This window comes from Limanda limanda, chromosome 16, assembly GCF_963576545.1.
Source record: "Limanda limanda chromosome 16, fLimLim1.1, whole genome shotgun sequence".
Taxonomy (NCBI): Eukaryota; Metazoa; Chordata; class Actinopteri; order Pleuronectiformes; family Pleuronectidae; genus Limanda; species Limanda limanda.
In genome coordinates, this window is record NC_083651.1 from 9,922,612 (window position 1) to 9,993,951 (window position 71,340).

The window sequence follows — 71,340 nt, forward strand, 5'->3', positions numbered from 1 at the left end:
ACAATGGCCCAAGTGTAAAGCCTGAGAGCTTGTGTCCCAGATAATGTACTGCACCTGCTGCTCAATATCGGTCAGAGGCTTCCTCGCTATTATTCAGAAGATCACCCGCTAAACGCCCACCAACCAAACATGCAATCTGTTGTAATGTACACGCAATTTAGCACTCTTTGTTTGGGATCTTAGTAGATCAGGCCCAGAGAGTATATTACCAAGCCAATAAGGTGCTAGAATTGTCAAAGATTTTGAATGGTTCTCTTACTACAATGGAATGCTCGGAGTTTGCTGATGATGGTTTAGAAATATTTATGTAGTGCTCTTTATATCTGTGCTATGGTTGTATTGCTGATGGTTCAGCAGCTAAAACATTGTAAAAAGGTTTGAGGTTGTGAAAACTCAAGCTTTGAGACCCAATTGGGACTGCTTTTACTACAAACACTGAAAATTGGGGGCGGTCTGAGTTGATTTTACCTTTGTTGACAGTAGAATAAGACTAATCAGTAGGTGTGTTTGTGTCTATCAGCAGAGGTGACTCCAAAAGTATTTCAGTAACTACAACAAGATTAGCTGGAAAAAATGATATAGCAGACAAGACGAGACGGAAAGACCACATCAGAAAAGACAGTCCCTCAGCCGCCATTAAAAAAACTGTTTCAAAAACAGACAAAGGAAAAAGCACCAAGGTATCAAGGTAAGTGAAAGCCTCTGCCTGCCACCACTACCAAAAAAAGGATGTCAGATATATTCTGTGCACGTTGTGTCTCACATTGACATTTAAGGGTTAAGCATAATACTATATTTTGAAAGTGATTAAAATCTTTTTTAATTTATTTGATCTAAATAATTTTTGGAATTTTTCAATCCTTTTTCTAGTTTTTTAGGAAATTAAGTTAGACTTTTGTGATTTGAAAAAGTAAGTGCTTCATCACATCTTTCAGGGGGGGTCTGTTTCCAATTCGACATAAATCAGGCTTTGCGCTCAAAGTGTCACAAAACGTATAAAATAATATTGATTGACAGACAAACCAATTGCAACTGCTTATACTCCAAACACTGAAAACTGGGTCTGGTTTGAGCGTATTTGTCCTTTTAAAAAGAGATTTTATCAACAACCAGAACTTTGTTCCCAGTAGAAAAAGAATAATCAGTAGGTGTGTTTGTGTCCGTCAGCAGCGTTGACTACAGAAATATTCCAGGACCTACAACAAAAGCAGCTGAAAAAAATAAAATTCTATTTGAGAAGAGAGGGAAGGACCACATCCCAAAAGACAGTCCCTCAACCACCAAGACTGCCACTAAACAGCCAATCAGGAAGATACCTTCACCAGAACACCTCTTTAGGAAACCGGTGGTAAGGTTTCACATTGAATAGATTTTAGAAGTTAATACGATATGTATTCTTTTATAATCTTGGACAATAAAAATGTATGGAATTTGTTTTTACTTTACAGGAAACAAAAACAGTTTCAAAAGCAGATAAAAAAGGAAAAAGCTACATCACAAAAGAGGGGTAAGTGAAAGCCTCTCCCTGCCACCACTACCCAAAAAAGAATGTCAGATATTTCTGTGCACGCTGTGTCTTACATTAACATTTACGGGTTTACCTCAGTAAAATCGTTTATAAAAGGTAAGCGTAACAAAGTAAACACATGTATATTTCCACTGAGTTAGATTATTTAAGATTAATACAATTTAAAAAAATTATCTTTTCGTTCAAAATATTTTTATCTAGTTTTTAAGCAGATTTACATTAAAGTTTGAAATACATTTGATTTTTGTGATTTGATGACGTAAGTGCTTCATCACATCTTTCAGGAAGGTTTTATGGGCTGGTGGGGTTTTCTATTTCAAATTCGACATATCCGGCTTTGCACTCAAAGGCTTAATCCCATTTCACCCCTTGGCCCTACCCCCACCCTTACCCCTTGTTTTCTAGGGTTTTCTTGCCCCTTGAAACAGAGTCACAATGGGTTGTCGAGGAAATTTTCCCCTATGAATTCAGACAGCCCTTCAAGAAGCCGTTACATCATCAGTAGTCATCATGAAAACCTGACACGTCATCAGTATTCATCGATGAAAATAGACCAGACAAAAGTGTTGCCGGGGATGTCATTGTAATAACCTTGCTGGGATCTTTAATAAACCAATGCTATTATTTGCAGTTATTAAAGGGATAACACTATAATATCCAAATAGCATATATGCCAATGCAGACGAATCAATGATATTTGAAATTGAAAAGCTTGGCTGCTCTGCATTATTTCACTTTTGAATCAAAATCACACAGGCTGCTAGCAGTGTTCCGATAAAACCCTGCCAGGATGATGTGTTATAAGAGGAGCAGTTAAGTTCCATAACATCGCTGCTATACGTGGGTTCAATCAAGTGCATCGTGTGTCTTCAAAGAGGGGAGATGCGACAGGAAATTATGTGAAAATACAGGATTATCATGCAAAAAAAAAAAAATCATTAGCATGCTAAGGCTAGCCTGCACGCAATCTTTTTTTAAAGGTTGTTGTGAAAAAAATGACTATGTTGAAATAATATTAAACTAAGTTATTGCAGTTATTAACGTATTTTTTAATCCTTAATAATGGAGAAAATACTACATTCGTGGGTCTCTCTCCCAGCTTGTTGGTGATCGCAAGGAATTCTGGGTACCCCTAGGTTTGAAGTGAGGGTCAGGAAAATCTCCGTTTTGATGGTTATAAAGCCCTACCCCTCGGCCCTACTCCTCCGTCCCAACAGGTATTGGGACACCCAACCCCTACAAGTGAACAAGCAAAAAACTAAGGGGAAGGGCTAAGGGGAGAAATGGGATTGGCTCAGAGCGTCACAAACCATATAAAATAACATTTATTGATTGACAACCCCATTGCGACTGCTTTTACACCAAACACTGAAAACTGGGTCTGGTTTGAGTTGATCTGCCTTTTAAAAAGAGATTTTATCAACAGCCAGAACTTTGTTCACAGTATAATAAGAATAATCAGTAGATGTTTGTATGTCTGTCAGCAGAGTTGACTACACAGATATTCCAGGAATTGCAACAAAAGCAGCTGAAAAAAATAAAATGCTATATGAGAAGACACAGAAAGACCGGCTCCCAAAAGACAGTCTCTCGACCACCAAGACTGCCACTGAACAGCCAATCAGGAAGATACCTTCACAAGAACACCTCTTTAGGAAACCGGTGGTAAGGTTTCACATTGAATCCATTTTGGAAGTTAATAAGATACGTACTCTTTTATAATCTTGGACAATTCAAATTTATGGAATTTGTTTTTACTTGACAGGAAACAAAAGCAGTTTCAAAAACAGATAAAAGAGGAAAAACCTCCATCACAAAGGAGAGGTAAGTGAAAGCCTCTCCCTGCCACCACTACCCAAAAAAAGAATGTCAGATATTTCTGTGCACGCTTTGTCTTACATAAATATTTACGGGTTTACCTCAGTAAAATAGTTTATAAAAGGTTAGCATAACAAAGACAACACATGTACATTTCAACTGAGGGAGACTTATTAAGATTAATAAAAAAATTTAATTAAATATATTTTTTTCTAGTTTTTAAGTAAATTTACATTCTAATTTGAGGTACATTTTATTCTTATGATGTGATGAAGTAAGTGCTTCATCACATTTTTCAGCAGGGTTGTATGGGCTGGAGGGGTTTTCTGTCTCCAATTCGACATAGTCAGACTTTGCTCTCAGTGTGTCATAAAATGTATAAAATTGTTGATTTATCCTTTTAAAAAGAGATTTTATCAACAGCCAGAACTTCACAGTAGAATAAGAATAATCAGCCGTTGTGTTTGTGTCTGTCAGCGGCGGAGACTCCCCAGATATTCCAGCAACTACAAGAGCAGCTGGAAAAAATGAAAAACCAGATGAAAAGAGACAGAAGGACCACATCCCAAACGACAGTCCCTCAACCACCAAGACTTCCACTGAACAGCCAATCAGGAAGATACCTTCACCAGAACACCTCTTGAAGAATCCGGTGGTAAGGTTTCACATTGAATAGATTTTAGAAGTTAATAAGATATGTATTGTTTTATAATCTTGGACAATCAAAATGTATGACTTTTTTTTTACTCTACAGGAAACAATAACTGTTTCAAAAACAGATAAAAGAGAAACAAGCCCCGTCTCAAAAGAGGGGTAAGTGAAAGCCTCTCCCTGCCACCACTACCCAAAGAAAGAATTTCAGATATTTCTGTGCACGCTGTGTCTTACATTAACATTTACGGGTTTACGTCAGTAAAATTGTTTATAAAAGGTAAGCACGATGAATTAAGTGCTTCATCACATTTTTTAGCAGGGTTGTATGGGCTGGTGGGGTTTTCTGTTTCCAATTAGACAAAGTCAGGCTTTGCGCTCAGTGTGTCATAAAATGTATAAATTGTTGATTTATCCTTTTAAAAACAGATTATATCAACAGCCAGAACTTTGTTTACAGTAGAATAAGAATAATCAGGCGGTGTGTTTGTGTCGGTCAGCGGAGGTGACTCCACAGATATTCCAGCAACTACAAGAGCAGCTGGAAAAAATGAAAAACCAGATGACAAGAGACAGAAAGACTATATCAGAAAAGACAGTCCCTCAGTTGCCAAGACTGCCACTGAACAGCCAATCAGGAAGATGCTTTCAGGAGACCATCTCTTTAAGAAACCGGGGGTAAGGTTTCACATTGAATAGATTTGAGAAGCTAATAAGATATGTATTATATATAATGTTGGACAATTAAAATGCATTAAAAAATTGTTTTACTCTACAGGAGAAAAAAAAAGTTACATTTTCAGAAGAAGATAACACAGGACAAAGCTCCATCTCAAGGGAGTGGTAAGTGGAAGCCTCTCCCTGCCACCACTACCAAAAATAATGTCACGCTGTGTCTTAAATTAACATTTACAGGTTTACCTCAGTGAAATAGTTTATAAAAGGTTAGCATAACAAAGACAGCACATATACATTGTCACTGATTGAGACTTTCCTTTAATTTTTAAATCGATGAAAAAAAAAAATACAATTCATTTATCAAAAATAATTTTTAAATACAGTTTAAAAATAATTATGTTCCCAGAAGAATACAAATAATCACCAGGTGTGTTTGTGTCTGTCAGGAGAGATGACTCCATGTATATTCCAGCAACTGCAAAAATCTTAGCTGGACATACAAATCAGAGAGAAAAGGGGGGAAAGGAGTACAGAATTTACAACATTATGAAGGTAAGTCTCACACAAAGTTCTACAGCTTCACATAAACCACATATTCAGTGGTCTGGACATGTACATCATAAAACAAGTGTGTAACTGTAATACTGAACCATGAGACTTTCTTTTTCCTCCAACAGAATGACTTTGGAAATTACCTAAATAACTCAGAGCCGAGTACCTCTCAGAAACCTCACAATGAGTAAGAGACACATTACACATCACTGTCAGCATGTGTCAGGAAAAGGCAAATATATTTCACAGTTTACAAGTTCATATTTAAAACCAAAGAAACCTGCAGTAGCAGTTCCGTATCCAAAAACTCAATATTTCCAACTGAACTGTAGCCATAGTAAAAATCGCATACTGGCATTGAAAGCCTGATCAGATTTGTAATCTTGTTTAGTTTAGTCATTATTTCATCAGACAGATCCTGAATTTTACTAGGTTTCTTTTGGTTGTTTATAGAAATGTTCTTGAGAAAAGTATGTTTATTTTCTTCTTCTTGTTGTTCTACTCCACTGTATTGGTTGTGTTAATTCAGCCATGGGTGTTGTTATGGAAGTTTTGTGGGAGTTGGTGAAAGGAGAACTCAGGCAGCAGCTGATGTCTTATGCAGAAGGTTTTAATTTAGACTTGATGCATCAAGGAGACCAGAAGGTGCAACAATATACAAATGCTAACAGAGTAACATGAGCAATTGTCACCCCCTAGTCTGACGATGTCTTCCACAGCTTCCGCATATATCTCTCCCTCTACATTGCAAAGACCCTCAACATAGACGCTACATTGCATTGTTGGTGGGCCCTTTATCTGTAACCTAACCTTGGGTACTGCTTAGAGAGAGAAGGGAATATCTGTTGAATTTAGACAGGCACTATTCTCCTGTACATATATGATGTGTGATATACAATATACATTCATATATAGTGGCAAATACAGTAATTTGTGAGGACATTGAAAAATTCCTCAAAAGGGGTCACTTGAGAATAAATGCTACACACGTCTGTCATGTTGACTTGCATTTCTGTCTTTGTCGCCTTCTAACCAGTCATGACTTCTTGGGCGGGTCTCCCTCCCCTGAGAGAAACACTGGTCTTGGGTGAGTTAATTTGCATAAACACACATACAAGAAATTAAATCAGCTGATCATTGATCACCTGCTGTTTGATTACATACTCAAGCTTCAAATATAGAAATACTTAGCACTAGCTGTTTTCACTTGTGGGACTTTCGTAAATTCAAGTTATTTTGCCAAACACCTTCGTCCTTGACAGGTTTCCAAACCCCGCTCAAATCTGCTACATGAACTCCAGCCTCCAAAGTCTGCTCACACTGATGGAGTTCATCAGAGACATTGGCCGCCAGGAAGATGCGTGGAAGATGGTCCCCGAGGCTAGAGTTCTCATGTACTGCAACCACACACAATCACACTGATGCTAACACAAACACGCAGGTCTAAAATGTCAGATGTGACAGCAGAGGTCATCTGTTTTTTTTCACCCTCTACAGGGCATTCATGAGCATTGTGAGATGTCATCACTCCCTTGATGAACAAAAGAAACTCAACGCCCTCTATACCTTTAAAATGGAAGTGGCTAGGAGGTGTCCAGAATTTTCGGACATGGGGCAGAAGGTGTGTTGGCTAGTTTGATGGTTTGTCTTGTGTCTTCTTCATCATGATTTTATCCTCTGTGCATTGAACCCTCTGCATTTCTCCATTTGCAGGATGCTCATGAATTTCTGACGTCCTTTATTGAACACATCGAAAGGTTGAACCCTATGATGACAGAATTGTCCAACAAGACGGAAAAAGTCTACAAATGCCCCGTCAAGGTACACCTGTCGTTCAAGATGCAGAACACCAGGACCTGCAGGAGGTAAATCCACAGGGAGAAAAAACACATGTATTTTATTCTTGTGTACGTGACTGGAAATTCATCTGGTCATAACCTTTGCGTCTGTAATTATATGCACGTTGTTCCTTTATATTGCAGATGTGGACACAGTTCTAGGACAGAGGAAATGTTCAACAACCTGTCTCTAAACCTGGTGCCTCAAGAATCAGTTCAGGACATGCTCGACAATTACCTGCTAGTGAGTCACTGCTGTCCCTGTCTAGTGCCGTCATCCCATGAACTCACACACATCTCATAGTACTCTTCACTCGTGCATATTATCATTTGAACCTTTGGTCGCTGTGTATGAGACAAATCAAAGTTTGGACATTGCTCATATTTACAGTTTTAATTCACACCCATACATAATAATACACCTCTCTCTCTCTCTCATGCAGTATATCACTGATAACATATCATCTCTGTATTGTTTTTCAGGAGACAGATTCTGACTACAAGTGTGCCTGTGGTGGCACAAATTCCGTCCAACAGTACAGCTTTAAAACCTTGCCCAGGTAACTGGCATCACATCCACCACAGTTACACCACAACAGATACTTTTCCTTAATCAAACATCAAGGTTACTTGATATTTTTCACAGAACATTTCCTCACAATGTAAAAATCAACTTTCAGACTCTCACTTTTTTTGTTGTCCATCACAATAAAAATCAAGTGATGATTACTTTAATTCTCATTGTAAGATAGTGTACAACCGATTTTACTTTTAGTGAAGAACAAGGTTTAAAGTGAAATCTAGCTATTAAACTTTAATTTAGCGATCACCGATTTTGATCATCAAATTAAGATTAATTCATGAATACAAATTATTAAATAAACTTTCTTCTATTTTTTGGCTGCAGAGTTTTGATCCTGCATGTGAAGCGTTTTTGCTACACTTTGTCCATGGCCCTGAAGAAACTTCACAACAATATAAATATTAGTAGGGAGCTGTTGGTCTCATCCCACCAGGTAAGAAAGAACTCACCTAACTTCAAGTACAAAGTCAACATTTGGTAAGTGAGTTCTGGTGTTGTATGTGAGTGACTGTAACTTCCAGTTGTTAAATTTGTTCCTTCTCAGTCTAATGGCTGGTACAGTCTGGTGAGTTTCATCAGCCACCTTGGATGCAATGCAACCTCAGGTTAGTTATCACACAGTGAGTGTCACACTGTCCCATTCTGTAGTCCTCTATCAGGTACTCGGGTATATTATAGATACATGAGGTCAATCAGTGGTAGAAGCATATATTTTTAAGTTCTTTATTGTTGTAAATTAAGATATTTTAAGGAAGTTGCTGCGTTTTTCTACATCTGTCATTTTGCTGGAACTGACCAGTTGATTGTTATGATGATTATTTCTCATTTTTACTTCACCAATGTAGGTTTTTCTAACAATTTTTCTGATAAAATGTTGTTTTTTGGCTTTAAACATTATTGTTATTGTATATACAAAAGCAAAACTCTTTATTAGTAGGAGGTGTAACAATTCTCCTCTCTCAATACGAGAATGTGAATGTTTGTTTTGCTGTTTTGGTCCTGGTCTCAAAATTATTACTGCCTTATCTTGGGTTACCTTTCATAACCTCCACACATCAGAGCACCTTTTGTAATAATGGTTTGTCTCTTTTCAGGACACTATGTTAGTGCGGGAGTCCGGCGAGAATTAGCTGACGATGATGCCACTGACTCCTGGGTCATATATGATGACAATTATGTCACAAATGTAGCAGGGGAATCCGTGTGTATTCATTATCAAAAAAATGCTTACATCCTTTTCTACAAGAGACGGGTAAGTTTACGTATTTTTTTATTTTTCTTAATAATAATAATGGTGATAACAGAAAGTGACACACAAAATAGACAAGAAACACAGAACTATGTACACACAGACATAACATAATGCAGGTAAAGTGATGTGTATGATAACCTCGTAAAATAACGTTTTCTTGAGTAGAGATGAAATAGGGTGTGTGTGTGCAACATCAACAATAAATAAATAATAATAATGATAAAAACAAAATAACATATATTAGTAAATACATGCATATACACTATAATATAGTATAATAACAAATATAAAAAACATCCTAATAATTAATATTCATCTCTTCAGGAACTGACGTCAGGTACATGACCAGGCAAATGGCTCTCCCCCACCTGCTCCACCAGCACCACAGCGATGAGCCCAACTAGAGGATAAGCGGTGTGGGTCAGCGAGTCCCCCCTTCCCCTTTGTTAATTGTATTCTACATTTTTGGGGGGATCTTGCGTTGATCCATGTCCAGGCCCATAGGAGGACGTTGGCCCATGCAGATCCTATGCAGCTCCGTGCTTTGGACTACTCCCAGACCGCTTTTTGGGAGTGTTCTCGTTAAAAATAAATTATTGAATAATAATAATATATTTTGTTCTTCATGTATTTGTCTATTATTTGTTTATTATATTATTCCTCAACCGTATTTAGGGCCCGAGCACTGACATCAAAGTAAGTATGGTGAGGCCCTATTGAAATTGTAAGGATCATTATTATTATTATTCAGGCAAATGAATTGGCATTTTGAGGGCTTTACCATGCTCAAATTCTTACCAAAATTTGCAAAAAGTTAGAAAGTGGTGAAAATTTACGTATTCTGGAGGAATTTTCAATGGGCGTCGCAAAATGGCTCAACTGTGGTCCTCGAGACCCCTGGAACGCGTTCACATTGACCGGTCTTCACAAAAATGAACATACAGGTGTATCATGACCAGACAAACAAAAAAGTCTTTAGGTGCAATTGGAAAAACACAACAGGAAGCCTGCTATTTTGCATTTAGTGGCCATTTTGGCCATATTCCACATTTTTACTTTGATGTACTTGTACCAGGGCTTTCATCGGATCAACCTCAAATTGAGATGAGTGTCATCACAACAAGACGGAGATTAAAAGTTATTCACAGATTGATTTTTCGTCACATGGTGTGACCGTGGCGTGACGTCAAAGTTTGATTACATGCCAATAAAACACGATGTTCTGTAACGCGGACATACATGGACCATGAATCCTTTGATGCTGAGCCGTAAACAAGCAAACTCCATTCCTGCAGTGACAGTGGTCAAAGATCAAAGAATCTTTATGTCCTGCAAAGGTTACGTCTCTCTCCCTCTCAGAATTGGAACATTTCTTCAAACCGTGTAAACATTGAGGTACAACGAAGGTTCATCCTTGGTCAAAGGAGACAATGTTGTCATAACTCCACTGTGCATTGTCCTATCACCACCAAACTTCTGTCTCATGATCAGAGTCCAAGCCTGAACAGCTCTATGTGTCAATATTTCCTCAGTCATTATTTTGTATTGAATTGTGTAGCTTTGTGTTGCTCGTCATGTCAAAGATGCTTTTATTTATTTCTATCAAGTGAAAAATGTTACCGTGTAAATTCCAGTTAGCTGTTGGCATTGATATGGAGTTGCCTGAGGTTAATAATAGTCTATAGATTTTTGATATTAGTTTATTTAGATTCGTAAATTGTATTACATTATTTATATTTTTTGGAGGTTCAAGCAGAGTTATAAGTTGTATTTATTTATTTTTTAATTATAGATTTCAACTGTATCTATTCCAAAAATTGGTATCTGCCAAGTTGTAATTCTGTGTTAGGTCTATGAATTGGTTGTTATGGAAAAGATGGTGGAGTTGTATAAAGCCTTTTTGGGCCCATGTGTGATAGTACATAGGAGTTGTGCGGAGTTTAAAGGAACAGGACTAGGCTGGTTTAAGTAGCGCTTACTATAATCATAACTCAATATGATGACTTAATTACTCTGTGTCTCAAAATGGCAACTTACTAACTTAGTAACGCAATATATTTTGGTGTTATCACAATTTGATGAAACTACTCGGGCTCCCTGTGGAGCGTCTCCGCTTGTCCAGTCCTTCCGCAAACACTGACTATGGTTCACTTTGCCTTTATTTTGAAAAGTTTAACCAAACCTGTTCCGGTGTTGCAGCAGAGGAAACAACATGGCGCACAGCGGAGGGATGAGCGTGGATGGAGGAGGCGCGATGCGTCACGCTGAACACGCACCGCAGACGAAGAACAGGGGCGACGCAGAGATAGACGGACGACTGGTGAGTGTCTGTTCCTCTCAAGACCTTTGTGGAGTCGGTCCTGTTTCATACCGACAGCTAACCTCTATGACCGCTGACGTACCGGCCCGTCACTGTCAGTGGTTCCGGGGGGAACCTTTGTGCTGCACTGTCCGGCGGACAAACTAACGCTTCTGCACACTCCTTTAACCAGCGGTGTTATTATGTGTTTCTGTGACAGGGAGGAACTCTGATAGCAGTTGGTCTTGGTGTGGCTGCTGCAGGATTTGCAGGTATATATAATAATAACAATTATTATTTTGTTAGTTTGCAGTGTACTATCTTGACTTGAGGAAAAACTTCTGCTCCTTGAATTTTCTGCTTTCATGAGAAAAGGTGTGTTCTGTTTTCGTGACGAAATAAATCCCTTAAAACAGATAAGAGTTTTTCTCATAAAAAACAAAATTGATCTCATTAATTCAGAAAAACAGAGCAGATTTTTTTTCTGTGTGAATGCTGAATTCTAAGTGAAGGCAATATGCTTCTGTAGGTTTGGAATACGCTGTTTCATGTGCTTTGTGTTTGATCCACAGGGCGCTATGCATTCCAGCTGTGGAAGCCTCTGGGCCAAGTCTTCTCTGACACTGTCAAGAAGATGCCCACCTCGGTGAGTGATTCATCAACCTCCTGTTAAAACCCGTCTGGTAGAGCCCGACAGATGTGATTTAGTAGAATAATTCCTATACTGTATCATCCTATCTATATATATTTAAAGAACATTGGCAGTGATTCCTTGATGTCAAAACCTTTATTTCTAAATTTAAGTGAGGCTTGACATTTTGCAGTTTAACCCTTAACCGTATCATGAGTTAGTATCAATAAAAGTAAAAAGATACAACCAAAATATGACAAAAATTTTTGGGTTTTCCTATCTGCAAACATAAACGCAGATACTGATATGTCTGCGAAAGACTCATATAATCAATGTTCTCAATGCTGTTCTGTCACCTTAGTCTTTCTCATCGTATTACAAAGGAGGTTTCGATCAGAAGATGACCAAACGAGAGGCCAGCCTCATTCTCGGCATAAGGTAAAACAAACATTTATTTTCTTTTAAGTTTTACCTTAATAAGTCTAAGTCTTCTCACACGGATGTTTTATTTTGTGTCCAGCCCGGTCAGCACCAAGTCCAAGGTACGTGAGGCCCATCGGAACATCATGGTCCTGAACCACCCTGATAAAGGTACATCCTTTATACACCTACTTGTTTTCATCAGCTTTACCCAAGGCCAGGTTTCCTGTTTCCTCAGTGTGTTGTTGTCGGCCGCTGACTCTTTAAATGACAGAACTCAAAATAGTCTGCAATACTCCAATCATAACTGGTCGATGAATAAAAAAGGTATTATTTGTGTCTCGATCCTTTTACAGAAATGTAAAAAGGGAACTTCAAGTTTCATATATTGAGTTGTATTTGTGTTTTAATTTTATTGATAGTTATTTATTATAAAGTTTAATTGTAATTTATCAAAACTCAATTACAGTTCTTTGTCGCAAGAAGACATTTTAGAATTTCTTTACTTCCTTATATCAGTATCAGCCTCAAAAAGATCATATAGGTTGGGCTCTAAAAATATCTGAATCGAAACATCTGGAAGCTACAACACAATAATGTGCACATAGATGGTCACAATTTGCCCTATCTAAACTGAAATATCGGAGGAATCTGATTATGACAATTTGTAACTTTACAGATAGGCCTTCAGAGCTTTATATCTTTATACACATAGTCATATTTCTTTAATAATTTACTCATGTTTGGCCCATTTAGGCCTTAATCTGAAACATCTACTCTCTCCAATTCACTACAATTTATACATGATATAGATTTGGGACACTTTTTAAAATTAGATTAAATGCATATAACTCAGTGAGTAGCCTGGTCTCGGATCACACTTAATGTTGTGTGTTTGTGTGTGAAGGTGGGTCACCATATATCGCAGCAAAGATCAATGAGGCCAAAGACCTTCTGGACAAGGAGATGCGACGATGACCTGCCCTGCTTAAAAGCTTCCATCACTTAATTCCATTGTACTCCTCCATCAACACCAACACCTCACCTGGACCTCCACTCAGGCTCCGCAAGAGGAAAACAAAAAACAACTATAATGACATTGTCCGTCTTCAGATTGTCACATAACTTCTCTTCCACGACCTTGACAATTTGTAAATGTGTCTGTCAAATGTTGTATCATTGCCCTCTAGTGGTAACTGATGTACATCCATGAGAAATAACTGCTCATGAAACTGAGTGAACTTACGAAATATGAGTATGTAATGTGTTATATAAAGAGGATCTGTTTCAATTAATAATAGAATAATAAATTTGAATGTTTGTTGCTGAAGACTTTGTGAAAATGCTTTTTTTTTGGCGAGGAGTGAATTTCCTTTGAACTCATGTTGTGTTATTAATATGCGACTGTGGGTTAGACTTTGTTGATTTGTCTCTCAATGTTAAATGTGAAAATATTTTGTGACCAATTAATAAAAAAAATATTTCAGACAGCACCTTCAAAAAGCGTCTTTATTTTGAGGATGAGGTCATGAAGTCACTGCATGTTACTGGACTGAGAGGACAGAAGCATTTAGCAGTTACACTTACAGCAGCAGTTACCGGTCAAAAGAAAAGAGCAAATAATCACAAGGTTGTTAAGCTTGAAAAAATCAATCAAATAAATATAAAAAAAATGAATCTGTCTTTCTCTGATGTCACCGTGGCTGCAAACCAGTCACAGTGAAACCTGTGTGTCTGTTGACTCGACTCCAGCGGAGTCAGGTCATCTCAGTGGGCGGCGCAGGTTCGATCTCCATCATGAAGGCAGAGGGTTTTATGAAGAGCAGCGTGGTTGGAGCCTCTGGGTCCTTGAAAGATTTGAGCATCATGGACACAACGATGTTGACAAGTCCCAGAGAACATTTCAACAAGAAACAGCATGAAGTCGAACAGAAATGAAAGGAGACAACGTATGCTCATGACTTAGGTTAAATCAAGCTGCTAGGTGTGAATTATGCAAATGTTTGGAATCGATGCGAAGTATTGGCCTAACTTTGAAGACATTTTCAACCCATTTAACACAAAGAATATACATGTCTCCTTTAAAATTGATTTCTTACTGAATCTCTCCTTGGTCCATTGCCATTAGTTTATTCGCTTGGTCGAATCGGGACATTCTACAATACAGAGCCCACAATTTAGTGAACCATCCTCTTGACTTATATCATATGTTGCCTCCTCTCCTGCTGTAGTGCGGAGACTTCAGTCACCTGAACCTTAAAACAGACAATTTATCATCTAAACTTTGACTTTAAAAGCTTTTAACACATGTAAAGAATCTCAAAGAAAAAAATATCTTTAGTTCAGCAGCCTTGATGTGTATCCACATATCTTACAAATACAAGAAAACGAGAGTGTCTAGGCACACAATGCAGGACTTTTCGTGTATGTTATACTTCATTTATCAAATTGTGCACACAAATTAGTTTGCTTTTCTCAAGGCCGCCTGCTGGACTGAGTGCTGGACTGGAATCAGTTTAAAAAAACAAAAAAACTGATTCTAATTTTATTTTCCTGCTTTATTACGTCGCCTGTTTTAAACAGTCTTTACTGTGCGCTTTTACAACAGTTTGTATATAAAGATGAACGACATGACAGCTCCCCAAAAGTGAAGCCAAATTACCTGGATCCCTCCCTGGTAGCTTGCTGCAGTAATGTTGCACGCCTCTTCCATGTTAGCAGAAGGGACGTGGACCAAACTAAAGAAATATTTCACATTAAAAAAAGGTTAATATTCTAACATATTAGGCACTTTTTGGAGTTCAAGAGTTAGGTTACCTGGTAAGTTTGGCTTTAGTTAATTATTGAATGCTATAAAAACAGCTTGAAGCATCATGACTGACTCATACACGGCTCCAAGCCACATCACTGGCTCCTGTCACCCTGGTATTTTGGCTTCATTTTTGTACGGTGGGGAGAAGGGGAGGTGCGTCGTCCATTTTTATTTACAGTCTATGGCTTTGACAGTCTGGCAGTCATTTGTGAATAGGACAATTTTTTTCTTGAACATTTTCGACGACTTGCAAGAGGATTTATATAAATTATGTGAGTGTTATATTTTAATCTGATCTGGTTGTCGTATTGTTGTATGAAGCTCTTTGGGCTTTGCAGTTGACTCTTCCTCATGTTGCCATGGAAACAGTCTTATAACTTTGAGTTTTTGTCAATAAAGCAGTTTATTTTCTTCAGCTTGTATGTAGTGTGGATTCAGCCGGGAGAGTTTCATGTCGAACTGAGTGTTGAACAGCTCTAACAGGCTGGAGGTGGGTGAAATGTTCGGGACTGTTGCTGCTGGAGCTGGATCCAGTCGCTGCACACCATGAGAAACTGTAGCTCCGCCCTCTGAGTTCCTGCACCGGCTGCCAGCTTCGTCTTTTGTGAGAGGACGCAAATATAAAAGAGGCAAAGAGGCAAGAAATGAGAGAAAGTCGTAGGAGGCACAGACAGAAACCATGATAGCACCATGGAAGCTCCACCCACATAGGGGAATGAGAGGCATGCTGGGAAGGAGAAGACTTCTTATCCAAAAAAGGTTATTTTACAGTCAGAGAGCATCAGGGGACATGAGTATTATTATTCCAGTAAATATTTCCAGTATTTTACATTGGATCCAAAAGGTGCCGTTTAGAGGGGACTGATCCTTCACTATAGCCCGGGGGAAAGCTTTCAGAGCGGAGAGGCTGATGGGTAATGTAGTCAGATGTAGATAAACAGCAGCAGTAAGAATGAGACTAGTAGCTGCAGTGACCCAGGGCTTTCTTGGCACAGGGACAGAAAATCGTAGGTCTCGCTGGAAATGAATGAGCAGCCCTTCATTGAGGCTGCTCGCTTTAACGTCGTCCATTAGCAGTCCTGCCTGGCCGTGTCTAACTCTTCATCCTGCGGCCCAGCCTCCTCTTCCTCCAACCCCTCTTCCACTTCATCCTCCTCCTCTTGATCTTCTTTCTCACTCAGTTCCTCTCCGATAACATCGAGCCGTGCCTCCTGTCCGTTCAGCACCTCATCGTCATCATCATCGTCATGGAGCCCCACCTCCTGCAGCTGCAGCCGCTGCTCTTCCACCAGCAGGAGGCGCTCTCTGACGCCCTCCGCTGACGTTGCCGTGTCGCTGGGACTCCCGAAGTACTGCTCGCTCCTGAAACGATGATAACTTGAGTAAGTAGTGTGTATAATATATGAGCTCTGTGTGTGTTGTGTGTTGTGTGTGTGTGTGTGTACCCATCAGGGAAGATAACGGGTGTGGTCAATCTGTCCAACAGAGTTTTCCCAGAGGAGTCGACCTCATCCAGCAACTCGGCCTCGACACACTCTTGCTGTAAAACCTGAAACAGTGCAAACACACGTGCTGAAGGCAGATTTAGATTTTCACTATGACTGCAACATTGTGCGAGGGTGTCACAATGCCGTCAGCTGTTTTAAATAACTGGTCACAAAGACTCAATGTCAACAGGTCTCCTTTTTTTTTTTAAATGTCTTCCTGACTCACAGGTCTGCTGCTGTCAACGCCTGACACGTGAAGTCTGTGTCTCACCTTCTCGGCGGCGGTGTGGAAGTTCAGAGTCAGCTCCAGTCTCTGTTGCCTCTCTTCACCGCTGACGCTGAACTGTTTCCATATTCGGTTGAGCCTGGGCAGAGTATCTCCGGACGAGCGTGTTGTACAGCGCAGAGATTGACAGAGGACCACGGTGGCCTGCAGCAGCTGGCGGCCATAATCATAAGTGCTCTGCAGACAAGCAGAGAAACAGAGTTATTGTCTGTGTTTTGTCTTTGTAGTCAGTAGAGCTCATACCCCTGCCAACAGCCCAACATTTGCCTTGTATTCAATCAAGCTGCACAAATTCCACACACTCACAGATATCAGTTCCTGGTGTTAATGGTGGGAGTGAACCATTAATCGAAGCGGCTCCGATCAGTAATTTACATTAACAGAGCATCGTTTGACAGAGTGTAGAGTGGAAGTGTCTCACCTGAGCGACGTCCACGAACTTCCTGTGTTTGTCCAACATGGTCATCGTCTCTTGAGAGTCGTCACCCAGTCGGACATGAGTCTTCAACAGGGCGTCCAAAAGCTCGCCAAGCCACTCTACTGACTGAGAAAACACACACACACGTCCCATCAGTACAGTAGGTGCCTGTGTGTGTGTATCTGCCTTTGAGTCTGTGTGTGTCTGCCTTTGTGTCTGTGTGTGTGTCTGACCTGTAGAGCGTCCTCTTCACATTTGAACAGTTGGACCATCTGTAGCATTTTCAGCCTCCTCACATCCACCATGTCCTCACACCTGCAAAACACACACACACACATAATATGACTTCAAATCGGCTTCAAATATATAACTTAACTATGTTAATTACAACAACCACATAAAAGTTGGTAAAAAGACACCATGGTGATAATTGAGGTATTGTATCGTAGCTAAAACATAAAGTTTGACTGCATGTTGCCACTAAATGAAAGGTCATGGGGTCAATAAATAATTAAACAGCAGGAATGGGACGGAAACTCTGACCAGTTGCTACTTTTTACAACTAGGGAAAAACAGCAGCATAAACAGGAAATAGCAAATGGGAGGTAAAATGTACTGGACGAGGTCAGTCACACATTTTACATTCTGTTACAGAGTCAGATTTTCAAACTTTTAGTGAAAGTGAGAGTGGTGACTCAAACTTAAGTGAAGAAACAAAGACATTGTTGCATTTTTAAGTTTTTGGTTTGATTCTACAGCTGAGAAACAAAGAGAAGGAGGAGGGAACCTCTGTTTGCGGAGCTGCATCTCCTCCATCACAGCCTGGATGTGCTGGACGTTGTCTTGCTGCTCTCCTGCTGGACTCTCGGTTTCCTCCAGAGACCACGGTGGCTGGCTGCACATCTGCTCCATCAACAATGCCCCCTTCTGACGCAGAGAGGTGAGACCTGCCTCTGGAGGTAGAGAATTTGTGGATGTACTTAATAAATACGAAAGAAATGAGTTATTTAGAGAAAAATTCAAAGGTGCCTTCATTCAAAGCACGAACCGACAGATTGCAGCTTCTCCTCCAGCAGTTTGAGATTTTGTTGAATTGAAGCTCCGTCGGCCGGCGCCACATCAGCACAGAGCATTCCCAGTAAACCGTCCAGCTGCTGAGACAACTGCAGAGTAGACGTAAAGCTGTAATCACTCGAAAAACATCAAAGTCACTTAGTTCTCTCTCTACTTTCACACATTCTGCCTCATCCTGACATTTTTGTTTTTAGTTCTGTTCACCTCCTGAAGAGCTGCTAATGTTTCAACTAATATTGTTGTATATTTATTATCATTTGATTGAGTTTGGGAAACAGTTTCTGCCTATAGTCTTGAGCCAAGCTAGTCTTAAAGCAGCACTTTGTAACTTTTAACAACAGCGCCCTGAGGGATGCTGGGCTCAAAGTCTATCGATGTGTTGATTGGAGCTCTGACATTCGTAGTCCCAATCACTGAACTGAAACACAACTGAACAGTGGATATTACCCATGATCCCCGGCTTCCTGAACCAGAGGAACTGGAGCTGTAACATATCCACCAAACTCTGTTTAGAATTCTACATGTTTCAAAAGTTTCCTGGCTGAATATAAGAGATAAACACTGTTTTTTATTGACTCTTAAGCTTTTTCAACTTATCTACAGCCCAGCATTACTCTTTAACACGCCAGATTTTACACATTTAGCTCCACTCCACTGCAGTGGTAGTAGCATATAGCTCTTAAAATATTTTTTACGTATATTTTTTTCTACGAAGGAAAAAATGGCAAAAGTGTGTGTTACCTCCTGTGTGGTGCTGTGGAAGCCCTGCGCCGCCTGCAGGACGTTCTGCCGATTCTCCAGCTGAGCCGCCTGTCGGTAGCAGACATCGCTGAGCTGCTGCTGCAGCGACTTCAGCTCCACCACTTCCTCCTCCTCCCCGACATTGAGCAAGGCAGCGATCTGCTGGTTCAACTCCACGTACACCGCAAACCACTCCTGTACACACACAAGCAGCGATAGAGAATCAGAGTCACATACACTGCATCAGCTTTCTTCAGTTAACTCCCCGCTAAAAGACAAACCAAGATCTGTATTTAGCCACAAATCTCATTTATCAGTTTGCCCTCGTCACATGATGCGTGTGTGTTCAGTGTGTTGCATTACACTGTGCTGGCTCTCGATCTCCTCGTGTTTCTGCTGCAGGGCCTGAGCCGCTCGAATCGAGTCTCCGATCGCCTGATGAGTCTTTAACAGCTCTGACCCTGGACCCTGCAGCCAGGTCACCACCTGAGAGACACAAACAGAAATCCATGTAAACATTTAACTCGTTAGCATCAGAGAAAAGGGAGGAAGTATTTTAGGTGATCCTCCAAGAACAAAAAGTGTCATTCATTTCCTCCATAGACAGCATAGTAAATATAGTTTTTTGTCAAATAAAAAGTCGAGCATAAAGCCTGTTTGCACAAAAACGTAAGATGACAGGTTATCTTTGACTCCTCTGTGCTTTCGATATGAAGCATAACTTCATAAAGCTTCAGATAATGTTTCATGCATCAGGAACATCGGCAGGCTATGACTGACAAGTCGTGACAGTGTGATAGCCTTCACAGCATCAGGACCCTGAAACTGAAGCAGCTAAATGGAATTCAGGCCTCATGAATCTGAATTTTTGACAAGTGTGTTACTCTTGTGCTTTTCCTTTCTGTGATATCTCACAATGTCTAATGTGCAGAGGTTCCTCAGAAAAACAAATTTCAGTCTCAGTGAAGATTTCCATCCTTCCGCAACGTTTCTCTGAGTGTCTGAGCTGCAGTGCTGCAGAGCGACCAACAGGAGGCCCTCAGGCTCTACTTGTTTCTGTGATGGAGGTCATATGATACCACCATCTTTGATGTTGACTCTTCATAAACCTTATATTCTATAAAAAGTTCATATCGTATTAAAATCACAGTTTCCCTAATCAAACCCATAAAATGTTGGCATTTTATTTTATTATATTATTTTATAAAACTAGGCGTGTAATGACAAAACGTTAAGTCACTGGTTCTGCTTTACTCCGTATCCACTTTATATTTTTTATTCAAATACATTAATACTTTTATTTTTCAACAATATTTTTCGACTTAATTTATTATGTTTTACTCACTGTACTCTATTCTATTTTTATATTGTTTTGTTACTTTAATAGTGGAGCAAGCTGGCACAAGAATTAAGTCTTTTCTTATTCTATCTTATTGTAAAATGAACATAAAACAGTTTGCCTGTGTGTTTGTCTGAAACAAACAAAAAACATCATGATTTAGATTTGATCTTGAGTTGAAGTTAAAAAATGTTCACCAAACAGTATAATACAGAGCATCATCTGGAACTGTCTATCCACATGTAGATGTACCAGTATCTGGATTTTAATTGTATTTATCAGGTCAGTGATGCCTTGAAGAGCTAACACACACACAAGGAGACACAGTTCGATACAGAACTAGGCCACCACCCCCCACCTCAAATCCTCCAGGCTAGCGACCAATATGTTGAGGTTACCATGACAACCCCCGGCTCATCTCTTCTCCAAGACAGTCGGCCTACCCATCAGCCCCTGCGGCTGCACATGAACCCCAGTAACCACAGCAGAGTCTATGTCTGCTGAGGAGCCCGGACAGTGAAGCTGCTCACTGACACCGTTTCAGAAGGTGAAAGGCTGGATGATGAAACATTGAAGACACTGAAAGACGGAGGATTAAGTAGCAGTACAATGTTTTACATTTGTAGGACGTGTTTACAGATTTGTTCTCATGAACTGCATCTTGACTTTTTAAGACTTAAGGATTCATACATATAGTTGAAAACTGCTGTGTGTTTTAAAAGGTGGAAAAACTTTGATGTTTGAAAAATAAGCTTATTTTTTATGTCTTTAATCTTACTAAACCTCCAGCTCAGTGTGGAGGTATAAAAATCATAAAAAAAAGTCACATCTGAGAAGATGGAAGCAGAAAGTGTTCTGTATTTGTGCTTTAAAAACGACTTAAAACAGGGTTTTCATTATATGAAGATTACAGAGTATAGTGTGTGTGTGTGTGTGTGCCTGTGTGCGTGTGTGTTTATTACCTGCATGACCTTGGTGTGAATCTCATCCAGCTGGCTGCGTTTGTTTCGCTGCCTGCAGAGCTCCTGGTATCGGGTGTACTGCTCCCTGAGTGAGTCCAGCAGCTTCATCACCTGAGGCTGAGCCAGCAGTTCCTCCTCCATGGGACGCCAGGCCGGACCTGAAGGTCAGAGGTCAGAGAGAGGTCAGGAAGGAGTGGGGTTACAGTCTGGTAGTGTGTGATGGTCCTGCTGCTTCTGAAGACATAGATGCTACAACAAGTCCCTGTGACCTTGCCCTGGAACAGCTGAATGACTGCATTCAACAAGACAACTACAAAGAAAACACTTCAGACGACACCCCTCGACCCACAGCTGCTTCCTCACCTCCCTGTCCTCCTCCTCCCTCGGAGCCGTTAAACCGACGCTGCTGCAGCTCCGACAGCAGCTCATGACCTGCACACAGACACAAACAAAAGGGAAGAGAGGGCTGGTTTGAGATTTGAGAGCCTGTTATAAAAGCATCTGAAACAATAACACATCAGTGTTTGTGTGTACATGCTGTTAGATAATGAAAGGAGCTGGCAGAGGGAGGAGGGTGGTACCACAAACAAAGACTCCTTTCACCTCTGCCCAGCAAACACACAGACACAGGCCGCTCAGTACAGTGAACACAGCCATCCACCCAACCATCCATCATCCATCCATCCATCCATCCATCATCCAACGAACCATCCATCATTCATCCATCGTTAGTGTCTATCTAGCTCCCGTTCTTGGTGGCAGCAAACTAAAGTTGCTTTCAGACGTGCACTGAACTCTGGATAATCTCTTGAAATCATCTGAAGGGCCGGGTGTGAGTTGCTGTGTGTGATTTGCTGTGGACATTCTCTTCGGTTTCCACTGCCAGCCCACGAGTGAAATGTCCAGATGTGTGAGTGAACCCACGTGAGAACACAGCAGGAGATAATCCAGAGGATTCAAAGCAAGTGAGCGGGCGGGTTGATGATGTATATAACACGCGACAGACGAGAAGATGATAGTTACCAGTCTGAAGAACAGTCTCGGGGTCAAAGGACGGTAAGAGGGCCGAGTCAGCTGATCTGCAGAGAACGAACAAGACAAACAACTTTAAACTATAGCTAGTGTACCTTTGTGTGTACGTTTGTGTACGTTTTTTTACGTGTGCGTACTTTTCTTTGTCCATCGAACTGCTCTTGTCACTGTCGTTGATGATCGACAGCTCGTCCAGCAGCGACGTTGATTCTTTGGTGAATTTCTCAAAAACCTGAAAACAAGATGAAACCAGACTTGCTCGGACTTGGTGGCAGGTTACCTTGACAACAAGCACTTTTAGTCACGCATCAAATCCATGGATTTATTTAAATCAAATGAGAATCACCAGTCTCTTGTTGAGCCAGTCGTTGTGGTCGTAGTCCAGACTTCCTCCAAAGTCGTCTGTCAGCTGACAGGGTTCGATGTAACGAGTCAGTTTATTGGCCGAAACCAGGATCACCTGACACACAAAACAAAAACACATATAAATCACACTGGATTCACTCTTATGTCTCTACCCTGTACAAACTTTTTGTTCCTGGCTGGTTCCAGCCTGATGAATATCACATGTTCATGAGGACGTTCAGATTAAATTTATTGTTAGATAATCAACGGACCCTTCCTCTGTTGCCTGTTTTGATTAGTATATTTAAACTCAAATGAATTTCGATATGATGATTCACCATTGTACACTATTGAAGAAACAACAAAAGTCCAAACGTTTCCCTCTTTCAGAAGGGATGTTGCTCATGTTTGCCCGATCGGGACGCCTGGAAGCCACAGTTGTCTAAAGGCAGCTTTGGGTGTGGCAAGTGTCTCCAGTTCTGTGACACACCAGATCGTAAATACTTCAAACATCAGCGTTCTGGAGAGAAATGTTATCCTAACCACTGGCTCCTGACTATGAGGAGCCATGTTAACCACATTGAGAGCGACACGTGTGACTGATGCAGGTCAGACACTGGAGCTGTAGGTTGTTTCTGTATTTTACAGAGATTTGGGGGGATTGACTCATTTTAGCTTCTTTATATACATTGTCAACCTTTATTCAACTTTTTAACAAACTCACGGCCATTTTTAAAACCATCTCTTTGCTGTTTCAAACATCAGCACTGATAACAGATATTATTTTAAGTGTTGCCTCAGTCCATGATCCAAACAGTTCTCAGATCACAAGACGAACTTGTGTTTGTGAAAAGCCTGTGAGCTCATCTTTTTCTTCTGCAGAAAGATAAAAACAAGGTTAACCCTTACTTTACTTTAGCCTTTACAGATCTCTTTAAACGAAATAGTACAGAACTCTGAACAACATTTCTATGAGATTGTTTTACAAATACCTGGACAGTCAGACAGCTGGTGGTAAGTCTGTGTCCCAGTTGTCACGGGAGCAGAATCTCAGTGTGCACCGGTGTGTGTGTGTTTGTGTGTGTGTGTGTGTGTGTGTGTGTGTGTGTGTGTGTGTGTGTGTGTGTGTGTTTGAATGTTAGGTCAGACGTTGGAGCAGCTGTACAACACACACCCCACACACACAATCCATAGTTAAGATGAGTCACATTTCAACACTGTCACTGGAATCTCCCTCCAGCAGCTGTGTGTGTGTGTGTGTGTGTGTGGAGTAAGTGAAGACACGGTGAACTATAACAGAATTAAACTAGAAGGGAACTCAGAGAGTGGATCCCTCTGACGCCCAATCTCGCCATGTTAAAGAGATTGGAAAAATAATCCTGGATCCGCCCTTTTAGCCAGATCAGCTCTAAAATGGAAAGGACTTTTCCATGGGTCCTGCTGCACCCCTCCACATGGAAATCAGTTCACTCGTTTCTGAGTTATCCTGCTGACAAACAGTCACAGATTGAAAACATGACCTCCTTGGCAGAGGTGCAAATAAACTCAACCGCAGCATATTTTTTTAATCAAAGCACCGAATATTACTTCTCACAAAACATATTCAGCATCCAAACAATCCAACAAACTACATATTCATGAACTCACAGCTTAAAAAAGGGCAACCTCGGACGTTGAGAATGAGAAATTAACTCATTTCATGCAGTCAAGCTGTTGGTGTTTTTTAGGCAAAGCCTTAAAGTCCTAGAGTCACAAAGAACACAAGGAAAACCCCCAGTGTGATTTATAAAAGTAAAATAATCTCAACGCTCGCTGCAAGGATCCATATGCAGCAACAATCAAGTTACCTACACACGCAGCAACTTGCTCTGGTTACCACGGCAACGGTAGTAGCCGTTCAGCCAACATGGGCGTAAGAATCTGGGTCACAGTGCAGACTGATCTCTGTCAGTAAAACCATCTGTTATCATAGAAGAGGAGGAGGCTAGCTAAAAAATCTCACTCACACACACACACACACACACACACACACACACACACCATCGATCCTGGCTCAGGTTTCCAGCAGCACTCAGGACGGATAATGATGCTAAGGGCTATTATATTAGTTTCTGTTTGATATCAAGTAACAACACAATCAATGATTGTGTGTGTGCTTGTGTGCGTGTGCGTGTGTGTGTGTGTGTCAGACTGTGTGTGTGTTTGCTCTTATTGAAACAAAAACACTGTTTCTAGACTTTTCGAGCTGCCTTCCTGAGCAGCCAATCCAAGAGGGCATGTAAGCATTGGAACAACGAACCACTGACACTCAAACTCTATACCCGCCTGCAGGCAGTAGATAAACACACATCTTCAGAGTCAACATGGCAACGAACGTTTGCTCCTTGTTGTTCTTAAAACTTGACCTCATGGTGAACACTCAAATCTCGGGTCAGGTTCCTGCAGCAGAAACGGGAACCAAACCTCACACCAATGTCCAGAGATGCTCTTCTGGACCGTGACCTTTGACCTCCCAACTCTTTCCACCTCACCTGTGAGTCAAAGTGAACGTTTGTACCAAATTTGAAGAAATGCCCTGAAGGCATTCTTGAGGTATGGAGGACCGACAACCCCGAAAGCATAATTCCAGTCACCTCTCAGAGCTCCAGAGACCAGGGAGTGTGAGGGAAACTCACCTCGAAGCCCAGACGATCTTTCTCCTTCCAAAAGCAGAAGTGTGTGACCTTCTTGTCCCAGAATTCATCTGGCTTCACCACGCAGACCAGCGACACCTCGGCCGGGATCACATTCTGAAACAGCAACGACAGAGTCAGCGTCATCAGATGTTGATTGAGCCGACAGAATAAGGAAGGTGGTCATGTATGGAGGGGCGTTAAGACATGTTTGTACCTGCAGCATGAGCACCACAGTCTTGACAATGTTCCACTGAGACTTCCGTCCGTCCACGATGACGGTGAAACCTCGGGCCTTACACTTCACACTAAGAGAGAGAGAGAGAGAGTGAGGAAGCTTTTTACAGAACAGGGTCATGATGCGATAAGACTCAAGTTGTAATAAAGTGGAATCATCCTTTAAGCCTTTTCTAGAACATCTGAACATGGATTCTGATGATGGAATAAAGAGCCAAGTACAAATCATCAAATAGGTCCAGAGGCTTTAAAACACAGACACACACCAGACGGTCTGCTACTGCATCTGTATGTGTGTGTGTGTGTGTGTGTGTGTGTGTGTTTGTGTGTACCTGGGGATGCTGAGAAGGTAGTCCAGCGTGACACTGAGCTCCTCCATGCTGGTCTGATCTGAACTGAGAGGTATAGTCAGGATCAGACCACTACGCCGGTCTTTGCCCCCTGAATGAAAACGGACAATTAGAGAAGGCAGAAATGTCATCGATGGAAAATCTGGTTTTACCCATCTAGGCATGTTATCTCATATTTTGTTACTTATTGTGGTTGAGAGTTTGTGTGTTTTGTACCTGACAAAAAGGCCAGTTTCTTCTTGAGGATGGGGAGCATGGTGGTGGCTTCCATGGTAACGTGTGACATCTGTAAGCACACATCCAAACGATACTTAAATGTACAATCTCACAGCTGAGAATGGTGCACAATATAAGACACAACTTTACAGGCCCAGACACTAGTCCACAATGTCAAACACCTGTCCATATAGTGAGACACTAGTCCAACAGGGTCTGACACTATAGTCCATCGTTTCAGCCACTAGTTTAAAGGCCAAGATACTACATTATACTAGTCAACATAGTCAGTCAGACCGTACTCCGCATAGTCAGATACGAGCCCACAGGTTTTCACACTAGTCCATAATTTTAGACACAAGTCCACATAGTCCAACAGGCTTGGACTTTAGCCAACATGCGCAGACACTATAATAATAGCAGACTATACGCACTTTCCAAAAATAATTATATGATGAATGTTCAACTCTACTATTTGACTTGGTTTCAGAATAAAAGCTGATATTTTATCACAGGTGTGATTTTTATCATTATTTTTTTTATTATCTATTATTATCATCTTTATTAGCAGAGGTGGAGGACGGAGTATTTGTGCTTGGTCTAGTAACTGCAGCAGCAGCAGTTAGTCCTGCAGCATGGCTTCATGTTCTTCCTCCTCCTCTTCCTCAGCCTGTCTGAGGCCTGGCTGCAGAAGCAGGACGGCCCGGCCCTGGCTCGGATCGGTTTGTCTCGGCTTGGTTCGGCTCGGCCCACCGACACAATGACCCACATTCATTAGCGACCCCAGGCTGCGGCTTTTGTGGCTCAAACCCCGCTGACCCCAGACTCCATCCACTCAGCATCGACAACTTCAGGGATCGATCAGTATCCAGTATTGATCAGGCTTTTCTTACCTTCCACTCAAATCAGCTGCATTTTATATTCTCTCGGTTTTTGTAACCCACTCTTCCTCTTCTCCTGTTCTCCTGCAGCTCCTCGTTCTCCTCCTCCTCCTCTTCCTCCTCAGGCTGATGGATCAGCAGATACTGAAAATATTCTCCATTAATACTAAACACTGGAGATTCAGTTTCCTCTTCGCTCTTAACAACAGTAGAAACACAGAGAACAGGCGGTGAAGCTGCGCAGCCTCAGTGAAGCGCAACAAAATAAAATCACATCCGGTAAGGCAACATTCAAAATAAAAGCCCTGGAGTCTCAGTGTAAAAACTCTCTCTTGGACCCCAATGTTCATTTCCACAGATACCCAGAAACCAAGCAGTTATTAATCATAATTTAATTATAAGAGTATTATTCAATTAATCAAATGGTCTAAAAATATATTTCCTATTGTGATTTTTTCTTCTTCAACAGAAAAATGCCAAATATTTCCTGGTACTATTTGTTTTAATGCAAATAAAATAATTAATACAAGAGAGCTATGGATATATATGTAATAATGAATAATCAATCTACAATTAAGTAAAAAAAAACCGACTGACATATTCATAATAAAAGAAACGTTTAAATGTGTTAATTACTGTACAAACATTCTGATAAAAGGCATTTTACAACAAATGTAATCAAAATATAGTAAAAAGATCAGGGCCACAAGCTGGAGTTTGGTTATATTAGTGATGCAGCAAAATGGCAATTGTGTGATTAGTTAGATTTTCGTAGAAAATAATATTATAAGGTCGTTTTAAAGTCTGTAACAGTGATTGTAACGGAAGACAAATTGTCAATTTTTTCTCCAATAAAATAAGTATTTGACAAATGAAGTTACTGAAGTGATAATGGCACTTTAGAGGAAAACTTTACATTAAGCAAACTCTCACATGATACGATTACAAAAGGTGAAGAAGAATAATGACTTTTTCCTAAAAATGCTGTAATTGTTATTTCCCCAAACATATTGACAAATAATTTATTTATCAGTTTTTTTGTCTATAAAAACACTGCTACATATTCTGATCACTTTAAAAATGTTTATCCATTTATACCATGCTTCTGTTCTGAAGGGCTGTTTGCTTCTTTCCCGGTAAAATCCCGATCAGCTTCATAAAACTTGAATCGTGCTTCCGGGGCGGGGCCACAGTTAAACAAGCCACGCCCATTCAATTCAGACGGGCGAGGCGTTCATGAGACCCCAGAAACTGGAAAACCTGCCTTTACAACTGAAATTATTGTCAGTAAGTATGATTAACAAAGATGATAAAGATATTATAAATAATAATCATCATCATCATTATTTTTATAAGGTGTATTTGAGTGCACATTTTTCACCAAAAAAAAGACACAGATTACTTATATCTGATTTATTCATTAATACATCACATTAAATAAATACACAACTTTCTATTTGTCTGAATCATACAACAAGGAACTAACAACCACAAAAAGCATTATGCTGCTAATATAAGAGACCAAAACCAATTTCACCTGGAGTTTTTAACAGGATTGACACTATGTTTCATTCATATTCATGTCAAATCCATGTTCACAATTCACGTTTCTTTCCGCTTTCATACTGACACCTTCATATTTACTATTATCCAACCGGGCGAGGCAGGCACTTGTCCACCCTGAGTCCAACTATCTGGGGTTTCCTCCTGTCAAGAGGGAGTTTTTTTCCACAGTGCTAATGTGGATATACAGATGGTAAAGTAATTTGCTGTATGGTTTTAAGTTATCAATTGATTGGAAAATAATACATTCAGCTGTTCGGTTCACCTTCATTTTTTTGTGACGTTTTGCATGACCTTCACTTATTGAAGTACAATAAACATATTCATAAAGTGTCAGTAAATGCATCACAACAGTCTCCGCAGACCCTCTCCCAGTGTTCACACGTCACCACCCAGAGGACGCAGAAAACTACAACACTGACAAAACCGGTTTCCCTCAAAATGAAGTGCTGGATTATTGGACGGTTTATGTGTAGTCTGTAGTTTTGTGTGAGTGTTTGTGTGTCAGGAGTCTTAAAGTCGAGTCGTGCAGATGATCTGAGGTGCAGTGAGCTGATCTTTAGCAGATTTCCCATCATCCTTTGGCGGAGGGGTGGACGTCCATGGCCACCTGAACCTGGAAGACAGATTAAGAGACATGCATTCAGATACCACTACACAGTTGGTTTTCATCCTATTTTAAAGTGTTTTTTTTTGTTTGTTAGTTTTTGGTCACATGATTATTATTGAATGTTTATAGTTTTTTCCCTCTGTACATATTTTAAACATATATTTGATACATTAGTTTTTGTCTAAAATTGCTAATTTTGTCATTGTCGACAACTGTATCTGTTCTTGTGACTGCTCTTTGTTTTCCTGTATCCATTCACTTTTCAATAGTGGATTCCTGCTGACTGTACTTTTCTTCTAGAAACTTTGAAATTATATTAAGTGCCAACCAATAATTGTTTTGAAATTTGTTTCAAATTAACTGTCCCAAGGTCATTTGCCTAAAAATAAAAAGGAATACATGATACATATCCAGGCCTTGGTATTGGCCTCAACACGTTGAGACTTGCAAGATCTCAGATTTGCATACAGACAGACACATTTGTTATACGAAAGTGCAGACTTACCTCTGTTTGACCGCCATCTGCTGGATGGTGTCAGGCAGAGGCTGCCTAAAGGTCTCAGGCAGGAAGACACAGAGAACAACACTGAGCAGGGACAGACCGGCCACAACAATCCACGGCAGGAACTGATAGAAGACAGCTGGAGAAAAAAAGGGATCAAATCAGATCATATCAGAGTGACTTCATACACAGTTGGTCTGATACAGAATTCAACCAAATTACAAAGTCAATTCTCCCTTACATCTATAGTGGTATTGATCAGTGCAAGAGCATTTGGCTTTATTTGTCTAGATTTGAGATGACTGTGACAGTTTGTATGTCTTCAGAGGGTCAGAGACAAATATCTGAAAGTCTTAGCACGTCAAACTGAAACGATTTAGATAAAGCTGAGGGCAACTGAGAAAACATGTTTAGTCATTTGGGTGAACGGACACTTTGAAAATCTCACCTTGAAAAAAATCTGATACAAAATCTGATATTTCTGATGCCACTTATCATGCTGCCACTGCAAGATGTGCAGACAGAAAAAGTCAAACAAAATCTATAAACTTCACAAGTAAGAAAATTAGTTAAAAAAAATTGTAAACTTTTGACAAACTATTCTTATTCTTTCGCTATCTACAGAATGATGAATGAAGTGAAAGGTCTCACCAAGCTGCAGCAGGTACGGAGATACGGAGGATCCCAATCTGGAGAACATGGCACAGGACGACATTGCTGTGTTCCTGATGACTGTGGGCGACAGCTCACTAGAGTACACGTACATCAACCCGATACCAGTCATGATGCCATATTTACCCAGCAGCACCAGGGACAAGGTGACAGCTGGATGACCTGCAGAGAGGAGTAAATGTTCTGTGACTTTACTAATGGAGAAGTAGAGTCATTTTCTCATACACTTCCTCAGAAAAATACCAACCAGTGGAGTCACCACTTCTGGTGTTTTGAGAGAACACAGGTTCCAGGTACTTCCACATTGGCTTCACTTTAGAAAACTTTAGAAGTCTACATCCGTTTTTATAAACAGTCCAGGTCTAATATAAATAAGAAAAACTAAAATATCTGTAGTCTTTAAATATAATAATCAAGCATTCAGCTTTCTAGTGCATATTTAAATTCCCAGTGGAGATTTGGCCTCTGTTTTGCTTTCACTGTATTTGCCACTACATGAAGGTGCAGGCAGGAAAAAATCAGGGCAAAAATAGGATTAAATCGTACAGTGTGCGCCCAGTTTAAGGGGGTCGTTGTTCTGCAGGAAGATGTGCATTCAACAAATATCTATAACAACCAACTCACTGAGCTAGCATTAGCCAATTCTCTGATTGATGCTAACTCATCTCTGGCTAATTTACAGCTGATAAAAGCAAATGAGCAGCTGTTTTGGTCTTTCAGAACTTCAAATGCCAAGTTGAATATATTTTGTATTGTAAGTGTTTCAAATTTGCAAGTTATTGCAAAATGTGCCTAGCGGAAAGGACGTTTTAAACAGTGACTGGGGGTAGCTGTGCTGAAAAGATCCCTAAACAATACGGTTTCAATCTTTTTTTTTTAACAGGATGAATATTCATATTTGTTAAAAAGGGAAAACATATAATGAGGTGCTCCGTCACATTTGTCTTACTCACTGTGTTGAGTGACCTGAACGAGGAGCAGCGCTAGTGACCCCAGCACGGTAAAGCTGATAAATGACAGGCGACGAGGAAGATTGCGTGATGACAACCAGACTGTAACGTATGCTGGGAGCTCAACTGTCGTCAACAGGAAGTAGTTCAGGTAGGGGTTTCCGTAGAGGCTGGACGTGTTGAATGACACTCCAAAGTAACTTACACTCTCCGAAAACCTGCAATCAAGACACGGCTAAAATTATTGAAAAGTTTGTGGCGTCATTAAAATTTTTAAGGGTTTATCCTCTGGAGCACAGGAAAGGGATCAGGAAATATCTGAGCAAATAGTACTTGTGTAAGATTGTAGGATTTGTCTTATGGGACAATCAATTAAATATAGACAGTAGTAAATACAGTAGATTTTATGAGTAAAGGGGGAAAGCTCCTGAAAAGTGTTTCAAATCACCAGATGATCCACAAAATGAGCATGATGTGTCGAATATTTGAGGTCCTCAGCAGGTCCAAAATGCTGTAGGACTCTGCTTTCTGGTCTGTTGCATTTCCAACCTGTGGGGAGACAGAATCTACAGTTGAACAGCCACTGTCCTTTAGAACGTATAAGACGCTGAGGGTTGAGGTACTTACGTTTGCTGAAGCGAAGATGGTATTTGGAGGTTCCACTTTGTTCTCTAGAGCTGCCGACTTCAGCACAAGTTCCGCTTCCTGCCAACGCCCACGAGAAAGCAACCAGCGAGGAGACTCTGGAATCAGCCTGGGGGACAGTCAAACACAAACATAACATGGCCCTGTAGCTTTTAATCTAATGAGACAATATTTTGAAATTGGAAATGATTACGTTGGCAATTATTTTATTATTATAAACACTGTCTTTAGAACAGTTGTAAAGAAGACGGTACATTTATGGTTAAAAGTAACTGCAGAATATGCACTTTTATACATAAAGATGGATGACCTGACAGTGCCCCAGAAGAGAAACAGAAGTGTCTCGATCTCCACCTGGTGTCTGGCTGCAGTATTGGTCATAAATCCCACCTCCTCCATGTTTGTGATGGTGTTTTTCAGGTTATGTTGTCCCTATCTAAATGATGTTTGTTCAAGTGTTCATGTTTGGTTTAAATAATTTTTTGATGCCATAAAAATTGGGTGAAATTATCACGATTTACTGCTGAGACTGAGTCACTATTGGTGAAATGCATGTATTGATGGGACATTGCTACTGTTGCTCCATCCCCGATCTGACTCCAAATGAGCGAGATGGTGGCATTTGTATTCATGATATTTTAACTTTATTTCAATGGTTGGAGGAAGTGGGAATGAGTCATCAATCTTTAAATGCAGTTTATGGTCTGAACTTGGGTCCTTCTCAGGATCAAAAGAAAGAGGCATCCACAGGGCAAATTCATCACAAATTGCCCCCTGTCATATTTCATCCTTTCCTTCAAAGCTAACAAGAAAAATGTCACTCTACAAACTGTCGTACAGCACATATTATGCATGTATATATTAATAGAATGCTGAGGTCATCTTACCACCAAAGGGGGATACAGGCCAGACCAGGCACAGCCATGATCAGTGACAGGTGCCTCCAGGTTCTGACCAGATAGGCGGTGCCGGTCAGGAGGATCATAGAAATCACATATGCGAAAGGATAGCCCAGGCTGGTGAAGAGAACTCTGGCTGAACCAATCAGGATCTCTGAACCTGTGGAGGAACCACTATGATTAAAAGAAGTACAATCACGCATATAAAGTGTCCAGTGTACCTTTTAGGGTTTCTGTTGTGAGATTGAGAATAAGTAATAAACAATGATGTTGTAAATTATGGTGTGGCCCACTAATGTGACTCCATTGAGATCTGCAGCAGAACAACAATAGACACAGAACCAATGGAGAGGGGGATAAACATCAGAGAACACAGTGTCAGTGTTATACTGAAAATAAGCCTTACCCAGTACAAACCCAACAATGAAGCCGGCAATCTGACCGATGCCCAGCATAAAAAAGAGCACAGTGAAGACGGGCCAGGAAGGAGCGAAAGCCAATGCGCAGCTGAAGATGCTGATCATGGCCAAGCTAGCAAATAGAACAGGCTTCCTGCCAAACCTGAAAAACAAATACAACAGAGCGTGTCAGTAACAACAAGAGAGACCCTGATGGAGGCAGATTTTGAGCAGTTAGTGTGACGTTCATCCAAATTAACCGTAGTTGTCTTCGACCATGAAATTTACGATTTTTAAATGCCCAGCGAAACTCTGTAGCTGCGGAGAGGATTTGTTATGTGACAGTTTGAACTGAAAATGAAAAGTACCTGTCAGCCACTTGTCCAAATAAGAAGCAGCCGCACAATCCTCCCAGGAAGTAGACAAGAGAGGACAGAGGCTGTTTCCACTGGTCGCTGCACACCAGGTTGAACTGGAAGACAAACGACATAGGGAACCAATTAATACCTCAGCCAAGGAGGATATATTTTTGTATGTGTTTGCTTGTTTGTTTGTCCGTCTGTTAGTTAGTTAGCAGGATTACACAAACCACTACTGGATGAATTACCACGAATCAGGGAAGAGCCCATAAAATGAGGATAGATGAGTGAATCCAGATCAGGGCGCGGACCCAGGAAATATCTTTCCCTTTCTTTAACATTGTAAAAGATGTAATTTGTCAATATTTGTCTTGGATTTCTCAGAGAGTAATTTATGGATCTTGATGAAAAATGGGATGTTTAGGGGCCTGACTTGATACATTTTTGCAATTTGGTGCAGATCAAATGAAAATCCCGATCAAGGGAATTTGTTGGGCCTTGGTGGGGGTTTGTAGAGGTATAATACGTGTGTTGTTCTTTTCCCTGAAAGAACGTATGATTAATTTTAGATAGCGTTAAATACAGTGAGCACAAAACATATTTTGGTTACCCAGAGAGTTCAGTCATTTCCAGTTCCTCATCTTAAAATTCTGGATCCATCTGGGGTAAGTCAATGATTGGTGTCCACAGAGGAAAGTCTCAACCCCCCAGTGATTCAACAGACAGAAGCGGTTCAGACCAGACTGGAATCTTATTCAACACGCTGGTGTCTAAACAGTAATATACACGAAACAGGAGGATGAGGCGTCATGAATAAAAATAGTAACAAATAAATGGGGGGAACTTTGTCTCTTGTATCGTGTATATATTGTAATTTTAATATTATTAGAACTTGCAGAAGATGCAGGAGTAAAGTCCACAGAGATTTTAGTAGGAGCAGTTGTTCAGTACCTCGGTGACTACAGTAGACTGGTAGTGCTCAGTACTGTAGGTCCATCCATTTTTACAGTCCTCCTCCCAGGAGGAGTTGAGGAGGGCACCTGGACTTAATCCCGCTGCAGACAGTTTCTGCACCAGGTCCAGCTCATACTGGCGGCAACTGCTCCTCTCCATCGGCCCGGCCCCCTGCGAACCAGGAAGCAGCAATATCATTATTCAGCCTGTACCGTGACAACAGTATGGGGAGGAAGAGAGCACCAGATCAGACCACATCACCTCAGACCAGTTTTAACCTGCATGAGGATCATGCTCATAAGTTATACAGTAAATCATTAGATTACTGCGGACAATGAATAGCTTATTATTAAATAACAAACTCTTTATCGACTGCACAGTATAAATTCATCCATTCATACAGAGTTTCAATATTCAGCTTTTTCGAGCACACACCATTCACCACCATCAGGGAAAACTGAAATTTTTGAGCTAAGTGTTTTTAAAGTACTTTAAAGTATCCTGAAATGATCACTTCCACAGTGAAAATGTTGGACTTCACTTTGAAAAATATCTTACAGTTTTTCTCGATTGCTTAAGCACGATTTTCAAAACAGGGCCCGGTGTTTCAAAACACTAAACACATTTGGCACAACCACACACCCAATCAGCAGAACACCTCAGATCCTTTGCAAAATGAAACACTATAACTATACACTAATTTATCAAAACCATATTTTTTCACCAAATGAAACACACACGTTTCATATGACTTAATTCTGTTTGAGCCAGTTACACACTGCTGCTGCTAACCTAAAACACTTTTAGCAATTCCAGTTCTCAGTGATTAGAGTCCTGTAAGTGAAGTACACAGAGAAAGTGCAAATAGACAATAAATTCACCAAACTCTACACAACACCAATGCTGCAGACTCATGAAAATAGAATTTATTTCTCTCCATATATCCAAATCCGTCAACATTAACATGGAGAATCACAACAAAACATGTCCCAGTTTTCATGCTACTACAGGAGTGTGCATGTAAGCATCTCCAACACTGTAAGCTCAGCAAATATCAGACAAACAGAAAATTCTGTTTCCAGTACAGGTTTCAATGAGGGGAACCTGAGCCTGGGGCCGGAGATCGTAAAACTTCCACCACCATGCCGAGAAAAACTCTTTGATTAGGTTTAGAAACGGAGATTATGGTGGAAGGTATAGTGCTGTAAACTGTGGATGGTGTTGAAACCATTTCTGGACCCGAGCAGAGCGGTGGAATGACACATTGTCCCAGATGACAGTGTATTGCATCTGGTGCCTGTGGTTTACTGCTGTGACGATGTTGTGCAGTCGGTCCAAAAATGTGAGAATGTGAGGTGTGTTGTAAGGGCCCCTACTGGCGTAACGGAGGAGGAGCCCATTCTGTGTAATGGCAGCGCAAAGGGTGATGTTACCCCCAGGTTGCCCTGGGACACTGATTATAGCCCCGTGGCCAATGCTATTTCTGCCTCTCCTACTTGCTTTTGTCAGGTTGAACCATGCCTAATCTATGGATATGAATTCATGCAGGACTTCCTCAGCATCCATTTGTAAAACTCTCTGAAATACAGTGAAAGACAAGTTTGTGTAGTTCAGCATAGGTCTGGTATACAGTACATTTACATTATAAAGGTTACGTGTGCAGTATGCAACATCCCAGTGCTAAAGAGAACAATACATCCCTCCACATACTCATGCCGCAGCCTTCTCCTCCTCTGTGGATTCCCCCTCTCACCCTCACTCTTCTTTTTTTTGAGCACAAGCTCCATTTTGGTTGCTTTTGTATAGTGCTTAAACCGGATTGGTGTGTCTACAATTAAGCAGTCATGTGTTTGCACACCCGATGGCTGTGTTTAACCAATTGGCTCATAGGGTGGTCATATGACAGTCAGTGCTTAGGAATTGCAAGGGAGTGACATCTTCATATACTTCTGTGTCTAATGTGTACAAGTGTGTTTAGTGTTTTGCAAATCACTGTGTGTATTGTTTTGCAAAAAGTGTGAAGCTGATATTGTGCTTATAGTGGTGCAGATCTGGACTCATGTTATGCTCCTTGAGTGTAAGGTTTTGATAATTGTGTAATACTTTTGATTTTAGTGTTTAAGCAATCGAAAAAAACTGTAATCGAAACAGTAAATATGTTGGACTTCACTTTGAAAAATCTCCAAATATATACATTCAAAATGTTTAATATTCAGTTTGTAGGTAGTCACAGAAGTCCTGAACACAGGCATATCAGTCTCTCTCTGAACTTTTTGAGCAAAGGGTTTTTAAAGTATTTTGAAGTATCCTGAAATGATCACTTCCACAGTAAAAATGTTGGACTTCACTTTGAAAAAGTACTGTAATTCAGTACAGTTTTAAGGGACTTTATTTCTCCTGATTTATACCAAATTACATTACTGTACATTTATAAATTAATCAAAAAATGTGATAGAAATTAAGAATAGGATTTTTTATACACATGTAATAGGTTAATTAATATATGGACAACAAGGCGGCAGATTTTTATTACATTAAATTATTACATATTTGATTAAAGACAAAATCTTAATTATTATATAATAATAATTTATTTATTCAGTTTATTTATCAGTTTCAGAATAATTCAGTCTGATTCCAGCTCGGACTGCCTCTGACCTGCACTTGGATGCCTGCCTCAATCCAGTCCTGGCTCAGGTTGCTGTGGGCAGGGATTTTGCAGTGGTGAGGGGGGCTGGCCAACAGGAAGATGACGGACAGGATGTTGTATCCACTCGGAACGCAGGTGAGACAGATGAAGAAGGAGACCCTCCGCTGGAACGGGCCCCAGGTCCCCAGGAACGACACAGACTCCTCATAGTCCTGCATGTTACTCTGATCTAGTCTTTTTGCTGCTGTACACCTGTAGTTTATTATAACATAACCACTGAAGATGCTATGACCATTACGTTTGTTAGACGGTTAGATAATCTCTATCTTAAAACTACAAATGCATTAAGTACTAGTCTAAATACTACTAATCATTAAGCATTATTATAACAATGAGAACAAATACTTTCTGTCACTAAGCACAACTACTTTAAACACAGCTCTAACTGCACTAGTATAAGTTCTAGTAGAATATGGCTTAATTAAAATAAGTGCTCCTGTTATAGAAGTGTCAGCTTCTCTCTGCAGGTTCACTGTGTCGTCTTTTATCCATTCAAAAGAACTCCTCCTCTTCCTACTCTCTTCCTCCTCCTCTCTTCCTCCTCTCTTCCTATCTTCCTCCTCCTTCCAGAAGTCTGTGCTCATATCATATTTTTGTCAATAAGTAATGACATCTTTAACATGTTCATTTGTTTCCTGCAGTAAACTGACATCCGACAGTAGTCTGGTTTACACTGGTTACACTGCACTAAAGAGGCCTCGTCACCTTTTAACTGGACAGTACGTTTAATGCCACGGAGCAGGAAACACAGAGAATTGTAAATTATCAAAACATTTACCAGTTTCCAGTCTAGTTCAGCTCTGTGTGTGTGACGAGCTCAGCAGCACCGGTTTGTTCAGGTGAGACTGACTCAGTGTTTTTCTTCCTCTGCAGATGATTATATTTGGTGGAAAAAACGACCCAAATGAAAAAACAACACTTTGTAGGAGCTTGTGGCTTTAATCAAAATTCAATCTAAAATTCACCCCATCTTCATCTCCTTATTCTGGTTCAGATTACACTTGGGCACATGAAGAGCACAATCCTCCAGCAAGGCTGATTGTACTCTTTATCGTATTCAGTTCAGATACATACCAACGTTCTCGATTGTCATCATCTCAGCTACACATTGGTTGTTACCTTACATTAAAAGATCACCTCTCTAAAAATACTTAACTTTACTTCTAATACTACTTTGATTAAAAAAATCTGTACATTATCCGGACCCACAGCAGAGAGCAACTGTTCACAGACATTAGCACCCTACATATGACAGATTTTGTCAAAAAACTTATAATCTCAAAATGTTGAAAATACAGGTGAAAAGAAATCCCTGGATCTGCCCACCTTCATCGTATCAGTTCCAAAAGTTTATGGCTTCTTCCTTGGCTTGTACCCCACCCGTCCACCTAGTGTCATTAAAATCGGTTGACTGGTTTTTGTGTGATCAAGCTAACAGAGAAAAACTGCAATGAAAACAAAACCCCTTTGATGGACGAAGCGTCATTTGTGGGAGAATCCTAGTTAGAGATTGGACATTGACCTTTGCATGGTACAAAACTAAAAATAGTCATCAGCCATCAGATACTTTCCTTCAAACTGATAAATAAACAGAGTAGCTATGAAAGAAAGAGCTTATTTCATTAAGTCCACCAAACGGAGGGGATGGGACATGAGAAATAACTCATACAATTTTGGCATGGATCAGGATATCCATCCTGGATTGGATATTATAGAATCTCTTTCTTTTTGGTTATTTTTAACAATTTCTCTGCAGACTGTAAATTCAACTCTTAGTTTTTGTTCAGACCTTTTATTAAATCTATTCAATCGTTCATTTATTTCCCTGCGCTGTGATTTCTTGTCATTTAATTTGTTTATGTACTGTTTTTAATTCTTTTTAATTTCTTTTTAAACGCTTCTTTTTGTATCGTCTCATGATGCTTTTATCCGTCATGACATTGAAATGTACTGTCTGCAGATTATGCATCATCAGAAGAGGAAGGAGTGTGGGAGCAGAACGGCTTCTATCAGGGGTCACCGTGTTATTCATCCAAGGCTTCGTGTGCAACATTTTGTCAATGTGTTGCTGTGGTTCAGTGAAAAAGTAACTGTGTCGATCATCTACTCTCTGATAAGTGTCGGGGAGTAAACACCGAGGAGGAACAGGTCAGACGAGTCGAGTGTCATTGTCAATGTGTAGGTTTAGTTCCCTGTAGTGGACATCAAATGAGAGGTATTATCATAGACTTTATTTAAAGATGGATGAGATAGCATCTCCCCAAAAGAGAAGTCAAAACATCTCCATTGCCCCCTGGTGGCTGGTATGCAGGAAGAGTCATAAGCCCTGGCTCATCCCTTTACAGTTTTTCACAATTGTTACAGTTTTTCACAGTTGTTAACACACAAAAAGCAAAAATCCGGCACAATTTGCACAACATTCACTTAATGTACCAATAGCTTGACCCAATTTGGCACTACTTCACACTCCCTTATCTCATTAGACTCTGACTTTCCTTCTTTACACTCTGATTTCAATTACACATCACCTTGTTGTCAAAACACTACACACAATGTTCAGTTGTTGCACACACTTCTCACCCTAAAATATCAAAGCATCAACCTACAACACACAAATACTCAAATCTCTAAACATTCAGGTCTGTTGAGCAATTTGCAATCAGGATTGCAGCATAAAAGTGCCTTCAGCCTCTATTTTGTTTGATGAACAATGGAATAGAATAGAATACAGTGTGCTCACAGTATTTATATTTTGCAGGACTGAAAGAGAACCACACCGTGGAGGAAGAACACGCATGTTCACAGCCGAACAGGAGACTGAAATTGTAGATATGGTTCATGAGAACAACGCTATCACACTCAGACAAATAAAAACTAGGATCCTGGCTGACCATGCTACATTTAGAAACGTCCAGACCGTCAGCCTCTCTACATTGGACGGTATTCTTCACAGGAATGCCATGCGGAGGAAACAAGTGAACAGGGTCCCATTCAAACAGAACCCAGACGCATCGAGGAGTTACGGAGAGAGTTTGTGCTTGTTAGTACCAAACATTCAGCACTGACACATGCATGTATTGTACCTGTAATCCAATATTGTTCCTTTTCTACAGTGTCTCACTGTAGCCCACTGTGTTGACCTCTCTGTGTCCATACTGTAACTTGCATTATCATGCTGTCTGTGTCAGTACTGTACTGTTCTCTGTGTGTACTGAAATAAACCTTTTTGTGTGCTGTTTTATGTTTGACTATGAAAAAAGTAGGCCTACACTGAGACAGTTTACAAAAGGAGAAATGGCTAATTCTCCAGAGTCAGTCATTCATATGGTGTGTTCCATTTTGATGATTGTGTTTTCAATTTTGCACTTCAGTGTGCTGTAAATGCTTGGAAGTGTGTAAGCAAATGCTTAGTTGTGTGTTCTCAATAAATGGTATGTGTGTGTCATTTGAAAACATGGCTGTGTGTACCAAATGAAAACACGAGTTCCATTTATTTTGATGGCAATGAGTCATCTTGCAAAGGGAGTGTCAGGTTTAACATTTTGTGTGTGAGGTTTTCAGTTTTCTGTGTGCAGTTTTGAGAAAGCCGATATTGTTTTGAAAAACGTGTGTTAACAATTGTGAAAAACTGTAACACACGTTTTTCAAAACAATAACGGCTTTCTCAAAAATGCACACAGAAAACTCAAAACCTCACACACAAAATGTTAAACCTGACACTCCCTTTGCAAGATGGCTCTTTGCCATGAAATCGCTTCACTGTTCACAAAATGGAACTCGTGTTTTCATTTGGTACACACAGCCATATTTTCAAATGACACACACATATCATTTATTGAGTACACACAACTATGCATTTGCTTGCACACTTCCAAGCATTTACAGCACACTGAAGTGCAAAATTGAAAACACAATAATCGAAATGGAACACACCATATGAATGACAATGACTCTGGAGAATTAGCCATTTCTCCTTTTGTAAACTGTTTCAGTGTAGGCCTACTTTTTTCATAGTCAAACATAAAACAGCACACAAATATGCAGCAAAAAAAGGTTTATTTTGGTACACACAGAGAACAGTACAGTACTGAAACAGACAGCATGATAATGCAAGTTACAGTATGGACACAGAGAGGCCAACACAGTGCTACAGTGAGACACTGTAGAAAAGGAACAATATTCAATTACAGGAACATTACATGCATGTGTCAGTGCTGAATGTTTGGTACTAACAAGCACAAACTCTCACCGTAACTCCTTGATGCGTCTGTGTTCCGTTTGAATGGAACCCTGTTCACTTGTTTCATCCGCATGGCATTCCTGTGAAGAATACGATCCAATGTAGAGGAACTGACGGTCTGGACGTTTCTAAATGTAGCATGGTCAGCAAGGATCCTAGTTTTTATTTGTCTGAGTGTGATAGCGTTGTTCTCATGAACCATATCTATAATTTCAGTCTCCTGTTCGGCTGTGAAAATGTGTGTTCTTCCTCCACGGTGTGGTTCTCTTACAGTCCTGCAAAATATAAATACTGTGAGCACACTGTATTCTATTGTATTCCATTGTTCATCAAACAAAACAGAGGCTGAAGGCACTTTTATGCTGCAGTCCTGATTGCAAATCGCTCAACAGACCTGAATGTTTAGAGATTTGAGTATTTGTGTGTTGTAGGTTGATGCTTTGAGATTTTACTTGAGAAGTGTGTACAACAACTGAACATTGTGTGTAGTGTTTTGACAACAAGGTGATGTGTAATTTACATCAGAGTGTAAAGAAGGAAAGTCAGAGTCTAATGCGGTAAGGGAGTGTGAAGTAGTGCCAAATTGGGTCAAGCTATTGGTACATGAAATGAATGTTGTGAAAATTGTGCCGATTTTTTGCTTTTTGTGTGTTAACAACTGAGAAAAACTTTAAGTGCCCGTGCCGCCCCCTAAGTGTCAAGAAAATGTGCTTAGCCCAAAACCGCCCCCGGATACATACGTTCACCCAACAGGTCTGATCACATTATGTAAAGGGAGAGATAGAGGAGGAAGTCAGAGACATAAAACTCTCATCTGTTGTGCTGCTGGTAAATTCACAGGTAAGACCCATTTATCTACTCTACTCTTCAGCTGAACCAAAGTAATTGAGTGTTAATTAATGATTTCTGTCTGACTAATGTTCCTTTCACTGAAAGTCTGCGCTTTCACCTCACAGATCTGTTTCGATTAATAAAAAAAATATAAATGAACTTTATCATTAATATATATTCAACAATACATTGTGTTTGCTTCACACTTATTATGCTTATTATTGAAAGTGGTCTCAGAGTTTAGAGCCAACTTTTTTTTCCTCAAACACATGGTAGTCTATAGGATTAAAAAAAATAAACAGAGATTAAAGTAAATCTTGTCATAAATTAATAAAGTAAGATGGGTGATATAGTATCTGACTAGACCTTGAATACAAGTTAATACAAACAATTTAGTAGCACTTGAATGGAACTTACTTACAGCACTTTGTAGTTTGGCTTTCTTGAAGAAATTTTACTTTCTTGATTCTTTTTGTTCTGGGTTTGTACCCTCATGGTTGAATGCAACGCTTTGAATAAAAACGTCAGCTAAATGAAATGTATTTTAATGGAGTCTTTTTGGTGTAGTTTCGGAGAATAATGTTGAGCTGCGAGAGCCTGTGTTGTACAAAGAGTTTAGCGCCTCAAATAGTGATCTTCACCATTTTACCTTCAAAGTACCGTGGAAATATTTAGTTAATATAATTGCTGACAAAACGGGAGGATTCACTTCTGTTTAGTTAACATTTTTTAACCTTTTTTAATCTTTGGCCTTTTTCTTCCTTTGTGCGTGTGCTTCTTGCAATTCTATTCTGTGGGTGATTGTCTCAATCAATCATCAATCAAATTTTATTTGTATAGCCCATATTCACAAATCACAATTCGTCTCATAGGGCTTTAACATGGTGTGACATCCTCTGTCCTTAACCCTCAGCAAGAGTAAGGAAAAACTACTAAAAACCCTTTTAACAGGTAACAATATGTAGAAACCTCAGAGAGAGCTACATGTGAGGGATCCCTCTCCCAGGACGGACAGAAGTACAATAGATGTCAAGTGTAGGAAAACATCATCAGGATTAAAGTTTTTAGCAGCATCGATGAGGGTGAACATTTTTCAATACTATATGTCACGCAGTCCTGCTGCAATCATAGTCTCTGGTCAGCAGCCAGCAAAATCACGATCCAGCATCAGGATCAGATCCACTATAGTCCACAGTCATTGTCCACTGGCGCCAGTTAGGATCCATCATCAGCCGCGGTCGTGGTCCACCACCATCCGATGCCAACGCGACAAAGGATCCTCCATTATCACTGCGATCAGCCGGCACAATAAAGAATCCACCAAACTGGATCCACCAGTTTGATTGTCTGTTCAATGTTTCTCCAGGGAAACGTAGACATTGTTACACACACACAGACACACTCTAAATGCATAACAATTTTTTTTTTAAATGGAGTTTGATATACTATGCATCTAGTTAAAGGGTGTGTTTACATTTTTTAGGAATTAGAGGCTTTTATCATTTTTTGCGTACGCATGGTCAAAGGAAGTTCAAATTTGTTCGCAGAGTACGAGCAAATTTAGGTACGGGCATATTGATGAATCCCAGATTCGTGTGTACGGTTTAAGCACAGATTTTGCACTGTTAGTAAGGAGGCCCATTGTCATCTTTGAACTTTATCCCTAGAAATTGTGTGCCTAAAGAAAGATTGTCTGTACCACTTCTCTTACAGGAACAACAAGCAGAGGAACTGCCTGGGTCTATAACAAATGGGACGTTTCTACAAACATTGAATCATTAATCTATAGAAAACATAGCCTGGTTCAAACCACAGAATGTATTAATAACTGAACTTGTTAAAAAACAGCTCAGTTGAGTAAGTACCATCGACATTGTCATGTTTCAGGCAGGCATTAATCATTTTAGACATGTAATCTTTGAACTACACTAAAATTGACTCAGTGATACCAATAAAAAGGGGAAGGGCAGGTTGAATACATCCAGAACTCACATTGCAAAAAGACACGTCACAGTTACTCCTCTCCCACAATGAGGCTCCTGAAACGAGGCAGGATTCGACTGCTCCTGAAGCTCACCATTGCACTGGGATCACTATCGATCCTCTCCCTACTAACTCGCAGTAATCCAGTCTGGAATCCCAGCTCCGTTCTCAGGTATAGCTGGTTGGAGCATACAGACTCTGATGACAGCCCAGAGAAAGTGTGCAACTGCTCAGCTATCCTGAAGGGAGAGAGGGAGGCACTGGAGCAGGCCAAATTACTGACCAGCAACCAAGACTTCCTCAAGAGTGTTCACATCCCTGATGAACATTACATGAATGCAACCGAAGACTGCAGGTGTGTTTCTTTAAAGTACAGATTTTAGACGTTTTACTCTGTTAATATTTTGATATTAAATTCCACTTAAATCACTGACAGTTCTTTGTTTAACATTGTTTATTTACAGTGCATTCAAATTAAGAAGAAAATACTTTACATCTCCGTTGAGCCAGGAAGAAGAGGACTTCCCCCTGGCATACTCTATGGTTGTGCATCACAAGGTATGCAGATTCTAAAGCCTGAATTTGAAATAAAATAAACCAAAAAGTCATCAATCAAAGGAGCTCTTCACCACCGCTTGTGAATTTCCGTTACGTTCAAGTACACAAAACGGATAACTTGTTAATATATTTTATTATATGCTCATAGGTGCAGAGCTTTGAGAGACTGCTGAGAGCCATCTACGCACCTCAAAATATATATTGTGTCCATGTGGACAAAAAGGCAAAATCCTCAGTCTTATTTGCCATCTGGGCAATTACTGCCTGCTTCCCGAACATCTTCTTGGTCAGTCAGCCTGTTGATGTGGTCTATGCGGCCTGGCCACGTGTCCAGGCTGACCTTAACTGTATGGCGGATCTCTATAACACCAGCACAAAATGGAAATACTTCATTAACCTTTGTGGCCTTGATTTCCCTCTGAAAACCAACCTGGAGATTGTAAGGACACTGCGTTCACTGAGTGGCAGGAACAGCTTAGAGTCAGAAAAAATGCCTGCAGGAAAAGTGTGGAGAGTGAGAAATGCACACGAAATAATAGATGGAGGAATCCAGGTACCTGTTTTGCATTACATATATTTATAAAGTTAACATTAGAACTCACTGGTCATCACTTTAACAATAATTCACGATTTTGACTCCTTCAGAGGACAGGAAAGGCAAAGGAGCCTCCTCCCTTCAACATAACTATAATGTCTGGAAATGCCTACATTGTGGTTAGCCGGGGCTTCATCCGCAGTGTGTTGGAGGACCGCCGAGTGCTGGCACTGATGGAGTGGGGCAAAGACACTTACAGTCCTGATGAATTTCTCTGGGCAACCATTCAGCGAATGCTCGGAGTTCCTGGCTCAACTTGGCCCCACAGCAAATATGACATGTCAGACGTCATTGCCATCGCTCGCCTGGTGAGGTGGCAGTGGCACGAGGGGTCGCGGGATTCACCGGACTCGGTGTACCCTGATTGTCAAGGCAGCCGCGTCAGGTCAATATGCGTAAATGGTGCCGGGGACTTAAAGTGGATGCTCAAGCAGCCTCATCTCTTTGCCAACAAGTTTGACATAGACACAGACCCCGTTGCTGTCTACTGTTTGGAGAAATATCTAAGAAAAAGGGCACTTTCTGAGTTGCAATAGATATATTGCAGGTTTTTCATAGCAACCGTGAATGGCATTCAATTCAAACCTTTATCAATACAGGGAAAGGTCATGTAGCAGCATGTGATCTCATTGAAGATGTATTTTAAATTTGTTTATAATTCTAGTGTGATGACCACAAATTAAAATGTTTCTTTAGTGGCACTATATTATTCAGTCGTATTACTGCTATTCGAGCAGTTTATCAGTGTTGAGATCAAAATAATCCACTCAAAAGCCCAAAAGAAAATCCTGCAGTGGTGGACTGCACATCGGTAGCAACTAGACATTTCCCAGTGGCCTGATGGTCGCGCCGACCTTCCTTGACCAGCGATAATATAGCAAGCAGGATCACCAACGTAATCATGTCTCTCTGCGATGCCCACAGCAGCCAAAGATAATAATAATAATAATAATAATAATTGTGAAAAGGGAGCTTTTCCCCGTTTTTCTCTAGACGCTGTCTCCCTATATAAAGACATTTGGTCATTTGATTATTATTAGAATTTTGATTATAAATACAATTATGTAGATAATCTGGTTTTGAGTTCAGTGTTGAATTATTTTACAGCATGTATGTGTTGACAGTTAAGTTTGTTATGTCCTTGATGTTGCTCACTTTGATTGTTGTTTTTCCAGATCTGTGAATGGGGTCAGATCAGCAGGTTGATCAAGGAGAGGTGTGTAGGATCAGGTCTCTGAGAAAGGAGGGGCTGGGCAGACTCAAGGTGACAGAGAATGGGTGACGTGTGCTGCATTTGATGACATTTCAGTCAACCTATTGCATTTATCTGCTGAATTTTTGTAGATAGGTTGAATTGATCGGTCAGCAGTAGCCTAGGGTCCAAACTTGGTCTTGTCCTGAGTGTGGTTTCTCTTTGCCTTTCTGTTTAGCTCAACTTATACTTACCAGCACAGATAGTATGTTCTAGGCAGGTGAGGCTATAAAGCTAAATGCCAGTCAGTAGTGAGGGGGGGGAGAGAGGAGTTGGCAGCTTGCGGTGAGGCTGCAGATTTTACTATCTAGTCTTTTGGCCTTTTTATTATTTTTTTGCATTTCCCAGGGATATTTTTGTCTTTCTCTTGTAGAATCTTATTGTTAATAAAAAAAATCCTCTACTCCTGCTTCTTCAGTATTCCTTTTTTCAAGTTTTCAATGCCAGATAGCCACCTCCACCGCTATCTGGGGGTTACAGCGCTACAATAATATCATAAAAGATATCAAAACCAAAACATACCTTGAAAAACATTGTAATTTGGCGAACGTTCCTCCTTGAAGAACATGGTGGCCAAGTTTATAACTAGTCTGGTAACAGTTACATCTGAGATAAGTTTAAGTTTACACAATCAAAAGGCTGGCGCTTCGTGTAGATAAGGTGGCTTGGCATGGAGTCAAATTCCTGGCTACAATTATTGAAGGGATGCAACTGAAGGCATGCATCATATTACCGCAGCTATGGTAACTGCCTGTATGACATCCCCAGAATGTTCACAGTGGTATACAATGCTAACAGAATAGCCAATTCGTAGACATGTTTAGAGTGTGATACCTATATAATAAACTATTCAAAAACCAGCTTTCACAACCTTGAGTGTCTGAAATTAGATTCTATATCCTTAACGTAACAGTCTATTGACCAAACTACAGTACAGTATAATCCTAACTGATCAGGAAACACAAATGTGTATTTGTGAGCAGATGGGCAGTGTTACAACTGCTGTTATGTCGTATTACTGTGTTATTACTAGGGCTGGGCAAGTTAACTCGTTTCAATCGAGTTAACTCAAGTGATGAGTTAACCCGATTAATTATTTTATCTCGCATTAACTCAGGTTTGATTATTTATTGTTTTATTGTGAAAGTCAGGCTTTTATTTTGTGAAAGTCTGTTGCTGACTGCTGCAGAACAGGAAAAAAGAAAATAATTGGCCGATAAACAATCGAGTTAACTCATCACTTGAGTTAACTCGATTAAAACGAGTTAACTTGCCCAGCCCTAGTTATTACCAAGCCTGTTAGTAATTCCTCCAAAGGTAATTAAAGAAGAATAAAACAGTTTAATAAAAAACGAAGAAAAAAACACAGAAACTAATAAATGGGCAACTCAATCAATTGCTGTGTAACATACAGTAGTACAGTCACTGTACAAACAGAATTATGTTTAGCACCCAGTGAGAGGAGTTAATACCTCCCTCACTGAACAAGCAGTCGCCTGATGTTTTGTACCACAGCATATTCTTTTCCAGCCTGTTGCTAGTGCAGTGAACATCATGCTGCAGGGTCGCTCATAATAAGTAATGCTGTTGTAGAATACAGCACATTGCAGGGAGAAAGTAGGCAGGAGTCAGGTGTCTGTCAAAGGCCGAGTTCCCCTTCTTGTCGGCTCTGAGCGAGAGAAAACGACAGAAAGAATAGTAGAATCTTTGGCTTTAGAATGAAAATGTTTCAAACAAAGGTATAAATATTGTAACTGAAGCGTAGCGAGTTTGCTGTGAGGTTGATTAAGATCATGTCTTCAATCGACCATCAATTATGTTTTATTCCACTACATCACACAACAATCTCAGAACGAAACCTCAGACACTAGGCGAGGATTTACTGACAAGCACATTCCTTGTTAGCTTTGAATTGTTTGGAAAATGTCTCCGTGAGGCGAGTAGACCAGCATGGAGATTTCAGTGAGGCTCAGCAGACAAAATACCTCCATCTCTTTCACTGCAGCAAAACCAACCAGGAAATCTTTAAAGTTACATCCTTTTTTCTCAATGAGATAAGGTAAAATACGCGTCCATGACTTCACTGATCGGAACCTAATCCCTGATAAGGTCTCATTAACCGGTCTCGGGTTGAGGATGAATTGACTTGATAAGCTACTCAGGTCATAGTGATGACACTGTTGTACTGGCAATAAAGACGTGCGTGTCACAGCAGAGATATGTACACTTCCTTATCTCCGCTCTGTCAGGCACCTTGTTGGCTTGGATCAACATTTTTTTTAGGCATGAAGTTAAAAAAATTAGCATGGCTAAAATGAAATAAAATAAAATGAACAGGGATAAAGTTAGAATGAGTCAGACTTCACTTTTACACCTATTTATTTGCACTGAGGTTTTGTGGGGTTCGGGGAGTTCAACAGATCCCTTTTCCTTCATACACCAGATTCGTTGGAAGGAATCATACATAAAACCCCATGTACCTTTCTGCCAGTTGTTAAATCTTCCAGAGACTGTCAGTGTTGTAATGTTTACATTATCCATCTGTTAGCTGATACACCTTTTAATCCTCTGGTTTAAAAGGCAGCGGCTGAGCTGCCTGAGAGGAGACAAGAAGGGACAGAGACACGAGAGACAGAGACACGAGAGACACTGAGCTGCAAAGCTGACGGGCCAGGAGGAAGTGCTGTGTGTTTTGAGTTTGAGAGTTTATAACTTTCTGAGTTAATAAAGATGCTGAAAAGTGACACCTTTGTCCCTGACTGTGTGTTGGAGAGCCCCCTGGCACTGTCAAATGTGAACAGTAATGAAACAAATTCAGTTTTGAAAAACTATAAAATCTTCATTGCAGATAAAGCAGGTTTATTCTGTTGATAAAAGCATTCCATTCCCGAGCAATATGTAAGAGGAAAATGGCCACCACGTGACTATGGTGTAATAAAAATATGATCACAGCAGAAAATTTAACTATTTGTCATTGACTGCAGCCAATACTCTTCAGGAAGGAAAAACAAAACACAAAAAAATATCAAAAATCCAGACACAACATTCATCATATCTGCATTTATTTAACTTACTTTATACTGTATATGTTAGGTATGTGTTGGATTAAAAAATGAAAAACTACATCCATTAACCGCTGCTGTGAAGAAAGGTTTCTATCTTCCAGGCTTTAACATCGTTCACAAACAGATAATAACTGCACCTTTAAACTGACCAGACTGGATTTAGCATTCCTTAAAAACCACCATCTACGATCATTGACAAGCTGTTACCACACGGTTTCCTGACTCATCTGATCTGAACTCTCATAAATCAAACTGTCAGATGTACTTACTTGATAACGCTGGGTGAAATGTGATTGGGATGATTTCTCCAAGCTCACGCAGACTATTCACATACTTGATCGTACAGCTGAACTTGGAGCTGTAGAAAACAAAAATTAGAAAGGTTTGTTTCACTGCTTACGTGATCTGATTCAAATTCAACCACTGTAATGGGGGTATGTTGGTTCCTGGATAAGAGCAGAGGCAGAGGAGCTGTGAAATGATCAGGAGTAGCTCTTTTACACGTGGCCTTTCTCCAAATGTACATGGTACACTATATTTACTATATACCATCAATTTATGTTAATCACAACGGTATCATAAAATTAATTCCTATTTTACATTTGCATTGCACTTTTTTGTGCGGATATTACCTCCTGTCTATCATTTGGTAGCAGTTTAGATAAACAATGATGAAATCCTCTGCCACCATTTGTTCCAATGTACTTACCAACACACACAGACAACAGACAACAGAGTTAGACAGAGAAAAAGTCACAGAGAAAGTCTTCAACCAAAAGTAACATTTCATCTAAAATTCAACTTTCTTGTGAATTGATTGAAGCTTGGCCTCTCCATTTCATTTAGGGTAGTGCTAATCCCACAGCAGGTCATGACAAATTCATATAAAAGAGAGTTTGCAACTCTGCGTTGATGAGTTCAGTAAAGGCATCTTCTATTTCTACATGGCACTGCCCCCTTGTGGTAAACCTTGACAGAAGAGTGGACTCTGTTAATCCAGCAATTTAATGCTTGTGATTGTAGAATGATGTGTGGGGTTGTAATGTTCACGTCGACATGTGCTTGAGCCACGTAGAAAAACTTTACTTACACAAAAAGGTTTTCCATGACATAACAGTAATTGTCACAGTCTGGAAGGAAACATGCTGCGAACACAATGATGGCATTCTGTTCCGCGTAATAACCTGAAAGCATGAAACACAGGAAGGACAATCATAGTGGGGTCTCACATGCAGTGCACATAGAACTGTGCAAAAACACACACACACACACACAGAGCGTAAAAGACAGGGGAGGGTTGTGTATCTCAAAGAGGGGCCGGGGTCATCTGAATTACAAAGTGGGGAAAAACACCAGATGAATCTGGAATAATTAAACTTTTTCTTTTTCATGTGTAATATTACCGCTCACTGAACAGGGATTCCAGAACAAGACTTAAGATTTTGACTTTTGATTTAGAATAATATGACTAGGATCAAAAATTCCCTCAATATTAAAGATGAGATATTCAGACTTTTAGAATCTAATATGTTTCGATAAATTAAATAATGCAACTCACTGGCATCTTTCATTAAAACGGATAAATTACCATGTCCTTACAGGTCCATGTCGACAGATTAAAATGGATGTTTCATTTGATAAATTTGGTCCTCTTCTTCTTTGAGCACGTTCTCCTCCTGCTTCAGGTCTTCCTCTTCCTCTACCTCCACCTCGGCCTCTGCCTCTGGCACAGCCTCCTCCTCCTCCTCCTCCTCCTCCTCCTCCTCCTCCTCCTCCTCCTCCTCCTCCTCCTCCTCCTCCTCCTCCTCCTCCATGGATTCCCCCTCTCACCCTCACTCTTCTTATTCTTCTGACTCCTTCCATTTTGGTTGAAGACAGGTAAACTCACCTTGCATTTGTATAGTGCTTAAACCTGATTGGTGTGTCTACATTTAAGAAATCATGTGTTTGCACACCCGATGGCTGTGTTGAACTAATTGGCTCATAGGAGTGGGCATTTGACAGTCAGTCTTAACTGAATGAATGTCAAATCAGTGGGGAGAGCACTGACCACTGTCATAGATTTATTGATGTAGTCTGATTTTTGAATTGAAAATCTTACTTTGTAAATTACAGCACACTTTTAATGACAGTAACAGTCTATTATACTTTTTAAAGCAATTTCTAAATTAAAAGGGAGTTCATATTTGTCCGTCAGATTTTAGTAAGTGATATTAACTGATGAAAAAGCAACCGTGTGCAGTAAAATAGGTAAGTAGGAAACTATGGATGTGATACGTTGAAATGAGTCATCGTTGTGCATTCGAATCGTTGACTGCTGAATGGTAATCGAATCAGGAGGCTAGTGAAGGTGTACTAGTGAGCACACAGTTAACACAGTTCATGCTAAATAGCCTAAAGACAAAAACAAATATAGTTAACTTGTGTGAGGGTATTAATTTGTTTTTTTAAGTAAGTCAGAGATGTGATACTATATTTAACTTTCGGTTTTAAAACACTTTTTTTATCAATAATTATGAGAAGTGCCCTTTTTCTCACTTGAGCCCCTACCCCCTAAAATGTCTGCGCATGTCCCTGGCTACAGCTGTTTCAACGTCCAATCAGTTAAGTTCAACAAAGTCACACAAACAAAATATGGAGATAAATCGGACATAATCTCAACTTCATGCATCATAATAAAGCTCAGAGAATAAATACTTCACATGAAGAAGTAGTCAAAGTTCTAAATCTGTGTGTGTGTGTGTGTGTGTGTGTGTGTGTGTGTGTGTGTGTGTGTGTGTGTGTGTGTGTGTGTGTGTGTGTGCGTGTGTGTGTGTGTGTGCGTGTGTGTGTGTGTGTGCGTGTATGTGTGTGTGTTTGTGTCAGAAAGCTGGATCTGGGAAGCATCACCCCAGATTTAGATTCAGTAAACACATCACAAGATGTGTCTAAAAATGCTGCCTGAATGTGAGAAAAGTGTGGGAAAACTTCTCCTTTTAAACCTTAACTATTCACTGTTAAAATGTCATCTGAATTAATGGGAAATTTGCTTTTATTTTGAAAACCTGCTGTTTAACCAATTCAAATAGAAACACATACAGACACACACACACACACACACACACACAGACACACACAAGCACACACATACATATTAACAAAGGTGCTCCTATTTTTCAACAAAAAACTTTATAACATTTTGAACAGAAAATGACAACTTTATAACACATCATCTAAAAACAAAGCTTCATTTTAAACAGCGCGTCCCTGTTTGATTTATTCCAGTGTTGTAGCTCGGCTCAGTATCAACACTCGGCCTCTGTATCGCTGGAAGGAGAGCGAATAGAAAAGCAGCAGCTGATCTGTACATTATTGCATCATGATGACATCATTAGATGGAGGAGGAAGTCCAGGAGAACGGCTGAGAGCTCCTCGTTCAACATCAAAGACAGACCAACCTTGACACCAGATACTGCATAGATAAACATACATAATAATATTTACACTAAAAACGGTTTGTTCATTACTGGAAGACTGAGATGCTTCAAGTTATTCAGGACAAAGCAGGAAGACAGAGCAAAAACATAAAGGAAGAGTTTATGTTGTATGCTTCTCCTTTTGTCAAAGGTTTGATTTGTTATCACTAATAGCCTTCTGTCATAATGAAAATATACAGACAGCACATGGGCTGTATAGCAAATAAACCTCAGTGAGTGAACACTGACCACAACATCAGATCGAACTTTAGAACATGTGGTTGTGTGAAAGTTGTGAAAATGCTTTTGGTGAATATTTACAGTGTTCACTGGAAAATAAATTATCAGAGCAAAGACAAAAGAAACCGTATTTTTGTTTTGATAATGGAAAGTGAATAAACGTATTAAAGGAAAATTGCTGTTGCAGGTTGTGAAAAGTTCCAGTGACGTGATAAAAGTCTTGAAAAGTTTCCTCTTTGTGATAAAAGTCTCCAGAAAGTTCTGGTGAGATTCAGCGATAGCAGGAGGAAGGTTGAAGTGAGTGAGTGTTGACAAAAGTCAGGATCAAAGGTCTTTTTTCACTGTTAAACCAGGAAATGGTCTGATCCAGAGTCCAGAGTGAGCCTGTAACAAAGCGGCAGTGCAGACGACATCAGGTTCAGGCAGAGGTGTGGACTTTAGGCATGAGGAGAAACAGGAGTTTGCTTATGTGTCAGAACCGTCAAATCAATCCAGACAAGATTTTCTGTAAAAGATGTGAGATGAGATTTTCTTTTTTTTCCTTATTATTACCAAAACGATCAAACCTGTTAAAAACTGATTTGTTGCCATAAATTAATTAGTGAAAAAACTGTTTAGGTTTGGATCTGCAATAAATTAAATATATTTAATGTTTAAAACAGATTGCTCTCTGAATATATTAAAATCTGACTATGCCACAAATGCCTGCTTGAGTTACATACTACAGTTTTCAGCTGTCACTAGTTTTTTGAGTTTTCAATAGGAAAACAAATTTTGGTGTTTGATCTTTTCTTGAGATCTGTGGACAGCCATCACAATACAGAATAACCCAATCCTAATTTTTTGTCACATCACAGTATGTTTGCCTAAGATTTTGTATGTTGGGGGTTTAACAAGTGCGCAGAGAATGACACCGCAGTCCAATTTGACATGAAGACCACTGCGGTAGTCGTGACAACATTGCGTAGGACGTATGCTAAGTTTTCTGACTCCCGGAAGGAAGAAGGACCTCATGCACTTAAAATATCTTGAATTGACATATATTCTGAGTTCAGATGAGAGTAATTTAGAATGAATCAACCCACCTCCAGACTCTGAGGACCCACTGCCACCTGAACCAGGTTCTAGGTCCAGGATACATTTGTGTCTGAGCTCTGAAAAAGCAGAAAATTGCCTGACAATATTGTTCTATAGATTCAGTTTTCATGGAGATTTTTTTAATTATATATCCTGCTTCCTGTTTTTCGATTCCTGCGGAATCCTGAATGTGAAGCTTTATTTTCAGCAGATTGAGGAAACCACAATATCTGTGGATCGTTCATAAATGATGAGGTGCATTTTTTTGTTAGCAAGGTCAAATAAAAGAACGTGCTAATTTTTTCTGTTGATCCACATTTTCCATGAGATGGACGTCCAGCATCACGATATCAACAAATGAGCTGCAAGTTTCCAGGATCACTTATTGCTTTCAACTAAATGTGTGAAATTCAGACATTTTTCCAGTCAAGGTTTTCTCATTAGTGTGAAATTAGCGTCACAGGTTGCTTCAGTGAGAAAGACGTCTGATCCAGGAGGATGTTTTGTCCCTGTGTCTTTTGTGAAGCCTCAGTCAGGGGAGAAGGTTGCAGGTTTGAATCCTTGCAGCTGCAAGGACATAGCCAATGTCTCATATGGCCTCTTCTGCCCCTGTGGCTCCCAAAAAAATGTCAGAGGTCAAAGGTAGCTGATTTGACTCCCCACCGCCACCTCTGTTGTCAGTATGGTGTGAAGAGAAATGACCCTTGGCCCGCTCTGATTGGTCCAGGAGCTGGACGCAGGAAGGAGGCGGTGAAGAGGGACGAGGAGGCCGAAAGGCGAGGGTGGAGAGAGATAGTCGGGGTGAGGGGTGAGGAGGCAGGCGTGAGGAGGGGACAGGATGAGAGAGAGGAGGGAGCGAGCGAGATGGAGGTGGTGAGGGTGGATGGCGGAGGAGCGAAGGTTGTGGAGAGGAAGGAGGGAGAGAGGGAGGGCTTCACTAACTCATTCTGAGGAGGAGAGAGGATAGAGGAGAGAGGAGAAGAGGACAAAAGAAACAAGGAGAAAAGAGAGTTGAAGGGGTGAGGAGAGGATAGGAAAAAAAAGGAAACAAGGAGAGGAAATTATAGTTATTATAATAGTTATTGATTTATTACTGACCAATAATATTGATTGAATTATTGATAGTGTTTCACATCTGCTTCTACACAATACTGTACTTAAATATGTTAAGTAAATGTGAATTTGATTTTGAGAGGGTGGTAGAGAGACACTCACTGTGAGAGTGTTTCTCTCCTGTTTGGTATAAGGGCTGTATTTGGGTTTGCTGGGTTTTCCTGCCACTCGGTCTTTGTGCCTCCTGCTGGAGATGTGCTGCAACAAAAACATCAACAAACACTGTCAGACTGATGAAGGAAAACAGGGTAGAAAATAGCTCATATTATCAAATTATCCAGTAACAGATCAAATCTTTCAACCACATTCCATATCATCTTTTTTTTCTCTTCACCCTGAAGGAGTCATATATAAAACTGGAAGGCTGATCGGAGAACGGACACCTCGGCCGAGTCTAACACCCGGGCCACACTGTCTGCGTGAGTTGTGCATGTGGACTGTGAACGTCTTGCACTTCATGTCAGCGCACATGTGTCCACAGCGTGCAGATATACACGTCTCAGACATGTGAGCTGCCCTGATCTTCGACAGAATTAAGGACCTGCCTATTTTCTCCGAATGTCAAGTGTAGTTCACAGCAAAAAAGATGGTGAAAATAATCGTTCACCACTGTTTCAATATATATATCCGTCAAATATGTCACAAGCATATATATTTCCTGTACCTGTTTCAAAGTCAAAGCACTCCCTTGTTTCTGTTGACTGACCTCATGAATTAGTTCTAACAAGGTTTTTATTGTAATCACAGGAACAGAAGATGAGTCCTGGTATTTAATTGAGCTCTTTCTTGGGTTATGTTCCACCGCTCCACCAAATGTTATGGAAGTCGTTGGGACTCGTTGAGTCATTTTAGTGTTATCCTGCTGACAAACTACTATCAATCAAGTACACTATAGTTAATAACAGTAGATTGATGTTATACTGTTCGTGTCCGAGGTGAGTTTCCACCTGTTTGAGTTGGATCTCAGAGTTGACGTGGACGTCACAGATCTGGCAGTGGAAGGTTTTGTTCTGCAGGCCGGAGCCTTTCAATCCCAAGCTGATGCCGATCTTCAGCTTTGCTCCGGGACGAGGGAAGGCCTTGATCGGCCCTGCTCCGCTCCGGGCCTCCAGCATCGTCTTGTGCTTTGAACCTGGAAGCAAAAGAGGCACAGAAACCAGCTTTCATCAAATGAGATACATAAAATATGACCCACTTGGCTTTATGACATCACCTCCATCCAGCTCACCTGCGTTATGAGCCTCCAACTGAGACAGAGAGTTGACAGCCACTTTGCAAAGAGAGCAGTAAAGCAGCTTCTTTGCCTTCTCCTCCTCAGATTCAGCAGGGAGAGGTGTATCCTGGGAGGAAGGAGGAGGAAGAGGGGCATGGGACGAAGGCGAGGTGACAAGAGCTTGAGGTGGCAGAGGAGGGGAAGCTTTGGAGGAAGCAGAAGAGGAGGAGGGTGAGGAAGAGAGGGCCGGAGCGGGTAGAGCGGAGGGAGGACTGGAGGGAGGAGGCTCACTGCTTGCTCTGCTGGACGAGGGGGAGGAGGAGGAGGGAGGAGAGCAGGAAGAGGGGAGGAGGAGGAAGGATTTGAGGGGAGTTGAGGAGTCTGTGAGGCTGGATAAGAATTCTGAAGAAAGAAATGAAAAACATCATGTGAAACAAAGAAAAAACTCACCACTGCATAAAAACATTGTGACATTCTCATCAGCAGATAAACCCAACCTGTGTGCTGATTGGTGCTGCTGTTAAATGAGGCGTGAGGGGCAGGGCCGGCGGGACTGGAGTAGCTCCCATTGGTCTCTGCAGTGATTGACAGCTTGGTCTTGGTCTTGTTCTCCTGAGTCTTGAGCTTCTTGGCGTGACGGCTGCCTCTGTAATGAGCCTCTGCTTGAGACTGACGGACAGAGAGACAAGTAACTTTTAGATCTTTATTCTTCTGTCATCTGAAATCCAGACTGTTCTCTTTGTTAGTGTCAAACAGAAACGGTTGCACGGCTTACAAGACTTTACCACCAGGCCATCAAGCTTTTTAATCAAGCTGTTCACGTACCAGCTCAGAGATTGAACTCTATTTTATTTTTATTTAAATCTATTTAATTTAAACTGCTTTTTTCCTTCTCTCTTTCCCTTACTTATTTCTTTATGTTTCTGGTAAAATTGCCTTATTGCTGAGATGACCTGTCCTCTTGTCCAATACCTGCCACCAGTTTCTGAGACTCAATGTCAGATAATAGGTGCATTATTTAAATTATCGAAACTGATGCAACACAAACCAAATATATCAGAGATCATACTATTAAAGATCAGTGTGTAGAATTTAGGGACATCTAGTGGTAAAGTTGCATGTTGCAGCTGAATACCCCTCACCTCACCCTCCCCATCCACACAGGAGAGAGAACAAGAGTTTGTACAATTTAGATGAAACACTCTAGTGAGAACATCACTGGGAGTATTTTATACTCAGTTTCTCCCGATAGATCCCTTTCACCTAGGTCTTACTCACCGAACCTTTAAGAAATAATAATAAGATATTATCAGTCAGAGCTGAAGGTGCTGAGAGAAAGTCCATATAATGCTCTCAGCATTCATGATTTTTGTGAAAACTGAGGGACCAACAACATTTTGTAGCAGTTTTAATAATAAATAATAATACATTTTATTGTAGACACCGAGGAACACCTAACGATACATCACAAATGAACAAATGAATAACTAAAATACAACCACCACGTATCAATACAAAATATATGACATAAGAATAGTTGAAAAGTAAAACCAAGGTTACATTTGGGTTAAGAGAACATTTAATGTGACTCTATTAGCTTTTAAATATCGTATTCTCCTTGGCCATATAATGAACTTCATGTTTGATGTGATTTTCCACTGGTTTCAGATGGTATTATGTTGTAATTTTCATTTTATTTTACTGTTGACTGCACCACAACTTGCTCCTCCGGGACAATTACGATTTTCTTGATCATGGTACAGTTCATCCTGTGTGAACCATTCATTCCCAATGTGGTCTGGATGACTGGTTGCATTCTGAGTACGACAATGTCAGTGCATTTACAGCTGCATTAATGTGTTTTCTCCTGTCAGTGGGTCAGTAATACACCTCCAGGTCATTAGTGTCCTCGTGTCATGACTCAACTTTTACTCAGCGTATTAAACTGAGTTAATTTTCTACTCCTCTGATTCCTGTTTTAATGTCCACTCATGAATTATTTAACCAGCTCATAAATTATTCAGGTTTGATTGGCACGTCACTCATGAGCGGCTCTTTACCTCTCAGCAGTCATTATGTGATGGAGCTTAGTGTCCTTAACACTGCTCAGTGTAAACATAGAGGGGTAGATGTTACACCTGCAAAAACAAGCTGTGGCAGTGTTAAGTATCACACAGGCCCAGTTTGTTTGAGTTTAACGATTAAAATAAGAATATTTTGGGGGAAATCATCTTCGGTAAAAAAAAACATCATGTTTGTGCATCCAGTGCAGAGACAGACCCAGGACGTTTTTTTTGTCCAGCTGAGCAAAAACTGCAAACATTTGTACAGTCGAAAGTGAAAAAAAGTCCAAAATCATTTAAATTAAAAGGAGGTCCTGGCAGGGCTGGCATACCATCATGTATTTAATCAGCTCATTGTGGTTGTATTCAGTCTCTATGTTGTCATTATGTGTCTCCTAGTAGTCGTTTATGTATTTTAGTTGTTGTTTTGTTGTATTTTTATGTCTTTTGTAGTCATTTTGTCTCTTAGCTGTTGTTTTATATGTTGTGTTATCACATCACAGGAAGTTGATCACTAAGGAAGAGGAATGAAGCAAAAACACACTTACATCAGAGTTGAACCTCAGCTGACAGACGTTACATGAGATGACCTGCCTCTTTCTGGGCACCATGGTAACACCGAAGGTGTGATTGATGACGGCCTTCTGCACTGGGTCCATCTGCAGGAAACATCCAGAGGTCAAAGGTCGACAGCCTGCTCTGGACTGACTGAACAGTGATTAGTCTCTTAATCACAGTCAGGTGCTACATCACCCTGTCACAGTGTCCTGTTACTGTCCTTCACACACACACACACACACACACACACACACACACACACACACACACACACACACACACACACACACACACACACACACACTCACACACACACACACACACCCCACACACATACACACACACACACACACACAATGACACAAACAGTCACATACCGTGTTGAAATTTGGAAAAAGTCCCACTGGCGACGCCGTCTCGACAGAATAGGTCAGGAACGGTTTCATCATCATTGAGGGACAAGTGGCCCCAACCAGCCCTGGCAAGGCCCCGCCTACTGCGCCACACCCACTTCCTGCAAACAGAAGACATTTTTTAACCTCGCAGATTCTCCATATTTTCTGACGAGCGAGTGGGGGGGATTAATGGCACTTCAATAACAATTTCAAACGTCCATACAAAGAGTCTCTATGGTGTTTTATCAAGACACTGATCAAGAGAAGCAGCTGCTCCACTATAGTCAATACATAAAAACTCTCTTTTTGGCAGATATCACTGGTTTCAAACACTCTATGGAGCTAAATAAGACTTCTTATTCATGATTTTCACCCATTCTTCCTGCAGATCACTTTTAGTCCTGAGATCATTTTCAGGTTGTCTTGCTCAAACAGCATGTTTGAGACGTACACACAATTTCTAATGATGTTGAAGTCAGGGGACAGTGAGGGCTGTTCCAAAAGGTCCAGCCTTTGTTTCTCTTAATAATTCACTGTGGACTTTAGATCATTGTCCAAAGCTGCCGGCCTCTTTTCACTCTCACTTTCTTGACAGCAGCAGAATATTTACATCTAGTATTTTGGTGATTTAATGGAATCCATTTTTTCCAATTGATTTGAAGGTTTTAACCACAAACAACCAAGCCCTCATGCATATCATGTATCATCAACTAAACTTATTATGTCATTCCATAATTATTACGATAGCTATGGTTGGCTGTGGCTCAGGAGACCACTAACCCGAAGATTGGTGGATTGATCCTTGTCTCCTCTAGTCTGGATTTGTGTGTGAATGGGTGAATGCAACTTGTACTGGGTGGTCAATAACACTGGAAAAGGGAAGTATACATAAAGTCAGTAAACCATTTATAAAGACTACTGAGTTGTGACCATTTGTGTCCGTATGGGTAACGTTAGCTTGAACCTCAATACAAAGATTTTCCCGAGTGATACAGACACACTTCTTGGCAAAGCCATCCAAGAACAAATGGAGGAAATCCATCTCACTCAATTGTTTATATCATTTCAACCTGGAGACCTGAGCATCTGCTTCATAGGAAGAATGTGAAGAACATATGGAGCTGCGACCGCTGGAGGCCCGAGCGAGAAAGAGAGAGAGAGAGCGAGAGAGAGAGAGAGAGAGAGAGAGAGAGAGAGAGGGTGAATGAGCAGCTCACAGAATGAGTCCGCTACGGGGCCGGTGAGAGCTGCTCTGTTCATCTCAACATATCACAACCATAACAAAAACACTGTGAAAGTTTAAAGAAACAGAAGTGTCTTCAGTCCGATTGTAAAATTACAAAGTGATCATGACCGAGGAAAACTTTTTAAAGTCGAATCAAGAGTTTACTTTGGTTTAAAGTATATATATAATCATAGAGCATTTAAAATGGTCTATGATTGGAACCCACTTTAAATGCAGAACAACTCAATGGGGCCCATTTTAAATACCATTTAATATATATTTACAGCTGTCCTATAGCTACCGACACATGCTTTTAAACAATTTTAAATGCACTATATCTTATTCTAGCCTATTTTAATTGGATTAACTAAGTGAAATACATTCTAAACCAACTGATGTAACCCATTGTAACTGGTCATAAATAAAATATACAACACTATGAGATTTCAATTGTAGTTATGACCCGTTTGAACCATTTAAAATCCACAAAAAAACCTATAACCCAATGTAAGGTATATCCAGGTCAGAACAGGCCAGACCAGGCCAGGCCAGGCTACATGTGCATACCTTTAGACTGACATTAGGCTAGCTGTGGATTAGCTGCATGCCACACTGTTGCTTTCGGAGTTTGATCTCATATAGCAGAGCAGGAGTCAGAGTCTGTATTTATCACCACAGCTCTTTATTAAGTTCAGACAACATGACTCACCACGCTGCTGTAATCAAACACATGTAGCTGGACACCCACGGTGATCACTGTGTGGATCAGCATTTGTTATCTGGAAGATTATTTGTGATGGTAAATACAGATTGGGGCCTATTTTTAGCGATGGTGTTATGTGTCAACTTGATGGAAAAATAAAAGCTTTGCATTCGATAATGCAGCCACAATGAAGATGTAATACTAGTAAACTGAACCCATGCACACTGTCGTTGCTAAAAATATCTCCATTGTCAGAGCAATGTCAATAACTTTCCATGTGTAATCCTTTCTACACTGTATATATATCTTACTTTAACTATTAGATTTTCTTTTGTTTTTATTGATTGTTCCTTTATTTATTTGTTTTTTTTTTCTGAGGGCTTTTATGTCTGATATTGTCCGTGCTGCCGTTACATGGAAGTTTCCCATTTGTGGGACTAATGAACTATTATCTCATCTTATCAACAACATGAGAACCAATCATGACTTATCAAGCATCACTGAAACCATCTCAAGAACCCATAACACATCGATTACTGGTGCCCTCTCAATTAGCCTGGAACCTTTCTCCATTACAAACCTACTTGTCTCTTGGGTCAGTTCCTCCTCTGTGTTGATAGTTACCTCTGTTTGTTGGTGAAACTTGGTGAAAGGGTGTGTAATGGATCAGGGAAGAACCATTTACATTTTGGTGCAGATCTGGGAATTATTTATTACTTTTTCCAACATTGTGAGATCAGGCATTTTGGGATATTGTCACTGACTTCACAGGGAATTATTAATGGGTCTGAGAATTTTCCTTTTTAAACTTTAAACTTTAAAATTGTGAAATAGGGAGGAGATCTATATGGAAACAAAAATTAAGTATTTTAGGGGGGAGATGTTTATTCAGTTACTGTATACTAAAAAGTACATACCACAGAATGGATATGTGGTGTTTAATGTGAGGAGTTTGCAGAAAACGTCTCTGAACACGTGTGTGTTACTGACATCAATACATATATGCAATATGGTGATCAGCCAAATTAGCCTCTGTAGAGATTTGTTATTGAAAACTTACAACACCTTTACTTAAACCACCTTAGAGACCATCAGAACTTCCTTAAAGACCCTGCTCAACTAATAAATCACCTCTAAGACCATTAATGGTTCTTTAGTTGCCACAGGAATCTGCTTGAGGACGACTTAAACCATCTGAAGGGGCCCAGAACAATTTGAGCCGTCTCAAGGATCACTTGAGCCTTTACAAACCCGTCTCTCAATCTGTCTCGCCAGCGTCCGACCTTTTTAGGGTCAATGTTTCAACATCCATCAACACCACTCAAATATCTGGTGACTTTTGTCTGCGAGTTAGTTTTTTAGGGGTGCTTCATTTAGGGTGAATCTTTTACATGCTGATATAATCTATACGTGTTGAGCGTCCGTTCTTTTCTTTATGATCTGTATGACTTGAAGATCATTTTCAGTGTGTGTGTGTGTGTGTGTGTGTGATGAACAGTGTGGTGACAGAGTCGTCTTAATTCTGTCCTTCTGTCCTGTGCTAGGAGATCTGGTTACCACACATACGCACACACAGTCACCTCTCTCTCTCGAAAGTAAGTTACTGTTCTAAGAAGCTGCTATAAATACTGATACATATCTGCTACTGCATTCACATGGGAAGTCTGAAAACCGAGCATTAGAAGTGACCAACAATCAACTAACACGTCAGGCAGTTTTATTTCAGGCTGTTGTTGATTGGAGAGGAAGATCTGTGGAAGCCGCTTGTAAATAAACACTGATGATGACGCTGAGAGCTCAAGTTACTTTTACTTTTCCATGTGTGAGTGGAATCTGTTTCACACGGGCAGCATTATAAAACAGGTCAAACTGGATCTTACACTGGACTCGCAACTGAAATGCTGCTCATTCACTTTAAATGGGGAGACGTCATCCGTTGTAGAACTGCATCGGGGCTCCGCTGCGTCACGTTGCTCATGCTGCGTACAGCAGAGCTCGACTTGTCATCCTTAACAGAGGAACCAGCCTCTCAAATCATGTTCACCCATTCACACACACATTAATACTGGGATCAAACCATTGATTCTTTGTTTAGTGGACTACTCGCTCTTACTTCTGAGTGACAACTGCCTTATACTGGTGCATTAACTGCATCCAATCCAGTCCAGACTGGTGGTAGTTAAACAACTCTCTCTGTTTTGGGACAGTTTTACCTGCTCCTAGATCATACATTAAAGTTGAACTTGATGTGGAAAATTCTTTTGGATATTCTTCACCTGGGCCAGTCCCCTAAACATGATGACATTTCATCAAGGTACTCGTATTATTATCACTGAGATTAATGAAAATGTTAAAAAAAAATTGGATTCTCGTCTGACCCATAATGCATCCTTCCCCCAAGCTTTGAGATAATCTGTGCCGTACAATTTGCATAATCCTTCTAAGTGACACACAAACAGACAAGTGCAGATGAGAATATAACTTTGATGGGGAAGTAATAGATAAAACGTTGGCCAAAGAATTTCATCTTTTTATCTTAGTTGTAAGTTTAAATCATTATAAACCAAACATATCTCAGTTGCACACATTCAGAACGACCACAGCTTCTCTCCTGGTGCAACATTTGCTGGTTGGGATTGAATGGTCTATAAATTGATCCTAAACCCTTTCTGAGTCGTCGCATCCAGTTTCCTGCTGGTCACTCTCTGATCTTTGCAGCGGTCATATTTACGACTTGGCTGCTATCAGGGTCATCTCTGGCATTCACACCCCACAGACAGAACACACACACACACACACACACACACACACACACACACACACACACACACACACACACACACACACACACACACACACACACACACACACACACACACACACACACACACACACACACACACACTGTTACTAAAAAGTGTGGTTGCTATTTGATCACTCACGTCAGCCTGGTGCATAAATCCACGTGGGGCTGATTAAGCACCGTAAAACTTTTTAGTTAGTTGCAAAAACTGGGGCATAGCATCTCTGGTGTTTCTGGCAGGAGGAAAACTTTGGGTTCATAAATAAATATATATATATATATGCATCACATTAGAGCTGTGATGATCAGTCATTTAATTGACTAAATCGTTGGGTTTTGGACCATTTGTCAAAAAATGTATCAGACGCTTGAAGATGTCACTAATGCAATAAATTGATTAATAATAATCAGACTAATTGATAGTGAAAATAACGAATTAAGTATATACCAGAATACTTCAGCAGCATGATGACAGGAGTTCAGATAAAACATCTGAAGCATGACACACACACACATACAGTGCTAGGTAGGTGTAATTAAAATAAGACAAGTACGCAAGCAACCAGCTGGCCAATAACAACTCATCTTTCAACTGCACTATGCACTTCTGTGTGTGTGTGTGTGTGTGTGTGTGTGTGTGTGTGTGTGTGTGTGTGTGTGTGTGTGTGTGTGTGTGTGTGTGTGTGTGTGTGTGTGTGTGTGTGTGTGTGTGCGCGCTTGCATCGGTCTTCATAACCCTCGTTGAAGCAGTTCTGAAAGCGTCTCAGTCATTCAGTCTATTTCTGAATGACGGAGATACTTTTTGTATCCTGCAGTCACAAATCAACACAGCTCTTACACTGTGACACAGACAACACTGTTTAATCAATTACAAGCCGTGTTGACAGCACTGATCTTTGAAGGAGACCAAAACAAAGCAAGATAGATTATTAGTTGAACTATTCCACACATTTTTGTGTACACAGGAAACGTATTACAATAGCAACACATAGAAAAAATCATACCACCTAAAAAACTACCTAAAAAGCCCCACAAAAGACAATAATTGAAATTTGAACATATGATCAAAACAAAATATAGACTGTCAAAATTAATTACAGCTTGGATGCTCATACTGTCAAAATCACTCGTTTGAAAATTCGCAATAGTCGGCTACTAGGTGAGCTCATAAGGATTAATCAAACCAACCACCCCTATTTTAATATAGATGATAAAAAAAAGTCCTATTTACTTGATTCACTAGATCTGTATTATTAATTGGATCAAAATAAACGTTTGGGATTTTTTTTCATCAAGATGGATAAATTACTCTCTGAGAAATCAATTAAGATGTTGAAAAGCAAAAATCATGGATCTGGATCAGCCCTCTAACCACCAAAGGTTCTTCCCTGAAACATAGTTTGTAAGTTTCATGGAAATCCGTTCATGATTTTTCCGTAATCTTGCACCAGATCAACAAACCAACAGACAGGACTTAGCGGCGAGGAAAATACTGGGCTGTATAGTAAAGCATATATTTAAGCAGCTAACCTGGATGCTTTGCACGTCAAAACACAATATGGGCGACTTATAACTTTAATCCAACTAATGTCAGAGTTTAATGAATAAAGCACCGGAGAAGGGTTGTGAAACAGTATTATCTGTTGCGTAAACATCAGCCCATCATCATCCAGACTGTTGATGCAGCTTCATTCTCATCATCCTCTAACTCAGCAGAGAAAAGAGAAACATCTGGTGCAGTTCCCAGGCTGTAAAGTGATTCTAGCCAATCTGACAGCAGCACAGACACAGAGAGCAGAGATGATACATAGATTACATTTATATGGTGTTTTATGGTCTTAACTATTCACATGTTCTCATTCATGTACATGCCACACATTCACAAGTACAGTGTCTTGCCCAAGGACACTTCAGCAGGCATATAGGAGGAGCTGGGGATTGGTTGGTTAGTAGTCGACAGCCGCCCACAGGAAGTGATAAAAGCAGAGCACGAGGAAGAGCCATGAAGATGTTTCAATGAAAGGCTCCTACCTGCACCTGATGTCTTCTTTTCTTTTTATCTAGATCCAGATTTATTTTTCTTCAACCTTTTCTCCGCCTCTGGCTGTATTCACTGTAAATTCTACTGTTCTCTACTGTAACACGTTCTGTCGTCTACTGTACTCCGCTGCTTCCTGTCTGTCCCTGCTACTCTGCCGTGGTCTTTTTTACAAACCAAAGAGCAAAAGCCAAACACACCCACCACTCACTCTGCATGTGTGTGTGCTTGTGTGAGAGAGAGAGAGAGAGAGTGTATCAGGTGACTGGAGCAAGAGTGGCATGTGTCATCGCTATCTGAACCCCCGAACCCTAAGCGTCAGGTGTGTGTTTCTTTTTGTATATGTGTGGGCGTGTGCGTTAGTTCTTAATCCCCTGCTGCCATTTCCTCCAGAGACAAGAAACTCTATCCCTGAGGACGACTGAGGGGGAAAGAGAGCGACCGCCCATGCACACACACACAGTTTACCGATGATATTGGAAGATGAAATTACCCTGCTGCACTCGTTGCTTTCTGTGTGTCTGCATGTGTGTGAAGGGATCAGAGAGCAGTTGCTGTTGGTTCACACAATCTCTTGTTACACAGGGAATAGTGTGCGTGTGTGTGTGTATGAATGCAATAAACATTAAAAACTAAGATAGTTCGATATCAGATGTTTCCATCCAAACACAGAGCAGAAGTTTCCATCACCTGCTGTGATGCAAATATGAATAGTCTGTGGAGATGAACAGCTGGTGGTGCAAATGTTTCACCTACTGTCGTTCAACCACAGCAGAAGAAGAAAATAGGAACTTTCTGTTTGGTTCATGTATGAATATGAGGCATGTGACGTCTTCTTAGCGTTTTTCCTGCTGTTAAACTAGTCAAAGCAGATCTGGACACGTCCTGAACGCACTGGCTCCATGGACCATGAGCTTCTGTGTCACAATTCAATGGGGTCTGTGAAAAGTTTCCAGACTCATCCATTCAAATTGTCATGATATTTGGGTTTTCTGTGTCGGCATAAATGATTAATGCATGTCTAATATCTTTCTAAGATATGCATTTCGTGTTGTTCTTTCACATAAATAAATAGAAGTGTAAAAAAAATTCCAATTATTACAAGGCACATGAGGGAGGTCTGTCCAGGGTCCTTGGTTGAGAAAAAATAATTATGTGAAACTCTAATCGCGTCCTGAATCCAACTCTGTTCTGCATCTCATTTACAAGTTTTCCCAGAATGTTAGAATATGAATAAATACATTTTCTTCCAGATCAATAATTTCCCCACTGACTTTCTCAGTGAAAAAAAAAATTAAACGCAGGGGCTAGTTAAGCCGGAATGATTCCAGTTTTGTCCTTGGACGTCCTGACGGCACAATGATATGATCCCTCACTGCAGAAAACACTGCTGCTGAAATCACTGCAGCTGGAGACAAAGCCTGGAAGAACGTGGGGTATTAATACACCGCTGATCCTACTGGGAGGAGAAACCATCCCATCACCTTCATCTGCATCTTAAACATCCCTTATCCACAGAGAGCGAGAGCGCTGGAGAGACACAGCCTGAGTGTGGTTGTGCTGACAGTAGCATTAGACATCACACCGCATTATTATTATTATGCAGAGAAACATAACGAGCGAGCATGTATGTGTGTGTGAGGTGTATGTGCTCTGAACGTGACCTACTTGCAAACACGCACACACGCACACACACAGTCATGTTTGTACAGCTATCCTAGTGAGGACACTGCATAATGCATTCCCTAGCCCCTCGACCTAACCCTAACCATCCAAACTAAATCCCTAACCCTTAAGCCTAATTCTAACCCTAACCCTAAAACCAAATCTTAAACCCCAAACAGTCCATTAAAGGTGGGTGTACAAAGTGAGGACCGGCCAAAAGGTCCTCACTTTCCCAAGATGTCCTCACTCCATGGGTTGTAGACTCAAACTGGCCCTCACAAAGATAGCTGTACAAGAGCACAAACACACACACACACACACACACACACACACACACACACACACACACACACACACACACACACACACACACACACACACACACACACACACACAGCAAGCCAATCAGGAGTATGAAAGCAGACAGGGGAGCTCCAGTCTGAGACTAAGTATAAAACAGCGGACACTCACAGAAAAAGAGCAGCATCGTCACCTGCAGTAGAAATTTCATTAGAATCAAATATTTGTATGATTGTGTTGGACAGAAAAAAACAGCGGACTGATGACTGAGCAATTCTTAGTTTCAGTGAAGCAGCTAAAAAATGCAACATTTAAGCGAAAGAAGAAAGGTCATAAAGTCGTGCTGCTAAAGGATGGAAAGTGATTTGTAAACTTCTCTGATAATTGATTATTAAATAAGGCTTTCATTTTTTTTCTTCTGCCAAACATGATTATAAACTGAAAAATACTCAGGCTCTGTTCATTTTAAATTTTAAATTTTAAATTGGGGTGGCAGATGGTTTTCTCTTTCACAGCAAGAGGGGTCCGGGTTCGAATCCTGGCTTGACCAGTGTCTTTCAGTATGGAGTTTGCATGTTCTTGCTATGTCTGCATGGGTTTTCTACATTAACAGTCCATAGGTGTGAATGTGAGTATAAATGGTTGTTGGTATGTTGAGGGTAAAAGCTCAGCTAGGATTGGCTCCAGTTAACCCACAATGACCATCAAAGGATAAGTGGTATATGGATGGATGGGCGGATACACACAAAATGATTTGATACTTCATACGAATACATTCCCCGGGGTTGTGGCTCATTATAAAATGGATTTTTACACAATTTTTTGACATTATATCGTTTTAGCAATCAATAGATTAAAAACGCAGTATCCAATTAGCAGATGAACATAATCCTTGCCTGTAGCCTTAAATGTTGACAGCACAAGACCTGTGGACAGCAAAAGGTTTCTTATCTGATTTTTTTAATTCATTTTCAGGATTTTTCATTTGTTGCAGAACCAGCAACATTTAACACAACATATCTGTGTTAAATGAGCCTGATTCTGGATAAAAGAGGCGACACACCGACTACAGCTTCTCTGACAGAACCCAACGGATGAAGCGAGACTGAGACAACAGGGCCCAAAGGTATTATTTAGAAACAAATGTATGATGTTGTGTCAGTTACAAAGACAAGCAACCGATATCTACAAACAGTGAAGAATGAAGCATATGTCTAATCTGCAGAAACTAAGCCAGACACACGGTAGACAAGGGAATTCATTGTGTGTTTTTGTCTCGCACACACACACACACACACACGCACACCGCGCTGTGGTGATGAGCAGCAGTGTGTGGGTAATCACAGCAGTCACGCTATCTATAATGAGAGGAATGTCAGCAAACAGAGTCAGACGACCAATCTCATAATTATCTTATTTCCAATATTCTGTTTCTCCAAGGAAACGTCAAAATGATCTTTGATTTGTATCTAGCTGCTGATTCACCTGTAAATACTGCTCTGCCTGAATAAACACAGCCCGATGTCCAGGTTGAGCACACGTGAGGCAACCATCACATTTAAGAGAGGGCGCACACAAGGCTGCACAGCATGTCCAAGTGTTTGTAGCAGAGATCTGAAGTGAAAAAAATCCTGTTTTTCAGACTCTTCCTCCGCAGTAGGTACATTTCAACCCACCTGCTTTCAGGTGCATATTATACTTGAGCCAAAAAAATGAAAACCTGCTACAAAAGCCAAAATACTGCTCCCTTTGTGGATGTAGAGAAGTTGGCATGTAAAGAAAGAGAAGATGATGGCGGATGAAAACAGACTCCACTATACATGGTGATTAGGGTTTTTTGAGTCAGTCTCTCAATTTTGTCCGGAAAGAGATATCTCAACAACTATTAGCTGGAGGGTTAACAGATTTGTTTTACACATTCATGGTCTCCAGAGGATGGACTCTGTTGATCCTACTCTTTCCTCTAACGCAACCAAACGGCTCATATTTGTGGTTTTCAATGTCTCAACAGTTCTTGGAGGGTTTGTAGGTAAATTGGTTACCACTTTCATGTTTCCCAAAAGTAAAATAATAATTATAATGTGCCTACAGCAAATACAAACTCACAAAGCTGCTTGCATAATTGTCGACTCAGTCTTGTTCACAGTGAAGTTGAGCTTTAAATTGAGGGTATTCACATACACACACTGGATGAACACAACACTCAGCACTCGTACATTTTTATCCCTAATAACTATGTGTAGTGTAGTTATTATATTATCTATGAATATCTGAAGAATCAAATTGGTACAAAGCAGTCGAACAAATTATCATTTTCTCATGTGGGAGGTCTCTACAGGTTTTTGGTTTTATTTGGTTTATAGTTTTTCCATGTTTTCAAGTATGATATATTTCCATAGGTTTACACTATACATGTTGGCCGTCGACATTTTATGGAATATAATAATGAACTTAAACATTATACAATAAAACTAGTTATTTTAAAAATTTCTTGTTTATTTACATTTTCACTTTAATATGCACAATACTCTGCACTTTTACTGCCTTTTTTTGCACTTCTGGTTAGATGCTAAACTGCATTTCGTTGTATAAGTACTTGTACTG

General features: G+C 40.3%; 5 protein-coding genes across 5 annotated transcripts in view; 2 read left to right on the forward strand and 3 right to left on the reverse strand.

Moving 5' to 3' along the window:
* The first annotated feature begins 11,100 nt into the window (after window positions 1-11,100).
* dnajc15 (DnaJ (Hsp40) homolog, subfamily C, member 15) lies at window positions 11,101-13,738 on the forward strand. The gene is made up of 6 exons (XM_061088571.1): window positions 11,101-11,220; window positions 11,420-11,471; window positions 11,772-11,845; window positions 12,192-12,268; window positions 12,351-12,421; window positions 13,158-13,738. Exons 1-6 carry the CDS (start codon window positions 11,113-11,115, stop codon window positions 13,226-13,228), a joined length of 453 nt encoding a protein of 150 aa, XP_060944554.1. The 5' UTR covers window positions 11,101-11,112; the 3' UTR covers window positions 13,229-13,738.
* Window positions 13,739-13,745: 7 nt separating this feature from the next.
* sestd1 (SEC14 and spectrin domains 1) lies at window positions 13,746-27,335 on the reverse strand. The gene is made up of 19 exons (XM_061088570.1): window positions 27,115-27,335; window positions 26,222-26,291; window positions 25,988-26,096; window positions 25,636-25,726; window positions 25,422-25,535; window positions 22,748-22,861; window positions 22,539-22,633; window positions 22,393-22,448; window positions 21,733-21,801; window positions 21,370-21,527; window positions 19,432-19,554; window positions 19,069-19,263; window positions 18,302-18,416; window positions 18,041-18,206; window positions 17,487-17,568; window positions 17,257-17,379; window positions 16,821-17,012; window positions 16,508-16,611; window positions 13,746-16,424 (listed from the first exon to the last, which is right to left on the reverse strand). The coding sequence occupies exons 2-19, from the start codon at window positions 26,289-26,291 to the stop codon at window positions 16,133-16,135; spliced, it is 2,268 nt and encodes a 755-aa protein (XP_060944553.1). The 5' UTR covers window positions 27,115-27,335; the 3' UTR covers window positions 13,746-16,132.
* Window positions 27,336-29,178: 1,843 nt separating this feature from the next.
* On the reverse strand, window positions 29,179-37,522 carry LOC133022244 (organic cation/carnitine transporter 2-like). The gene is made up of 11 exons (XM_061089279.1): window positions 37,313-37,522; window positions 34,652-34,825; window positions 33,710-33,813; window positions 33,350-33,504; window positions 32,932-33,103; window positions 32,027-32,153; window positions 31,848-31,948; window positions 31,403-31,617; window positions 30,429-30,611; window positions 29,781-29,916; window positions 29,179-29,281 (listed from the first exon to the last, which is right to left on the reverse strand). Exons 1-11 carry the CDS (start codon window positions 37,520-37,522, stop codon window positions 29,179-29,181), a joined length of 1,680 nt encoding a protein of 559 aa, XP_060945262.1.
* Window positions 37,523-44,465: 6,943 nt separating this feature from the next.
* On the forward strand, window positions 44,466-46,107 carry LOC133022127 (beta-1,3-galactosyl-O-glycosyl-glycoprotein beta-1,6-N-acetylglucosaminyltransferase-like). Its single transcript, XM_061089138.1, has 4 exons — window positions 44,466-44,773; window positions 44,883-44,976; window positions 45,125-45,529; window positions 45,622-46,107. The coding sequence occupies exons 1-4, from the start codon at window positions 44,466-44,468 to the stop codon at window positions 46,105-46,107; spliced, it is 1,293 nt and encodes a 430-aa protein (XP_060945121.1).
* Window positions 46,108-55,337: 9,230 nt separating this feature from the next.
* znf385b (zinc finger protein 385B) overlaps window positions 55,338-71,340 on the reverse strand; it is a 21,822-nt gene continuing 5,819 nt past the window's right edge. Inside the window, exons 4-10 of the mRNA XM_061089125.1 lie at window positions 59,985-60,121; window positions 59,598-59,708; window positions 57,484-57,655; window positions 57,002-57,388; window positions 56,721-56,905; window positions 55,876-55,971; window positions 55,338-55,607 (exon numbers count right to left, since the gene is read on the reverse strand). Of these exons, the coding sequence (XP_060945108.1) occupies window positions 55,338-55,607; window positions 55,876-55,971; window positions 56,721-56,905; window positions 57,002-57,388; window positions 57,484-57,655; window positions 59,598-59,708; window positions 59,985-60,121 (1,358 nt within the window). The remainder of the gene's footprint in view (window positions 55,608-55,875; window positions 55,972-56,720; window positions 56,906-57,001; window positions 57,389-57,483; window positions 57,656-59,597; window positions 59,709-59,984; window positions 60,122-71,340) is intronic.

What these genes read in the sequence shown, in the direction of transcription:
- sestd1 (XM_061088570.1), bottom strand. Translation starts at nt 26,291, where the DNA reads ATGTCACACGTTACCATGGAAGCCACCACCATGCTCCCCATCCTCAAG. An exon ending in AGTTCGATGGACAAAGAAAA is followed by an intron (nt 22,449 to 22,538) that starts GTACGCACACGT and finishes CGTTCTCTGCAG; the next exon opens with ATCAGCTGACTCGGCCCTCT. An exon ending in CGAGACTGTTCTTCAGACTG is followed by an intron (nt 21,802 to 22,392) that starts GTAACTATCATC and finishes GTCTGTGTGCAG; the next exon opens with GTCATGAGCTGCTGTCGGAG.
- dnajc15 (XM_061088571.1), top strand. Translation starts at nt 11,113, where the DNA reads ATGGCGCACAGCGGAGGGATGAGCGTGGATGGAGGAGGCGCGATGCGT. An exon ending in CAGAGATAGACGGACGACTG is followed by an intron (nt 11,221 to 11,419) that starts GTGAGTGTCTGT and finishes TTTCTGTGACAG; the next exon opens with GGAGGAACTCTGATAGCAGT. An exon ending in CCTGAACCACCCTGATAAAG is followed by an intron (nt 12,422 to 13,157) that starts GTACATCCTTTA and finishes TTGTGTGTGAAG; the next exon opens with GTGGGTCACCATATATCGCA.
- LOC133022127 (XM_061089138.1), top strand. Translation starts at nt 44,466, where the DNA reads ATGAGGCTCCTGAAACGAGGCAGGATTCGACTGCTCCTGAAGCTCACC. An exon ending in AATGCAACCGAAGACTGCAG is followed by an intron (nt 44,774 to 44,882) that starts GTGTGTTTCTTT and finishes GTTTATTTACAG; the next exon opens with TGCATTCAAATTAAGAAGAA. An exon ending in CTATGGTTGTGCATCACAAG is followed by an intron (nt 44,977 to 45,124) that starts GTATGCAGATTC and finishes ATATGCTCATAG; the next exon opens with GTGCAGAGCTTTGAGAGACT.
- LOC133022244 (XM_061089279.1), bottom strand. Translation starts at nt 37,522, where the DNA reads ATGCAGGACTATGAGGAGTCTGTGTCGTTCCTGGGGACCTGGGGCCCG. An exon ending in AGGCAGGCATCCAAGTGCAG is followed by an intron (nt 34,826 to 37,312) that starts GTCAGAGGCAGT and finishes CCTGGTTCGCAG; the next exon opens with GGGGCCGGGCCGATGGAGAG. An exon ending in TTTGGACAAGTGGCTGACAG is followed by an intron (nt 33,505 to 33,709) that starts GTACTTTTCATT and finishes TTTGTTTTTCAG; the next exon opens with GTTTGGCAGGAAGCCTGTTC.